General features: G+C 42.3%; 1 protein-coding gene across 2 annotated transcripts; it reads right to left on the bottom strand.

Annotated features, from left to right (window-relative positions):
* Positions 1-21,922: 21,922 nt before the first annotated feature.
* On the bottom strand, positions 21,923-28,382 carry LOC147431412 (polyadenylate-binding protein 2-like). Of its 2 annotated transcripts, none has more exons than XM_086494028.1 (10): positions 27,972-28,382; positions 27,561-27,804; positions 24,729-24,847; positions 23,976-24,632; positions 23,780-23,857; positions 23,414-23,503; positions 23,193-23,336; positions 22,920-23,096; positions 22,624-22,815; positions 21,923-22,340 (listed from the first exon to the last, which is right to left on the bottom strand). In XM_086494028.1, the coding sequence occupies exons 2-10, from the start codon at positions 27,796-27,798 to the stop codon at positions 22,092-22,094; spliced, it is 1,944 nt and encodes a 647-aa protein (XP_086350154.1). In that variant the 5' UTR covers positions 27,799-27,804; positions 27,972-28,382; the 3' UTR covers positions 21,923-22,091. The 2 variants fall into 2 exon arrangements, with proteins under 2 accessions (XP_086350154.1, XP_086350153.1); XM_086494027.1 differs by having other exon boundaries at positions 23,181-23,336.
* Between the last annotated feature and the right edge of the window lie 43,707 nt (positions 28,383-72,089).

The raw sequence follows: 72,089 nt of genomic DNA on the forward strand, positions 1-72,089 counted from the left end.
GAAATAAAAGCATGGAAAAGGAAGATACTCTTGGCTCCACCAATGCTTGACCATAATGCACCTATTGACCATCCGTCCCATGGCAAGCTCTCATAAGAGATTTTTTCTCCAAGCTTCAAGGCTTCAAGTGGACGTTCATCCGTGAAGCCTTGCCGCGTCAAGTGTATACCAAGAGAGAGGTAGACCAAAATTTGAAAAGTGGCCCTCAGCACTGCGATGATAAGGGCGTACCTAAGCTAGAGCTAAACCAAAAGAGCATCGACCATCCTACACTAGCACCACGCATCCTTTTTTCCCTAGTAGTCAGTTAAATGGCAAGTAAATCTTCAGTTACCTATTTTTGCCTACTATCCCTTGTAATTTAAATCAAAGGAAATATATATTATTATCCTCCTCTCTCTAGTTGTGGTGGCCACCCACACACTAGAGGAAGCATCTAACTGCACCTTCTCTCCGAATAAGCCATGGCAGTGGTCTCTTGATGGGCAGAAAAGCCATGTGTGCTTGGTCCCATGTGTCCGGGATAAGATTTGCACTACAATAATCTCTCTAAATCCCCTCTCTTCTGCTATATAAAGGGGTCTAGAGGTCACTCTCAAGGACAACAACATAAGAGCATGCCAGCATTGCAAGAGTAACACACCGTTGTATCATAATCCACGATCACTAGCACAAGTATAAGAGAAGAGAGTCATTTATAGTAAAGCATATGCCACATGATGTGTATACCAATGGTACTATGTTATAGCACTACGCCATCATGCTCTCAGTCTATGTACATTGTCATGTTACATTGTATCACATTAGCACCATGCACAATATGAAAGCACTTGCAACAAATGTAAATATGACCACAGGTTGTTACCATCAAGCCTCGACATTATTGATAGTATGAAGTAACTATGATGTTATTCTTGAACCCCTCCTCTCTCTCTCTCTCTCTCTCTCTCTCTCTCTCTCTCTCTCTCTCTCTCTCTCTCTCTCTCTCTCTCTCTCTCTCTCTCTCTCTCTCTCTCTCTCTCTCTCTCTAGCTAGCTAGCACCAAGTGCGCTTGCACTTGAGTCTTCTCCTTGGTCTTCAAAGAAATTCCACCACCATGCATTAGCATCACGTGTCTTGGCCATGCACCAAGTGGCAAGAGGTGTTGAGGGGTTCTTCTCTCCCTACACGTTTTGCGTTTTCAAGCTCCTCTTGATTGGTTAATGGTTTCTCTCTTAGTGCACAATGTTGCATACAAATTATGTTTGCTTTTATCTTTGTCAGACACATTGATTGATCACCACTAGTTTTTTGCATTTCACCCCCGATCTAAGTTCTCTTGTATCCTATCTGCATATACGCAAGGTGGCGCCCCCCCCCCCCCCCCCCTCACCCCCCAATATTTCCACTCCCTCTTGATGAGTCCCTTGGGCATCATCTTGGTGTAGAGGCCACCCGGACTGTTTTTCTCTCCTCATTAAAATGGAGACCCCACTGAGGAGGGATTGCAAGGCCTTCAATTTTTTTGCAAATGAGTGAAGCAACCTCGAGAAGCACACTGAAAGTGGAGGTATTTTACATTGACATCCACAATAGCAAGCTTCTTTCTTGAGGAATCTTCAAAGAAGAAGAAGGCTACAATCATGAAAGACCAAAGGGTGGACTGACATATAATTCTCCTCCCAACCTCCCTACTTATAGCCATTGGCCCTTGCAAGTATGACCCCTTAACTTATGCCTGGCCCTCAGCTCTTAGCTGCACTGAGCCATTCAGTCCCTGGCCTTTGGCCTGCTACCCGGTCCTACCATTGGCCTGACATTACTCCCCCTTGGGAGAAGCGTTTTTTTCCTCAAAAACAAAAGTGGTGAGATGTTCCTAAGAACACTAATGTTTTTCACAGTGGCATCCTTCAAGGATTCAGTTGTTTGTTGGACCAGAGTACAGTGCAGTAGGAGGTTCGATGAAATCAAGAACAGCTTGATTTTTCACATTGTTGTCCCTTAGCAACCATCATGTATAACCAATTCATATCCGACATCGTGTGTGGACTCCATTTAGAATGCATACTAGCATGCTCATTGAGTTATCACAACAAAGATGTACCCAGAAGAGTACCTCTGTTCACTTTCCATGAAAGTAACTGGCTAACGTAACTTATCAAGAAAATACAAGTCCTTGACTTGTTCTCAATTTTCATCAGTAAACAACCCCACCATAACTAGTGTTCAAGTTTGAGAACCTGAATTATACATGAAGAGACTAAACCTATTCACAAACATGCTTTAACTTATGGTAAGCAAGCTCCAACTAGAGCAATACATGCTTTCTAATTGAATTGCTTGCTGCTAACATACGTAGTTTGCGTATCCTTTAGCACTAGATTACACATTGTAATTTGGCTATCGCTTTGGATGCTTACAATAGATCCCCTTGGATATTGACAGTAGAGAGGTGTGTATGATTCCCCATGGTTTACAGATAGTCTTCCCAAAAATGACTCGTAAACGAGGATCACAATGTCGTACAGCATTGTTGAGGAATCAACAATGTCCTAAATAACCATCTTGGTTAACTTGAAAGATCCACAAGCACCCAAACCAAGCCATTACCTCTATTGGTGATTGGTAGATCCAAAAGTAATCTCATAGAGATATTGCACATAGAGTGCAAAATGCTTCATAAGCAACTAATGTGATGAATATGCATGCCGCTCCAAATCAGCCTTTGATGCATTTAGCAAAACGGATCCGAACTTGCATATCCATTATCATACTTGCCAATACTTACGACAAATGTGATGCTCATAGCACACATGAAAGAGGAGTGTAAATAGTTCAAGAAAGAACTAAACATTATGTATTGCAATCATTTGCAAGCCTTATTGAAATGTTTGAAGCATAATAGAAGGTGAAACATAAATAATTTCTAGGTACAAACAATGAAACTTTTTCATTAACAACACATAGCCTTTCTATAAGCATAAACAATCATCCGTTGATCTTGTTTAGCAGCACTTGTACCTTAACAAGTCATTCTGAGTATCCGACAATTTTTTGCCACTGAAATTATTCTTGATACGTTGTGCTGAAAATGGTCTAGAAAATGGACTTTGACCAGTACCTAGGGACTTTATCACGACACATAATTGATATTCCATACACCAGTGTCAGTCCTAGAGATTCATATTCTCCACATGTAGAATATGTCTCATGTAAGGATGTTTGAAAAAAGAACATCCTTCAAGTACGAGATGCACTAGTGTGTGGAGGTAACTGAAAACACAATGTGACGTGTGTGAGAGGGACCCTCATGAATCTTGCTCCACATTGGTTGAACCAAACTCCTTGAGTTCCTAGACCATGTTTTTTCCCATGTGACAACATGTGTCAAATCAAACCCTAAAAGTGCGTCCATAATTGTGTATCCCAAATTTTATGGCTTTTACATGACCTTGTCACCGTTCTGAAGAGCAAAAATGAATGAAATCATTCAAGCTTATTCATCCAACTTGAAAAAGTCAAGCAAATCAGATGAAAAATGGCAATAAACCAAATCATATGCGTACCTGGAGGTTCAACATAGTGTTCACTCACATGTAGTCAAAGGCACCTGCCCAAAGTTCCCGCCTGCAAAGGGCTAGGAAAACTAATTGAAAATTAGTGAAATTCAAGTAGTATTACACATGTAACCATGGGTGTTTCCTTTGCAATCTAAACCCTTTGGTTATTATCTACATTGTCAAACCCCTTGGTTAAACATTGCAGAAAAATTGATCAACGTAGAGGCCACCAGGACCGTTTTTCCCTCCTCACCATGAGGCTACCACATGGCTCTCCGAGAAGTCCCATATGCGTAGACAGGTGCCATGCTCTCAAGCTATATATATTGAAGATAGTAACCCCCATAATGTACCAAAGGAGGGAGGGAGAGCACCGATGATGGGGCTCCCCTGACACTGCCACGTGGGCTTTGTTTATGGAAGATCTAGGCAATTTGACAGTGCTATTGAGCGTTTTTAGGCGGCCCATGGGCAGCACGTGGGTGGTCCATTATGCAAACCATCCGGTGGTTGTAGTGTAGCGTAGCTATGATGTGGCAGAGTGCTAGGTAGGGCTAGTTCCCATGAGCAGACGGCCCCCAATATTTTTGAAGCCAAAGTGTGAAGCCTCCCCCCACTAGTGAGGTTGCTAGTGCCCGTCGAGAGACAGAGGATATGAGAAAAGTGGAGGTGAGTCAAGCCCCCAAGGGAAAAGGTGAGCTGGAATTTAAATGTGGAGTTTGCTCAAAAGTCATTTCTGACACTTAGACAAAATCACGCCAAAGATAAACAACCTATTTTGGATAGGTCAGTTTCGATCTCTGAAGCACTCTATAGCTTCCTCAGGACGTGCTATATCTATTCCTATGGTCAAAAACCAGTTTGGATTTGTGTATGGTGCATAAGGAATAAAAACAACTCATAGACAGACACGACTAAAATCACAACTTCATATCGAGGAACTTACATAGAAAGGAAGAACTTTCACATGTGAGTCTATTGGTATGCTCGGAATTGCAATGCAACACCACACGAGGGAGATACAATGAAAAGCAATAGGAGCGAGCTCACAGAAATGTATTGCAGTGTACACTCACATTCATTATCCAAACCTCACAAAACCCTTATAAAGATTGGCTATTATACCTTAGCCATAGGATTTAAAATGTGCAATGCATGGTGCCCAAGACCTCAAGGCTCCACAACTTACTTTATATACAACAACTTAGGCACACTAATTGACATATTCTTTACAGCTTGAAACTCTCATTGAGCCCGTAACACGTTACAATTATCACAATGGTTAAATAAATCGGAAAACTATAGTACATGGCCATTTTGGGAAAATGTGAAAATGTGTAACTCTAATCTTTACTACATTTGTCCTTGGTTTTCATTTGTAAGGCTTGGGCCTTTAGCAACTTCTGCTAACGGCGGCTCAGTTAGCATTTCCCTCTTTCAATTTTAGTGTCCGTCCTCGGGCACTGTTGAAAAGTGTTCGTGGAGGCTAGAAGTTTGTTGATTGGTTGTTGATGGGCTCTTTGTTGTTGAATTTTTTGAAGAGGTCCATTCCACTGGAGCATCTTTATTGGTTCAAATTTGTCTCTGATGTGAAAGATGATGTCGCATTTGTCTGTTGTAGCAGGATACGGCGAGGTTGTTGTTCATTTATTAAGAGTATGTACAAGGGAAGTAGAATGATGAGGATCTAAAGTAGGGTGTAATACATGGATGACCAAAGGGAAAAAATCCAGTGGAAAAAAAGTGTCTTTGGGGTACACGCATTATTGGAGTACTTATTAGCATGGGAAATATTATTAAAGTACGGATTATTTGTTGATGGATATGGAAATAAAAGGGCGGCAAATATGAGAGTAGCATGATAGAATATTGGTTTTCCTATTGCAGTCCACTCAAGGTGCATAGGTGGAAGCAAAAAAGAGTTTCTAATGCATATGTCCAATGATGGGACATCTTATATGTGTTCACAAAAATGCATGGTCAACAATATGCCATGCAAGAAAGATCTTTGAGGGTTCTTAAGATGTATCTATAAAAGCATATGTCGTGGCTTTACAAGTTGGCACCCCTTTAGGAAGGGTTTTTGTTGTCAAGGGTATGTGCTATCATCTTACTATACATTGTGCATGAGTGTTGGACTCTACATCATTCCACCATGATTAAGTTAAAAGACTTTGACTCTTATGCTCACCTCATTCAGCATGAGCAACATGACTTAGATATGCTCAACTCTTCCAACTTGAGCATAAGCCTCATAACTACGACTCTTAGCACAGAGTTTAATATGACTTGACGCTTTGGGACTAACACTTTGCTCATTTGGCTCAGTAGCCCCGACACTGATTATGCTAAAGAGTTTTTTTTTCACCCTCTAGTGACTTGAGTTTTTACATTCTCAAGCTTCTACATACATTTCCTCTGGTAAAAGTAAGCTTGAATCCTCTAAAAGTGGATTAATGAAGGACCAAGTTGGCATTGAAGGTTTCTTTCACCATACTTGTTTCATCATCTTTGAATCTGCATCTATGTGGATCTGGTTGTCCTTCTTTGATTGTGAAGGCTCCATGGTCCATTTGATGGTCCAGTTAGGCCTATTGAAAAGAGTCTTTGAGGTTTTTGTTTGGCCTTTGTTGATTGGCAGCATCCAGATTTTGACTTGGAGCATTGGCAGACTTAGGCGCTTCCCATTCAATGGCGATGAGGTATTCCTAGTTTCTTTACCATAGATTCAATGCTCACACATAGAAAATTTAGAAACTTAAATTAAGAAAGTAACCAAAACGAGCTAGTGTTTTCATTCCCTTTTGGCTCATATGGTCTAGCTGGCTGTACCATAACTCAGTAGATGGTAGGATGGCTATGGATATGCAATCCTCTTACACACACAAAACAAACATGGAGTAAAGCATTCCATACTTCTGAGAATCACAAGATTTCCCTTATTTATTGACCATAAACCATTCCCAAAGGTGGTCATGTAACCTAAGTCATCAAGCTGACTAGCAAACATCAAACTCTTTGCTAACTTGGGAATGTGTCTGACGTTCTTACCTATGAATTCCATGCCAGTATGCATGACTAGCTTGATGTCTCCAACACAATGTATCTCAATCCCATATGTATCAATGTGCTTGAGTTTGCCACAAATTTTTGCATACGTAGAGAACCATTCTCTATGAGGTATCACATGGAAACTAGCTCTAAAATCTATGACCCAATTATGATCAAAGCTAGCATCTTATGCAATAAGAGCATCTAATGTAAAGACTAGAACATTTTAGGATTTGGACCTCAAGCACATTTACAATCTTAGGAGATCATTGACCTCTTTAATATCAGATTTTCCCTTTATTGTCATTGTCAAACATCTTGTTGTCTTGAGACTTTGTCTTGTCTCTTTTCCATGCACGACAATCTTTCTTTAAATGCTCTTTCTTGTGGTAATGATAGCACTCAACATTGCGCAAATAATCTCTAGGTTTGCTGCAAGAATTCCCACGATGCTTACTTTGGGCATGATTATGAGAGTGACCTCTCTAAACTTTGTTATTGGCAATATACACATCACCTTGTTGCATAGGATCCATAGGATTCCTATGCAGATCTTCATTGAGTAGATTGGAAACTACAATAGCATAGGTCAACTTGCCCTCACGTGCATATTTGCTAATCATTGTGCAAAATATGTCTCATGAAGAGGGTAAAGAGCACAGTAAAAATATGGAACGCACTTTTTTGTCAAACTCTAGTCCTTGTGTGATGTTATTAGTGGATGCATGGCTCCACACGTTGGAGCAAGGGGTTGTGGCTAGTGGGAACCTCCTCCTAAGAAGATAAGTTATCGATAAAAATTTCCATGTATCAACAGCTAAAAGATTTTGCCATGTAGGATGGTAGCGGGGAGGCAGCCCAAGGTCCATGGAAGGGGGAAAGGTGGTTGCTTTTGAGTGTGTGTATGCTCTTAGCTTAACACTACTTGCGATAGCTCAAGCTTGCAAGAACACATCAATCTCGTATTGGTATCATAGCATGTTCCTCTCATGCATGCTTGTTCAGGACATGCTACTATTGAAAACCATTTGCACCAATAGGTCAACCACATCCATTATTGTTAATAATATGTGATATATATACTAAGAGCCATTTGTGCCAATAAGGAGTCAGTTGCCCATTCCTGGGAGTCAAAATCATTCTTTAACTTAATTTGAAGATTTTGATACCTAAGGTTTGAGTCCTTTTCTATGCTACCATCATTCAGAACCAACAATCAATTACCTTATTGTATCTCTGATGGGAATGCTAGCTAGGGTGGATGAAAGACAAACATGGTGCACACAAAGTGAGTGTGTGTAGGCTAGATTATCACTCAAGCGAATAAGGTTCCAAGATTAATTACCTTGGAATTATAAACACGATCTTGAGTAGTTGTTAAGCCATCACAAGCTCACCATAAGCAAGAGAGATGTAATGCAAACTTGGAATTGATTTTCTTATTTATGAAATGAGCTTTAAGTAGCTCTACAGCCTTGCACCACTGCTTGTGGGATAATTCCACTCTTCTCTCCTTGACTCATTCTCTAGGACAAAGTTCATACCTTACAATCCTCCCCTTGAGGTTTGGACTAGGACAATACATTGAAGATTCATTATCCACTAAGGATGACACATAGTATCCACACAGGATGTCAATACATATCCACTAAGGATAATTGATCCACACAGGATGACAAAAAATTATCCCCTTGAAAGTGAGAGGCTACAATCTTCACTGTATGTCATCGCAGTAGACGAGGTTCTCGCCTTGGTCTTCGTCTTCTTCTTTGTCCTCCATTACATAAGCTGATTCTCTGACAGGTTTCTTGACTTTGTAGTTTATGTTGTTGCTATTGCCACTTTCTCCATGGTGCCTTGGAGCGGTCTTTCCACTTGGAGACTCTCCAAGGCCAGTGTCTAGAACTCCATACATCATAGAATCTCTTTTGATTTTGCATTGAGTGCATGCAAATATGGATGCAAGAGTTTGTACAAGACGAAAAAATAAAGTTTGTGCGAATTCATGTAAACTAAGTGCATAACATATGGAACCTTCACGATAATCCTTTGCTCCTCCCCTTGAGATTGAGCTCATCATAGATGCCTTAATAGGCATGCCATACATAACATATAGTTGTACTTGGATGCAAATATTTTGACTTTGAAATTTTCCCGAAAGACTATCCCTTTGCTCGTGTGAAGTACCTCTTCACCTTTTGGGTGAAGCCCGTCTTACAAAAGTTTTGAAACTTCCTTTGAATGCTTGCTTGATAAAGGCAATTTCACATTCCCCTTAAACTCTAATGAGCTAAGTCTTCTGCCTGAGTTTACTACAGAAGCTCTCGTGCAACACCCTGCCTTGTTGGAAATAGTGTTGACATGTGATGACCTTGGAGTGGATTTGGAAAGGTCTTTAAACCTTTTGGGCAAAAGGTGAAATCGTGGAAACAGTGCTCAAACTTATGGGAACATTTTGATGCGGATGGCATTCAGTGTTATGCCGAGGTTTTCGGAAGCTTTGGTGTGTGTTTTACAAAGGCTTGTGGAAATTTGGTTGTGGAGGCCATGTGAACGAGGGCTCGCAGGAGCATCTTTGTCTGTAGATTACACGTAAGGGGTGTGGTGATGTTGAATCTTGGAGGAGCAGGTGGAGCCGATGATGACTTGGGGTGATGATGCGCTCGACAGCGATTGACGTGGATAGAGAGGGTATTGTTGATGACAAGTGTAGCTGGCTTGGTGATTGTCTAAATGGTGCAAACAGTAGGCGGACTTGTTAGAATTGGGTGCAGGCCCTTGATGATCAAAACACACGAGCACTTGAACAGTGAGCTAAGCATGTTGGTCAATCATGGCCGCTGCAGCATAGAGCCAAAAGGGCAACGACAAATTGCCTAGGTGCAAAAATTCAGCGTTCCACTGAGGGTGATGGTGGTGCATCCGGGATTCCAAGGACACCTTTGAGTGGAGAGCCAACTATGTTGTGGTGATCAACCCTCTCACTGGCTCCCACAGAGTTTTGCCTCCACCCCCTGAGCGCTGGCGGTGCCACTTGAAGATCTCATTGTAGGCCCTTCCTCATTGTCACTACCGCGTCTTTGTGAGGACCAAGAGCAGGAGCGTGGGGCTGTGGGTTCCTACTTGATGATGACAGTGGGAGTTGCCGTGTAGGGCGTAGGAAAGAGTAAGCCGGTGGACCTGAAAAATATATAAAAAGTAATTCCCTTGAAATCCATCGGGTGGCCAGCCGTGTGAGCGCCTTTTTTTTGGTGCTCCAAAGGGGGGCCCTTCCCATGAGGTCCTACTTGACCTCTTAAAGGCAAAACCAATTGGATTATACAGAGATTAGGGACTATGCAAAAAGCTGAAAATAGAGGGGATTTGAGACACTTGATGGTACATCCAAATGATATGTGAATTTGAAGCTTCGAGGCTCTATGAAACGGCGGCAAGAAACATTTGCACACACACAAGTTGCACTAGCTATGGTGCTTGCAATGAGAGTAATTATGTCATAAGAAAGAACATCTCAAACAAGTGTTCCAATTCTCAAAGAAAATTCTCTTTATGCAAAGGAATCCAAATGTGAATTCTTTGCAGAAGAAGTAAAATATCTTGGTAACATCATTTCTAGAGATGGAATCAGGATGAATCCAAACAAGGTCCAAGCCATTTTGCAATGGCCTGAACCTAAGAATCTAAAAGAGTTGCAAATATTTTTAGGAATTTTTAGATTATATCGTCGATTCATTAAGGATTATACCAAGATAGTAGTTCCCATGACTGACCAACTCAAAGAAAGGGAAAAGCCTTTGAATGGGGGGGGAACCAAAAGAAAAGTATGTGAAATAAAGGTAGCAATAGCTACATGTCCAATTTTATACATAGTGGATCCCAATAAACCTTTTGTGGTTGAGATAGATGTTAGTAATTTTGTTGTAGGTGCAGTTTTAACTCAAGAGGGTCGACCAGTAGCATTTGAAAGTAAAAAGGTAGACCATGCATATGAGAGGGATTTGTAAGCTATTGTCCATGCATTGAAGAAATGGAAGCACTATTTATATGGTGCTAAAGTTATGATAGTGTTTGATTAGGAAAGTTGTATTTAACAAACAGAATTGAAAGGTTGTAAGGCCAGATGGACTGAACTTTTACAAGAGTTTGATTATACGCTTGGGTATCATAAAGGGAAATATAATGTGGTGGCAGATTCCCTTAGCAAGATGCTATGATAAATGAATTGAGTTTTACTCAATTTAATAGCATTCTGCTTAAACCATTAAGCGGAAAATGCCATGTTGATCCTACATATTCCACGAAACCGTCCAACAAGGGCATCCAAAACAAGAAATTTCCAATGAGAATGGCACATCGATGGCTTTAGAAGGATTCAAGTGGAAGAATTTTGCCAGATGAAGGATTTACTCTACAAAGGTAGGGTATGTGTCCAAAAGATGAAAAGGTTAGGAGCTAAATATTTTATGAGTGTCATGATAGTCCAAGTGCAGGACACCCAGGTGTAAACAAGAATTATAGTCTTCTTATTGGTCTGGAATACATAAGCACGTCCTAGACTATGGTAAGGCTAAAAGGCTTAAGATGGGAGGATTACTCCATCCATTAGAGATTCCTTCAAATAAAAGGGAGAGTATCTCCATGGATTTTATAGTTGGACTACCTAGAACACAGAGAGGGCATGACTCTGTCTAGGTAATAGTGGATAGATCAACCAAAATGGCTAGGTCTATTCCAACTAAATCTGATGTTAAAACTTTTGAATTGGCTAGATTATCTGTAGAAAATGTTTATCCACTATATGGTTTACCATCAGACATTGTGTCAACATATAGAAAATTTAATAGCGATTTTTGGAGAGCTGTGTTTAAGAGGTTTGACACTAAACTAAGCATGAGTACATCTTAACATCCTAAAATGAATGGTCGAACTAAAAGGGTTAATCAAATCCTAGATGGTTTGCTACCAGCATATGTAAGTATACGACAAACTATTTGGGAAGAGTACTTACCTATAGTAGAGTTTGCATATAGTAATGCCAAGCACTCTTCCATTGGATATAGTCCATTTATGTTAATGTACAGCCTAGATCTCTTCATGCAGTAGGATTGCAAAAGGAAAAAGTTCAAGTAGCTAAAGACTCTTTAGAAGATCTAAATGAAATTATTAAACTTGCTAAAGACAACATTAAAAGGCTCAAGATAGAGCAAGGACATATATTGATTTACATAGAAGACTTCTTACCTTTGAGGAAGAAGGGGAGCAAGTCTATTTGAAAGTGCCTGAAAAGTTTGAAACTAGGTATTGTGGACCTTTCACTATACTAAAGAGAGTTGGAGATGTGGCAAACTCCAATTACCAGAGACAAGTGGCATACATCCAGTATTCCACGTTAGCAAACTCAAAACGATCTTGGGTCAATTTGGTAGTCTTATTCAAGATGCTCATATAGTAGAAGTCATACATACTCAAGCTCTTCCACATGAGCTAGAGAAAATACTAGACAAAAAAAAACGAGAAATATAATTTATAAAGAGTGTTTAGTTCAATCGAAAGATTGTGCTCAAGAGAGTTTAACATGGGAGCGAGTAAACATTATTGAAAAAAGATTTCCCACTTTTAAGATACAACCTTCCCATTGTGTTTTTGAGGACGAGAAAATTTCTTAAGGGGGAGAGAATGTGATGTTATTCGTGGGAAAACACACGATGGAGCAAGGGGTTGTGGCTCGTGGGAACCTCCTCCTAAGAAGATAAGCTATCGATTAAAATTGCCGAGTATCAACAACTTAAAAAAAAATCCATGCATAGTGGTAGTGGGGAAGCAACCCACGAGCCATGAAAGGGAGCGAGGTGGTTGCTCTTGTGTGTTTGTGTGTGTGTGTGTGTGTGTGTGTGTGTGTGTGTGTGTGTGCGCGCGCGCGCACACACACACGCACACGCGTTCTTAACATCCCTCGCCATAGCTCAAGCTTGTAAGAATGCACTAATCTAATACCATGTAATGTTAATTGACTAAAAAGTACATTAAAGACATTAAAGTGCTCAAAGATTGTCACCTTCTTTCATGTGAAGCTCAAAAAGCTTCTTCATCAAGTAAATTATGTTACTTGCGCTTTTGCTCCCATACTTAGTGCATAACTTGTCCCATAAAGATTTAGCATTAGCTTCACCCACTATGGTGAAATACACGGATTCAATTGTGTAAGCAAATAGTAGACCTAGCTTTGGCATCTAGCAACTGTCATTGCACTTTCATATCCCCATCTCTCTCTGCACGCTCCAAGATTTTATCTAATAACCTTTTTGATTAGTACATCCTTGATTTTCTCTTTCCACATAAACTTGAGCACTATGGCTAGAATGCCAAAAGTTACGGCAAGAAAACCTTGCTTTGTTACAAGAGGAAAAACAATGCTCAAAGTGTCATAAAACGCATAAATAGACTAACAAGAAAAATCCTATAGAATCTCCTTTGTATAGGGAGTGAAAATTCGACCCTAATGACACATAAAATGCATAAGATCAATGCAAAAGAGTAAATATGGACATAAATTGTCAACTATCACTGACAAACGACTGTTATACGTGACGTCAACCAAAATATCCCATAAGATACATAACCTGTGGCGAGGATACCTTAATGGAGAACTCTAGCAACCTGTATCACCGAAGGTATCTCAATATTTGAATACCCCACCTCAAAAAAACGGGTGACGGGTGCATCAATAAGGGGGCATCCCGTAGGCTAAGGAGGAAATCCGAACTGACTAAGAAAATACGCGTAAGAACGCAAGCACAAGAATAAAGATGGGTTCAATGAAGCTTTTTACGAAAAGCAGGAACAATCGCGGAAAGGCAGACGCTTTCCCGCGAGGAATCTATGTTTGCATTGCATTCGTGCATGTGGTTGCATCCAGGGACGCCTGGGAAGTGTTGTGAAATGCATTGGTTTTAACTTATAAGGTTTTATTGAGTTTTTGGGCAGGTTCAGACCAATTTTAAAATATGCCGGCCGCCCACTTAATAAGTGGGCAGCCACTTAGAAGATAAAGCAACAAAACCAGCCAGCGAATTCTCTCTCCCTATTTCGGGTAGAAAAACGCACAAAAAAAAAAACGACCGCGATCTCTACGCGAGCAGCTATTCGTGCCGTGGCCAGGGAGCTATAAAAGCACCACATGCCCTCACTCAAAGGGGGTACCAACGTCAGCAAGAGAAGACTCTGCCGCAAGAGATCGCGAGACTACGAAGCACGGAAGTTGCTTTTCCCGCGCAAGAGCGACAGGTATCTATTGTGGATTCGCCATACAAATTGTTGTCACGTGTTTGTGTGGTTTGTTTTGCAGGAATCTCCCGTTTTACGGGAAGGCCCTTCACGGGAAGTACGGCTTCACGCCTAAGTCACTTACGAGAAAGTACGGCTTCGCACCTAAGTCCCTTACGGGAAGAACGGCCTTGTGCCCAAGCCCTTTACGGGAAAGCACGACCCTCGGGTCTAAGATTACAGAACGGAGGGGTTTCCTCGGGTTCTAGTGCTTGTATAAGAATTCTCCCTAAATAAAAGAATACTCTTAACAGGTGAGGACCAGCCCATCTTCTGGTCCCCAATACTGTGTCGATCTTCTCCCTTCTCTCCCTTTTGCAAAGTATATTATTTTTCAGATTTCTAAGTGCTCGTGTACGCTCCTGTTTTGTGACAGTGGTATCAGAGCTCGGATTCCTCTCTTTCTCTGCAAAGAAGGACGATTCCGGGAAGAACGGGAAGAACCATGTCGAGCCAAGGGAGAAGCGTTGAAGAGGAGCTTCAACAAGTGCAAGCTCAGCTTGCGGAGTTGCAACAAATTTTACTGTTGCCAGACGTCCAAAAGCTTTTGGGCGGAATGAAGAAAACGAATGGAACTGATGCAGTCAAGCATCCAGACAACACTGTTGGCTTGAGACCACAGGAGGCAAGAGAAGAAGAATGTGCCGAGGTGTACAAAGGATCTTCGGATCGTAATGAACGGCCTACTCCAAGGAAAGGCCAGGAAAAAGCACTCTCTTTGCTAGACGAGAGCAAGGACATCTCTATCTCATCTCCATCTTACATTCCTGATTATACTTCTACTTCTCGATCATCTCGTCAGAAGGAGGACGCCGCTACAACTACTGCTCTTCATCAACCTAAAGATAAGCCTCGATTCAAGAAGCATGGTCGCAAGTCTCAACATCGCATGAGAGTCTTCAAATCAGGCGACAAGGACATCAAGTTCGAAACCTACAACGGACGGAGAGACATCTCCAAAGCACTGTCCTTCATCAGGCAGTTTGAAGTTGCCTTTACCAATGGGCACTTCACAGAAAGATCCAAATCACGCCGTGTGGGGATGCACCTCAAGGAAACGGCAAGTAATTGGTGGCTAGCCAAGATTCTGGAAGGTTCTCAGGCCAGAACTTGGGAGAGCTTCAAATCTGAATTTTATGAACAATTTCTTCCACCTGACTTCGAGCAGGACATACGGAAGGAATGGGACTGGCTTGCCCAGAAGGAACATGAAAAAGTAACGACCTATGTGGACAAGTATTGGTCGGTTCTTCTGAAGGTCACTCCCTTCATGAAGATTGCCGACGAGGAAAAGAAAAGAAAGTTCGAAGCGGGTCTCCAACCGCAGCTTCGAAAGAGTATGAAGGTGTATCCGCATGATACTCTTCAAAGGATGATGGAGTCAACAATCATTGCTGAGGATTTGCACTCAACTGGGACCCCCAGAAAGATGGAGCATAGCACTTACCGTGCAAGACAAAGAGGGGTCTACGATGACCAAGGGGGCCAAGGAAGAAAACGTCCTCCATCTAGAGACGATGATCATTCTAAGAAGCCAGAGGGCACTGGCAAGCGAACTAAGTATCTTTCTCCTACTCAACTCCAAACTTTCAGAGAGGAAGGAAGATGCTTCTACTGTGGCGAGAAAGGACATATGAAACCGGACTGCCCTCTAAAGCAGCAACGGCAAGAAAAAGCAAGAAAGAAACCCGCACCGCCAAGCTCAAACTCAATTCCAGATGTTCAAGGAAACACAGAAACAGAGAAAGGGAAGCGTCAACTTCTTAAGGGCTAGGGGTCTTTGAACAACCAGCGAGTACTGATTCTTTATGATCCAGGATCCACGGAAAACTTCATCTCCCTGGATACTTCAGAACGTTTGTGCCTTACACCGGCTCAGCTTGGCACACCGGTTACATCCGGATCGGCATTCGAGGGGTTGACAACCAATGCAACTCCCATGCAAGGACAGCTCAATCTTCGAATCGGCGAGTACAAGGACCGCGAATCATTTTTTATGGCACCCATCGAGGGATGTGATATCATCTTGGGTATGCCATGGCACTTCCACATGACACCTATTCCCGATTATGTGGAAAAGACCCTCACTTTTAATCATGGGGGTAAGAAAATAAAGATTCAAGCTGATGCAGGAGATTGGCAGTTCCCAATTGTAAGCCATATCTCCATTAAGAAAGAAATGAAGAAGTGTGTTTCTGCTTACTTGATTTTTGCAAAGGATAAAACTAGTAGAGACTCTCTCTGCAGTCTGGAAATCAAGCGTCTTCAATTTATTGAAAAGTACAAGGATTGTTTCACGGAAACACTTCGTGATGAACTCCCTCCGTTACGCCCAGAAGATCACCGCATAGATCTCATACCGGGTAGCTCGCCTCCCAATCAACCCCCTTATCGGGTAAGACTTGCTCAGCAAGAGGAAATTTTGAAGCAAGTCAACGAGCTTCTAGAGAAAGGGTTAGTACAGCCAAGTGCTTCACCCTACTGCTCTCCAGTTCTACTGGTGCAGAAGAAAGATGGCACGTTTCGAATGTGCATAGACTATCGGTCTTTAAACAAGATCACAATCAAGAATCGCTTTCCGATCCCTCGGATTGATGATATACTTCATAAGTTGCAGGGTGCAAGTGTCTTTAGTCGCATAGACTTAAAGAGTGGGTATCATCAGATACGGATCGCCCCTAAGGATGTCCATAAGACTGCTTTCTGCACAACCTTTGGGCTATATGAATTTTTGGTAATGCCTTTCGGCTTGACCAATGCTCCTGCGACGTTCAATCGCATGATGGACCGCATTTTCAGCCCGTATCGAGCTTTTACGGGAGTATTCTTTGACGACATACTCATCTTCTCTAAGTCAGAAGAGGAACATCGGAAGCACTTGGACTTAGTGTTTCAAGAATTACGAAAGCATGAGTTGCATGTGAATGCAAAGAAAAGCGAGTTCTTTCTCTCAAAGATGCACTATCTCTCACAATCAAGTGAGTATGGATCCTGCCAAGATCCGAGTGGTAGAAGATTGGCCTATTCCCACTACGGTACATGGTGTACGTAGCTTCCTGGGATTATGTTCATATTATCGAAGGTTTGTCCGAGGATTTGCTCATGTAGTAGGACCACTTTATGACTTGACAAAGAAGAAGATTCCTTTCAGATGGGGATCGAGACAACAAGGAGCTTTTGATCGGCTCAAGTACTTGCTAAGCCATGGACCTATTTTGATAGCGTCTGACTTAAGGAAACCATTTGAGGTTCACTACGATGCTTCAGGCGATTGCATCGGAGCAGTGTTGAACCAGGAAGGCCATGCACTGGCCTACGAAAGCAGACGGCTTAAGGATGCACAGTTGCATGCATCAATCTATGAAAAGGAACTTACGGTTGTGATTCACGCCTTATCCAACTACAAGCACTATCTTCTAGGAGCGGATTTTGTGATCAAGACTGATCACCAGAGTTTGTGGTATTTTCTTACGCAAAGGAAACTATCTGAGAAGCAGATGAGGCGGGCAAACTTTTTGTCTATGTTTCACTTCCAGATCCTTCACACGGCTGGGAGTAAGAATGTAGTTGCAGACGCACTGTCTAGGCGGCCAAGGGTGAACGCTATCACTTCGGTGTATCACCAAGAATTAGAAGCACTACCGGATTTGTATCCGAATGATCCAGACTTCTCCAGCATTTGGGGAAAGCTACATCGTGGAGAGAATGAGTTTCCCTATTCCATTCGGGACAGTTATCTCTACCACCATCAGACCATATGTGTGGCGGAACCATTAAGAAAGAAGATCATGGATGAAGCACACGCTTCGCCTTATGCGGGTCATCGGGGTCTTCTCCCTACGACCTTAGCAATGGGAAGATATTTCTTTTGGCCTAGCCTTAAAGCAGACATTGATAAGTATGTCAGGGAATGCTTGGTTTGCCAAAAAGTGAAGTATGATCGGCATAAGACGCCTGGGTTGCTACAACCTTTACCTGTGCCTAATGAACCTCGGGAAAGTATTTCCATGGACTTCATCATGGACCTCCCTAGAACTCAGACTGGAAATGACGCGATGTGGACCATTGTGGACAGGTTTAGCAAGCAAGCACACTTCATACCAGTCAAGAAAACGATCAAAGTAGATCATATGGCTAGGGTCTTCCTGGCACAGATCTTTAAGCATCATGGAATGCCTAAGTCTATTGTGAGTGATCGAGATCCTCGCATGACAGGAAATTTTTGGCGTGCCTTGATGGATAATCTTGGTACAAAGCTGAATTTTTCATTTGCCTACCATGCTCAAACGGACAGGCAAAGTGAGATAGCCAATTCCACAGATATGGATATGTTAAAAGCTTATGTGTCAGACCGGCAATCTAACTGGGAGAAATATTTGCCTCTTCTCGAGTATGCGTATAACAATACCATACACTCATCGACGGGGAAAGCACCTCTTGAGATTCTCTATGGTAAGCCTTTGCTTCCACCCATCCTTTTAACTAAGGATAAGATCTTTGCAGCATATGAATTTGTCCGGGATTTGGACACAGCCTACGGGCAAGTTAGGAGAGCTATTCTACGCTCTCAGGAAAAGCATAAGAAAGCTGCAGACAAGCACAGAAGGAATCTAGACTTAACAGTCGGACAGTTAGTCTTACTCAAGTTTGAGAAGGCAAGACTTAAGAAACAAGCGTCTCATAAGGGGAAGGTGGTAAAACTTTCTACCCGCTACTATGGGCCGTTTAAGATCACTGAGCGAGTGAATGATGTCACTTTCCGATTAGAGCTACCGCCTAATTGGAAGATCCATAATGCTTTCCATGTCAGTTTACTCCGGCCGTATGTGGGACCGCCTCCAAGCCAGCCTAGTGCTAAGGAACCTCCTGAGGTTGAGGAAACAAAAGAAATACTCCAATCGGAGCAGATAGTAAGTCATCAGGAGCCGTCTCTCAAATCCGGAAAGATAACATGGAAGTATTTGGTTAAGTTTAAGAACTATTCGAATCTAGGTGCTCAGTGGATGACGCAAGAGGAATTAGCAGCTTATCCCGAGATACTGGAGGTATATGTCCAAGCACTACAGTTGAGGTCAACTGTTTAGAAGCCAGAGGGATGTTGCTAATTGGACTATTTTCTTATTTTTAAATGATTAAATCTCTTTTTTAGGATATTTTATTATGTGCACTAAGAACTGTTAGAAGATTGTAGCTACAGGAACTGCCATCAGGAACGGACAACTCTGATGTGTCATTTGATGGGTGACGGTAAACATCGTGAAGGAGTTTCCGTAAGTTCGGTGGAAAGAGTCGGGTTACGAGTGCCTCTGATGCGTCACATGATGGGTGACGGGTGCATCAATAAGGGGGCATCCCGTAAGCTAAGGAGGAAATCCGAACTGACTAAGAAAATACGCGTAAGAACGCAAGCACAAGAATAAAGATGGGTTCAATGAAGCTTTTTACGAAAAGCAAGAACAATCGCGGAAAGGCAGACGCTTTCCCGCGAGGAATCTATGTTTGCATTGCATTCGTGCATGTGGTTGCATCCAAGGACGCCTGGGAAGTGTTGTGAAATGCATTGGTTTTAACTTATAAGGTTTTATTGAGTTTTTGGGCAGGTTCAGACCAATTTTAAAATATACCGGCCGCCCACTTAATAAGTGGGCAGCCACTAGAAGATAAAGCAACAAAACCAGCCAGCGAATTCTCTCTCCCTATTTCGAGTAGAACAGCGCAAGCAAAAAAAAAAACCAAAAAAAAAAAAGGCCGCGATCTCTACGCGAGTAGCTATTCGTGCCGTGGCCAGGGAGCTATAAAAGCACCACATACCCTCACTCAAAGGGAGTACCAATGTCAGCAAGAGAAGACTCTGCCGCAAGAGATCGCGAGACTACAAAGAACACAAGTCGCTTTTCCCGCGCAAGAGCGACAGGTATCTATTGTGGATTCGCCATACGAATTGTTGCCACGTGTTTGTGTGGTTTGTTTCGCAGGAATCTACCGTCTTACGGGAAGGCCCTTCACGGGAAGTACGGCTTCACACCTAAGTCACTTACGAAAAAGTACAGCTTCGCGCCTAAGTCCCTTACGGGAAGGACGGCCTTGTGCCCAAGCCCTTTACGAGAAAGCACGACCCTCGGGTCTAAGATTACAGAACGGAGGGGTTTCCTCGGGTTCTCGTGCTTGTATAAGAATTCTCCTTGAATAAAAGAATACTCTTAACGGGGGGGGGGGGGGGGGGGACCAACCCATCTTCTGGTCCCCAATACTATGTCGATCTTCTCCCTTCTCTCCCTTTTGCAAAGTATATTTTTTCAGATTTGTAAGTGCTCATGTACGCTCCCGTTTTGTGACAATGAGCAACCACAAGCCTTTACACCAACAAGCAAGCAACCCAAATTGACAAAGACTAGAGGACTTTCAAGGTATGCAAAGGTGAGGAAGAGACCAAGGAGGCATACAAGACTAACATACACCCCCTTTCACAAGACAATCCATGCTTAAGAGTACAGTAGGAGTTGAGTGACCAAGGTCAAGTGACCAGGGTCAACCAGGTTGCTTTGTACTAGAGATGAGAGTCCAAGTCGCTCTAACCTAGATATGAGACTCCACTAATCATCTGCACATCCAATGGAAGGCAACAATCACAACTCACGAACTTCTTCCAAAGAGTTGCTCCAATACCACCCATTAACATTTACAGCAAGGCCACACAAAGATTATTCAAGCTCCTTTACAATCATAGCACCAAGGTATAAACCTAGAGAGTACATTAAGGACTTTCCAAGAGGTTCAATGTGAGAAAGTTATGGAGGACTTGCTCAAGAGTCGACCGCAATGTGACGAAAAACCCTTCACTTCCTACCCACATATTTATTCCATACTACACCCCTTGGTACTGGATGGAACTAGCTGATCTTTTGCATGTGAGAAAGAGAGATGTCTAGCTTGAGGTGGCATATTTGCTCGGCCCGCATCAACATCTCACTGCCACCTTCTTGTGTTTTACTCATGAAGTAGAATTTCTACTAATGCTTCTTAGTTCTTGCTTTGCCTCTTTTATATAAATCGCGTAAAATTTTCTCCTTCCAGCCGTGCCCTAAGTGATGCTGGGCTAATGAAGAGTAATCTCCATGCAGCTTGCTCTCTTGCTTGGTCTTTCATTGCTTGCTGGCATGACATGCACTTAAGGTGTCTTGCCTGTGATGCAGTGCAACTAGGTTTGACTAACTGTGAGCCTGGTATACCTATCGGGATTATCATCGATACCAAGATTTCGACCCTGAAAATTGAAGCCCAGAGACATTATATAACACAAATTATTTATGTTCAGTAGAGACATGCAACAAACCAAGGGCAACATTCTATCGGATTGCAGTTTCATGCATGACTTCACAAAGATGCCTAACTCGATTCGCATTACCAGGCAAGCCTGCATCCTCACACTACTCTAAAAGGAATTGAAGTATATCACGCTTCAGGTTAACCTTAAACTCAAACATAACTTGGAATGAGCTTGAAATGTCTCAGATTGCAGAATAGGCCCATGTTAGAATTTCCCAATATTAGAATGCATCCCCATTAGAAGACACTCTTAAATCTGCAAGTGGGGTATGGCATCTCATATCATACTCACTTTTTCTAACATTCCATACACTAGGAAAATTACCACGTATGGAAAAAACCGTGGTGCACATTTGAGAGTCAAAACCTCATTTCCTCGGTTAGAGCCATCACAGCGATATGAAACCCACAATTGCTACTTCCTTGGGATCCTCGAGAAAATTTTGATGAGTGACGAGTTTTACTTGAAATTGCATTTCATCCCCTCGATTTAATCAATCTCCCATGTCGACAGAGACCACCACAAAACTTGTCATTAAAAAGGCACTCTTGACTTGCACAAAGCAAAACCATTCCTATGCATGTAGCCTATGTCACATGAAACAAGATAATGCACGCCTATTAACTACACTTTTTAAAACTAGCTACACCTCTTTATGCTGCTAGATTAAGGTCAAGATCCAGACCAGAAACATACCAAATTCATGAAAAGCCAGTATTACAGCAAGCCGTGGAAACCTCTCATCACACAAGCCACACCGTTCCAGTATCAAAAGTCCAAAAACAGCCTAAGATCCATCCAAACAGAATCCAAAAGTGCACAATCCAAAATGTCCTTACAGAATTTCCCTCTTAAGTAGTTAGGGGCTCACTCAAGGACAAAGTTGCAAGTTGGTCGATAGCATTATTAGCCACTGCTCCGTTTGTTTGCGCCATTCGTAAAACATCCATAGCCTCTGATACTTTGGCCTTTAAGGCATCAGGGGACTCTATGAGGTGTAAAACCTCTGGCTGATCCATCTCCAGCAACATGCCCGTAACTTTGCCGGCGTGATCATGTTCAATTTGATCAACCAAAGGATAAAGTTGTTCTCCCAACATCTGCGAGAAACAAATTTGATTACATATAGAGCTACTCAAGAAGCAGAAATCGGTTACAAGAGCTACTCACGCAGAGCAAAAACAAAATTTAAATTGAACGATAAGCCTTCCATAAATCAACAATTTGAAGACCCTTTCTGCATACACAGAAGCCCACAGTTCCTCCTGCCACCGGCAAGCTGGAGGCTCTCTTACCCTGGCCGGCTTGCCAGTTCTAGCCCAAAAAAGTAAAAAGTAAACAGTAAAAAAGCCCACAATTGTCAAATGGTGGGAAGGCTCTTACCATTCGGTGTTGCTCTGGAGGGGCTGATGCCAGTGCCGACGCAAGCGCCTGAATAGGCATGAAGCTTACATCAGACGCCATAAGCGGAGCTCCACTCATCTCATAACTGGGGTTTCCAGGCAAGGAAGTATCCGGAACATTTCTGGAACTTTGGGAGTATCTCACTGGCCGATTACCACCACGGGGCATCATCTGAATATCCACCACAGCGACTTCAATTTTAAATTCCAATCGCAGGTTAAGCAATTAACCGAAAAGTTTGAAACCACCCTCAGCAGGATAGTTATCAAAGTTACCTGTTGTTGTAGAAGTGGTGGCTGCTGTGGCTGAAGAGGAGCATTTGCTCTTCGGCCTCCCATACGCTGACCCTGCTGGTTTGGCCTTTGCACAACATGCATATAGTAATTAGGCATTTGTGGAGCGCCAGGCCTCATACCCGGCACCATGGGATGTTGATAGCCAAACCCATTTGCCTGAAGCCAAAAATAGTGGTGTTAATACAAGCAAAAGCTTGACTACCCGGCACAAAACTCCAGAAAAGAGAACCGAGATATAACTGAAAATGGAACCTGAGAAGGAATCAAAGCAGGGGGGGGCTGGCCATAAAACATTTGCTGGCCCATTCCTGGAGCTCCAGGATGATACATGGGAGGTGGGCTTGCAGTCACAGGAGGAGCATTCACGGCAGAACTGCGTAACTGAGCGAATTGAGCCTGCAAATCCACATATAAACAAGACGTTGGAAAACATTGACATGAGCACAACAGGCCATGGCAGGAGGGCCACTTGCCTGCAATCTAGCCCGCCTATCCTCTTTCCTTTGAGCATGAGCGACATAGAGAGGCTTGGCTCCTACCATCTTTCCATTCATCTCATTTACCTGCATGTTAAATTAAAGCAACAGCTGTAACCAACACAACAATGCTCGAGACAAGATGCATGCAACAACTAGCATAAACTTGAACTTTTGAGGCAGCCAGCTAGAAAATGAGGCCCTAAACTCTATGCTCTGAGCCAATATCTGCACAATTTGTGTCAATAGTAAAAAAGGCCCTTGATCAATAAATAGGTTGCCATGCTCATCCTATGTAATGTTAAGCTCAACTATCAGTTCCTGCTAGACATTAAACCACGCCAAAACTCTGAAGTCACTTACAGCCCGTGTAGCTTCTTCTGGAGTCAAAAAGGAAACAAATCCAGAACCCATGCTTTGACCTTGAGGAGTTTTCATAATCTGCAAAGGTAAGGATGGACAACCATAACAATGTTAAACAAGCAGATAAGGAAAATCGACCATAGCAATGATAAGCGACCTTCAACAAAATAAAGTTCACAAAATAATCTGGTTCTACCTTGCAAGAAGAGACTGTTCCGTAAGGTGAGAACAATTCTTTCAATTTCTCATCGTCTATTTCATCATCGATGTTTTTCAGGTACAGATTTGCGCCCTGCGATTTCTCAATCTTTTCCTTCCGAAGTTGTTCATACCTGGCCTTTAAATCAGCCTCCCTCTCTGACTTTTTCTGAGCTCGCCCCACATACCACTCTTTTTCATTGAACCATTTGCCATTCAAACTTTCAACTGCCTTTGCAGCATCATCTGCACTCTCAAAATTCACAAAACCAAAGCCCTTTGATTTGCCATCAGCATCCCTCATAATAACCGCACTGCTAATGGGACCAAAGGCTTCAAAGACGATCCTAAATTCTTCATCTGACATAGACTCTGCAATATTCTTCACATAGACATTATTGAATTTTGAGCCTGAGCTCGCCAAGTCTCTTTCCTGTTTTCTAAGAAAAGGGCCCACATAGACTGGTTTGTCATTGATTAACATTCCATTCACTTTCTCAATCGCCATCTGGGCAGATTCCACTTGTTCAAACTGAACAAAACCATGACCCTTGGAGACTCCAGCCTCGTCCAAAGCCACTCGACAAGATAAGATTGGACCAAAAATGGAGAAAGTGTCATGCAAAGCCTTGTTGTCAATGTCCTTATCTAGATTCTGCACACCAGTCCAGGGAAGGTTTTACCAAAAGAAACCATTGCCACAAGTAAACCTGAGATCTTCACGAATTAAATCATCCAAAGCGCCTTATACCTTAATGAATATATTAGCGGCTCCACTCTTGCGAATGCTGGGATCACGATGTGAATACATGATGCGCATTAGTTTGCCATTCACCTCAGTGAAGTTCAACACCTCCATAGCACGGGTAGCTGAGAGAGAACCAGTGTGAGACATATTAGTTTTAATGTCAGTAGCACTATTCATTGTTCATAGTACAAGAGGCCATCACTACCACTGATCTCAAGCCTATTCAGCATGTTTCATAATTATTCATTAAGTAAAATCTAATTATATTTTGTTGATCAGAAATGGAGAACGGCAGCTTAAGAAATCCTACAAGGATATACCAGTAGGAATTTCACTCTAGAATGCTAGCTTAACAATGTTCACACAGACACGTGGCTACATTCTGGCCAAATGACCTCAATGTTGGAAAACAAATTCACAAGAGCTGTGAGACAATGGGAGTTGGTCATTATGAAACAGGTACACTGTTTGCCACCATGGGACATAACCAACATCAATTTTAGAAACAACATAACGCGAAATGATGTGAAGAAGGTCCATCTAAAATGTCTCATTAAAGAACACATTTTCCATGGATAACAAGAAAGCTATGAGAATTGAAAGATGGCCGCGGCTGGAAAAGTGTTACTGGAAGATTAAAGTCAAAGCAGCTTAGATTAACTACCACAAAAACTGAGATCACCTGCTGTGTTTACAAACCAAGATTGAAGAGACTACAAGATTTGTTACAAATACCTGATATAAGGGTAGGATGCCTCAGCTAGCTGGCGGGGCGCCCCCCACCTAGGGACGCATGGTGCGTGTAGTGAGTCATCACCTAGCGTGCCTACATGGGGGGGCCTCCCTACCGCCCTGTCGGCCAACCGAGGCATCCTACCCTTTTAATAACCCACTTCCCCTCATCTAGTCTAGAAGTTAGAACTGCCGAGAAAAAGCCCAAAGACCACCTAAAACACCATAGCATCCACCTACTTCTACTTTAATGACATATTTAGTAATCTGTTCCTAACAAACCTTTTGTCCACAAATTGGGAGAGGTAGCAAATATGGGTACACAGATCCAAATGCAAAACAAACATAGGTTCAACCTCATGGAAAATCAAAAGACCCCAAAAAGAGTGCTGTCAAATCCTCTTTGGAAAGGAAGGATATATCAAAAAAAAGAAATGCCCTAAAAAAGCAATGTAACAAAGCACTCAAAAGAAAAGAAAAAACACCATAACCAAAACGAGCAAACAACCCAAGATTGGCTGATGGAAATTAAACATCAGACTGCAAGAGCTTTGCCTGCTCAGACTACTAGATCTTTGACTAAATAAAAAATACAAGAGACTGAAACCCATTTGTTTAAGGCTAGTGCGCTGCCGAGGAATCAAGAAAAGGCTGAGACATTGAAGGTAAAGCAACCCGATCTTCAAGAACTCAAAATAGGGAATTGCCTTATCAAACTCCCTCATGAGCTGAAACCTGGCAAAGCTTGACTTAGTTAAAAACACGAAGATGCCATAATCCACCAGCCTAAGCACGAACAATGTTCCCTGTCTGGATATATTCACTGGTACAAAGGGCATTGATTCTAGAGTTGTCGTTACCAACCATCTCCAGCTTCAAAATGTCAGCAAATTGGGACAAAAGTCGATCGAAGCGTGACAAAGCGCGAAAATGCACATAGCCATAAGAAGTAGACTGATTCGCAAGTAGCTGCCTAGGGCACTAATTGGTAGGACAAATAGAGCAAAAGGGCTCTGATTCGGGTTTTCTTAAAAGCCAATCTAAGTGTGAAAAATCAGTTTATGTGCAGAGTCAACACTGCTGCCTAGGACTACGACCCAAGTCAAAACGTGACACAATATGTGACAAAGGGAAAGACATGTCATAACTCTTCAGGAATGAACAAGGTAGAGTTCAGTCTACTGCCATCTAAACACCTGCGGAGGCTGAAGTGAGTAAATTTCCATGAGTTTCAAAAAGGGACATTTCAGAAACTTCGAAAAGCTAAGTTTTTAGGTATTGAGTATTTTTTATGTTTGCTGAAAATAGAATTCCGGAAGGAATATCTTTGTAGGACGATTGGAGATTGGAATTCCAATAATGATGTTTTGCAAGACAGAATTTAGCATGGCTTTGAAGCTGAGTGCTGTGGGACAGATAGAAACGGCCCAGGGTCCATTCATAGAGATTATGCAGAAATCATCATCTGGCATAATACAATCAAGCTATAGTCTATTCCCTGTCATATTCATAAGATCCCATTAATCAAGAGCATTTTCAAGTTCTGAATTAAATACCCATGCACTTGCTCTGTTCAAATTGTAATCATATCTGAGCAGATACGTAGTATCACAACTAATGCGCAAATTATATCACTGGAATAAAAGAGAAGGTCAAGCTGCAAGAAAAACCCGAACCTTCACGTCTTCTGCAATATCATCTTAATCAACATCTAGATTCTTGCAAGTGCCTGATTGCTCTGTCCCGAGTCAAGTTCACTCCATAGAGCAACACTACTTCTAGACATCCAATTTCTACAATGAATGCCAATACAGCTTGAGTGTTGGCGGGAAATTCCACCTAAACCCAAGATTAGTCATTACTTAAAATGCTATTTTCTTTGATTGAACAAAAATGCTACTTTATGCCTAGTCCTGCGATGTGACTGACCTCACCAACCTAAATGATAAAATTCCAAAAGCTTGATAGTCACAAGACTAAAAGCAGAATACACTTAACTTCTCTTGTATGTGCAGCCTTCGTGTACCGTGATTATAACCCTCCCAAGCTTTTATTAAAACGGATCTCCAAGAAGCCGCCAACCAAAAGCACAAGAGCACTTACCGTCTGGTATGTTGCTGTAATTCACATAGGCATAACCAAGGGATCTCTTTGTTAACAAGTCCCGGCAAACCCTAATAGACAGCACTTGCCCGACACTTGTAAACACTTCATACAGCTGTGCTTCATTGACATTGGGATCAAGGTCTCCCACATATAAAGAGTTTGTCATGTAAGGACTTGGGGCAGGAATTGCCATTGCAGGAACTTGTTGTTGATTTTGCTGCACCATCTGAGCCATGGTAACCTATACACAGCAAATATTTCAATGGAGCCACTTTTCCACGTAAATGACAGCTCGTAGGCAAAGCTTTTCAATACAGAAACGCACAAAGGGACCCGAGACTTCAATGCAGACACACAAACTGAAAGAAACGCAATGCACACATATGCAGGTGCAAAGGAAATGCGTACCTGGAAGTGATTTTGATTTCTTTTCTATGAAGCTGCAAACCTGCTACCTGTCTCTTCTTCTCTGCAGAAGGAAGCTGGGGATTCTGCAAATCAGAAGGCTGATTTTTCTTGTAACGAGGAAGAGAATGAAGTAGAGCGAGCGAGAGATGATATACCCTAAAAATTAACGGAGGGAAGAACGGAAGTCGGGTATTTTTTGTGTTTTCTAAAATGAGCTGGCTCAAGCACGCAGAGAGGAGAGAGCTATGGAGAGCTCTAACTTCTCCAGATCGAGAGCCAGAGAGGAAGAGATAAAGGGAGGAGAGAATGAGAGGGGAACGGAAGGGGAGGGGAGGGGAGAGGAAGAGGGAGGGTAAAAATGCACAACAAGGGAGGGCAGCGTACTCCTGCTACTCCAAGCCTCCAAAGAGGGGTCCCCGACTTCTTCTAGCCTAGTCCTCTCCCAACTCCCACGACATTCTCACACATTACATGAAACTATAGTAAACTTGTTATTCTTACAAAATGCTTTGCTACTTGGTCATTAAGAGTTATTAGGGTTTGGGTCTGAATGTTCTTGCATGTCCATCATAGTATCCAATGTTTTGTTTGGTTTTGGCCACCGGAGCCAAATCAAATGAGATGCACAAAGCATGGGAGTGAAACCGCAAGAGCCGTTTTCAGTTCATTGCATAGCAACTCTACCTCTCTCAAAAGCGTGGAGATTGCATGGCGTCTCTTTGTCTCTTTCTATCTCTCTCTCAAAAATCCTGGAGATTGCATGGCGTCTCTCTCTCTCTCTCTCTCTCTCTCTCTCTCTCTCTCTCTCTCTCTCTCTCCCTCCCACACACACATAGCAAGGCTTGACAGTGTCTGTTGGCCAGTCATGGCCTGCTGTGATGAGCGCGCAAGGCTGCAGGTAGAGGTTGCGAGGCGGGGTATGCAATCTTGTTGTGAGCATGAGGCTCCAGATGATAGAGGAGAGAAATGGCAGGGGGGTATGGAATTTGGGGAGGTTTAAAAGAGAGCGAGTAGGAGCCATACTGATTAGGAATGAGCGATCATAATCATGAAAGGAAGAATTACAATGAAATTGAAACTGCACGAGACACCAGATTGGTGTACCAAACACTATGTTCAATCAATTTGAACTCTTTACTCAGCCTTGAGTATAGTTTACAATAAGAGAAAGATCGTGTATTATTAAGAAAGCAAAAAATCGAGTAGCAGAGAGAGTGTAGAAGATATTTGGCAGTAGAATAGTATAGAGGGGAAGCTTTGCTTTGATAGAGATTATGACTACTATGTTTGCTTCAAAAGGGGAGTTGCTACCCAAGATGCTTCTAGTATGATTTTCACTAGGTATGCACACATGATCATGTGATTTTGAGAGTCTCTTTGCTTTTATAAGGTTACATGTGCTCAGGAGTAAATTTATGGATAAATTATATGGTGTATTGAACACTACTTCTCCATTGGGAAGCTATTATCCTCTCTATGGAAGTAAGAAAGAAACTAGACTAAAATCTTCAAAATTCGTATAAACCTCCACATGAGCCAAGTTGAATCAAGTAAAGTAGTCAAAGGGAATGTCCAACTGTTCATCATAATATTTTGAAACGAGGAAAACCAAAAACATAACAAGATACTATCATAACTAAAAGAGATCTTTGTTCATGGACCCTCTAACAAAGACAAGCAAGAGCAAGACAATCGTGAGAAAAGTAATCATATTTTATCATGTTTAAAGGGCAAACTTCAAAAAAAATCTGCTTAAAAATCTCTCAAAGGAAGAACCATAGGTATGAAATACCATAAACTATCATTCCACGGAAGAACCTTAGGTATGAAATACCATAAACAATTAGTCCAAGGGCAAACTTTAGATATAAAATACCACTACAATCAATGAACCTCTGGTTAAAACAAATAAACTTTCAATTCCTAAATATTTATATGCATCCAAGGTATTAGGATGAGAGAGATAAAAACATTTATGGCATCCACTTGGCCCTTTCAAGACCATGACTCTTATACTTAAGTAGTTGCTTAAAATGGACCATGCCATGGTAGATGGAAGTGTTGTGTTATTTTATGATGGCTTTACAAAACCATAGTCTAAAAAGAGAAGAGTTATCTCTTATATTCTTTGAATTCTCTTTTTCCATTTATAATAGAAGCATCATAGCATAAAGATTGTTAGAAATCTGGGCATGCTTCTTATGGGAGGATCTATACTTACATATTTCCAATACAGTTCATGCATGGAGAATAGATTCTTCATCATCTTTTCTAGATTTTGATGAGAATATGTGGTGAGAAAAGACGCAATGACAAATATCTTATGGCAAAACATGAAAGAGATACCATAGATGCATGATACTAGCTTTCTAGTGAGTCTTTGTCCGTGCAATTCTTACAAGCATAGTGGATTATTTTTTTTATATCCTTGTGATTGAGAAGGTAAATTCTCTTAGATATTCGAAGAAGGAGTCATTGTTAACCTCTGGTTCCTTCCCAAGCACTTCCAACATTACATGTGTGACCAAAAACACAATTAATTCAATAAATCATCAAGAAAGATTGAGTAACCATAAACATGAACTATAGAGTTGAAACAACAACCGAAGAAATTACACAAGATCCATACCTTGTACAAGCCATTCCCCTCAATCAAATGTATTGATTATTTACCTTCCACTTTAGATAAATGGTTTAGGGTTCCTAACACTTAACCCTAAACTAGTAGGCAGGTAGTAAGCGTTTCACCTTAATCTTTGAAGTTCAACTTGTTTAAGTATTTAGGTATTCAACATGCATTAGACAAGTAATGAAAATACTTATCTACCACATATTGATGGAATTGAACAAATTGCAACAGAAAGTAGACACAGATAGGCATCTGAATTTCACTTCATTAACATTAACAACCTTGATTATTGTCCATGTAGGGGGTGACCATCCTTGAAGAGGAGGATTTCAACATCGTGCCTTTTTGCTTCCTCGCATTCATCCAATGCACTTGAATATTGAAAACATCTAAATTTTTTTGTCAAAAAATGGACTCACCATCCACATATCCCTTCATCCAAAAATTCGAGCCTTGACTATCTACTTGTGTACATAAAAAGTGCCCAGTAAAACTAAGGTATATAGTTGTGCACAAGTAAATAGGTAAGAACTCCCCCAAAAGAGTAGTAGTGCTTAAAAACATTACTTTTCAATTTTTGCAAACTAAAACAGGGGCCTGAGAGAACTACAGACAAGGTACACTCTTGAACCTACTATATCACTCTAATGGTGACTTCTTAGTCCTCGTTTTTCAGCTCTTCAACAAAATTCTCTTGGATTTTCTCTTTTGTCCTTCTCTTTGCCACCTCCATCAAAATGTCCAAGTAGTGTGTGCCTCTATGTGGCATTTGCACTTCTCCTTTCATAGCAGAATCCCCAAAATGTCTTTGTAGACCATGTCAACATCTTCCCTGCTTGCCCTTCAAAACTTGACTTTCTTGCAATAAAGTTCTTCATATTGTCTCTGCAGCACTTTCTAGTCCTCTTGTGACCTCCTCGAAAGCAAATATTACTTATGGTCTTTTTCCCAAGCCACAAAGTTTCTTCTTCAGCTCACTTCACAAGTGTTTGAACACCCTATTTTACTACCTCTCTCTTTATTATTTCCACCTTGTTTTCTGATATCTATCAACCTTCTCCATCCAACTCATCTTCACTCATCTCTCTAAGCTTCTTCTAAAGGGCTCCAATGCTTTGAACCATGCACCACTCTAATTTTTGAAAACATGGGCACTTATTTCTCTCCTCTTCATTTGACTCAAATAAAACTTTTGCAAACTTATAGGCCTTGTCTACTTTAGCATGTAAGTTTTCAATCTACTCTTGCAAATTTTTTTATCAACTACCCGTCTTCTTCATTCCTCTTTGCAATACTACTACTTTTTGTTGCAGGTTGTCTAGCTGCCTCTTGAGTACATCATATGCAAGCTTCTCTTGATCTACATATTCCTTGACAACCTTCATGGATTTATGCACCCCTACAAAGGAGATGTGATTAGAGAAACCTAAAAGAGGTCTCTAACTACCTTCCTCACATGCACATATATGTGCACTTCAACCACATCTGCATCTTTCTCCATCTTTATTTCATTCCAATCTTTATTGTGCTTGGTGTTGCTTGTTGTCTCTGCTTCTACACACCAAGGCTTGATTGTAAGGCTATGGTGGATAAACCGATCTGGAATTCATCATTGTGTGAGGACCATAGCAATAGGGAGAGAGTAAATTAAATAGAGTGTACCCAATACAATGGAATGAAAATGAGAATTTCAAACTCAAGCACAACTTGAGTACAAAATAGTCTCGATGAGAAGCATGGATTCTTCTAAATACCTTGATAGAGCATGCTCATCAGATGATAAAATTTTGAAGCAAAGGCAAGGCCGAGCAACAATGCTTTAAACTCTCAAGGAGATTGGCATGGCCTGTTGCTAGACTTAATGAAGGAGGCATAGGTGCTCGGCATGGCCGACCTTTTGTTCCAATTCTAAGAAGTCGGCAGGCATCTAGTTTCGATTTTTGGGGCATGGTTCCTAGACCGATCTACTAAATCCAATGCAATCCAAAATGGTCATGCTCAACTCATTGTCGGCCAAACATATCCAACGGGATTTCAAGGGTAAATGCCAACAACATTGGGCAAACTAGGCACGCTTTGCTTTTGCAATTACGATAGTGGTTTTTAAGCTTTTAGTCTAGTATATTACTTGACAAGGTCGCTTGGCAAGGTTAACTTTCTTTTACTTGTCTCGAGTATGACAATGTTTTAAGATGCATTGCGAGAGCAAGGCTCCGTATAAAGATATTCAAGAAACTGGCTTGTGCGTTATGTTGGCTAGTAATTCTTTCATGTATCCTCTTCTTGTTGCCAAGGGGAGGGGAAAAGCAAGGCTTTTAGGAGCATGGCTCCCTACCTATATTTATGCATTAGGTGCATAATCACTCCAAAACAATTACAACTAGCCAGAGTGCATGCAAAGTAAGTACACAAAGTACATTGATAAAGTTTTGATAGCTAAGCTTTCTAAGCTATTTAATTCAAGGTTGGACAATCTAAGGATTTTCAATACAATACACGATTTGGCAAGGCCAATTCTCTTCTGCTTGATATGAGTGCATGTTAGCTAAGAGCAATTACGCTCAGCTTGTCTCATATCCTTGATGAACTTATGCAAAGCAAGGCTTCAATTTGGGGCATTATACCTAGAAGCTTCCAAAGTTTGGAATAGGCTGGTAGCATGCTAACTTGGGGAAAGTTGATAACATGTCTACCTATTTTTTATTGGAGGTCAGTAAGAACCAAGCCCAAGGGCATACAAGGTACATTCGACAGCTCTAAATTCCTTAGTATACATGGCTATGAGCCCAAGTCAAGCAAAAGCAATTGCTCTTAGATGGTTGATAAGGTCACACATTCTCAAGTTCTACTTGTACTTTTGTTTTTCATTTTTCATTTGAATGAGATTTCTCTGTTGTGAAAAGCAAAGTGCTTTGATAAACTTACTACGAAGCAAGGCATCTCTTTCGTGCCACAATACTATCCATTGACTTAGGATCAAGGACTCTAGCACACATGTTTGGCAATAAGTGGATATAAGCTCACAGTTATGGTTTGCAATGACCAAGTGTAATGTACCATGTCAATACACATCGTGTAGGGCACATATGGCATCTACTCACATTGTGGAGATGTCATAATAATCAATATCTAATTCTCCTAAATGATTTTCTCATGTTAAACTGATCATTTAATATGGGGAAGTGCCAAGGGAGAAAAAGCTAGAATATTGGTTAAGCTAGCAAACCGGCCACATTAGGGATCCAAAGGAGGGAAAATAGGGATCCAAAGGGGGGGCCATCTGCAAAAGAGCCAGGTGCAACAATGGGCTAAAAAGACCCTAAGGTTCAGCCCATTAAGACTTCCAAAATGCTATGGTCCCTTCCAGATTCTTAGGCCAATCAATGAGATGGCCTATCAACTCAAGCTGCCCAATCATTGGCTCATACACAATGCTTTCCATGTGAGCCTATTAAATCCTTACAAAGGAGAGCCACCTCAAGAACCAACTATTGAAGACCCACCGGAGATCGAGGACCAAGAGGAGGTGCTGCAGCCCGAGTCCATTCTCCGACATAAACACAAGGTACTAAGAGGCGGTAAGACTATCCGATGATATCTTATTAAGTTTAAAATTATCCTTTTGAAGATGCTAGATGGATGAAAGGAATACAATTAAAGGATAACCTAAACCTTGTCAATGCTTACAATGCTTCCCAAGAGTAAGCAAATGTACAAAATGTTAAAAATGAACAAAGTTTTTGTCTTATAAGACTCTCTTTTTTTTAGATTGATAGGACTAATGTGCAGACATGCTTGCGGCAGCCTCAGGCTCTCAAGCACCAAATGGACTAGTCATCCATTGTGGAATGATGCCGTAGGGTAACATAGGGATCCTCTACCCGCTAAGAAAAGGACTCATGAATATGCTTTATCTTCTCTACACCATAGTCGAGGACGACTATGATTTCAAGAGAGAGGTAATGTCATAATAATCAATATCTAATTCTCCTAAATGATTTTCTCATGTTAAACTGATCATTTAATATGGGGAAGTGCCAGGGGAGAAAAAGCTAGAATATTGGTTAAGCTAGCAAACCGGCCACGTAGTAGGGATCCAAAGGAGGGAAAATAGGGATCTAAAGGGGGGGCCGTCTGCAAAAGAGCCAGGTGCAACAATGGGCTAAAAAGACCCTAAGGTTTAGCCCATTAAGACTTCCAAAATGCTAAGGTTCCAAAATTCAAAGGTTGTGTCCAAAGGTCAACCATGGGGGGGAATTGGATGCTTTGTGTGTGTCCCAAAAGTCTTTTCAAATCCCTACATAGGAGGGGGCGAGCCTTGCTTGTAGGGGATGAGAGAGAAAGTCACACACACACAAGCTCCCTTTACACAAAGGGAATGAGGGACACATGTCAGCTCCCTAGCCCAGATGCCCACAAGGTGTACCCAATTCCTATTGGATGGCCTTCGAGGTGGACCAATGAGAATTAGGCTAGAGTAAATCTAGTTTAATTAATTTAAAAACACTTAATAAAAGAACCAATGAGAATTAAGTCCTCTAGAAGACTATTGGACAGTCTCCCAAGGGGTCCAATGAGCATTCAACAGCCCAATGGCTTGCCTGATTCCTATTGGCCAAGAGGCAAAGGGGTCCAATGAGAGTTTAGTTGAATTATTAAATTACCTAAAGCTCTCACAAAAGGGGAAAGGGGGACACATGTCAGAAGGCTATCACTTATGCTGCTTAATTGTCATTGGCTAGCCCTAGGGAGGTCCAATGAGAGGATAGCATGAGCAAATAGCAAGAGGGGTCGACCAAGAGAGAGAGGGGGCTGATTTTTGCAAGGCATTATCACACACACACTCACACAATCTCATGTGTGAAGTAAAGAAGACTCTCTCTCCTTCTCAAGCTTTAATGGAAAGCTTACCACCTACTCCAAGCTTGTGAGAAGGGAGGCCTACACCAAGAACTCTTGGCTTTGTGATGCAAATCCAACCAAGAGCCAAGCTTCAATGCATGCCCATCTCCTCTACCATGCTAATTACTAAGCTAAGCTATGCTAATATGAGTGATTATGTGAGGAGATGTTCATCTTTCTCGTAAGAATACTCCTATTTCCTCTCAATCTACTCTCATACCCTGCTAGCTCTCACCATCTTCGAAGGTGTGTGAGGTCTTGGGTCTGAGACCAGGGATAATTGATGTTGTGTTTGATAAGTGTTTTGCTTAGTGCATGAAGCTTTCATCTTCATTGCACTAGCTATTCTTGAAGGAACACAAAGAATTGTATTGTACAATGTCTCTCTTGATGGGAGAAACCATAATACAAAGCCTTTTGGAGGGGGGACCGGCTCCATGAAAATCTGGTCCTCAACTGTTGTCAATAGCTTAATTTCTCTCTCTTTTGAAAGTATTGTTCATGTTATCTAACTAGGTGTTATGCTTTTTTGTTGCTCTCTCCACCCAAGCACTCTTGTAATTCTCATTAGGAATCTATTCTAATGAAATGCCCACTATGTTCATGCTAATTTCCGCTACACACAAGTTTTTAGGCCATTAAATGTTATAGGAGACCAAGAGCTATGCATGCATGGCATGCCAGTATTCTGGTCTCATTCCACTAAAGCATAGTTTACGCTTCCGCTATAACATCAACTACTGCATGGCATGCCAGTATTCTAGTCTCATTCCACTAAAGCATAGTTTACGCTTGCGCTATAACATCAGCTACTCTATTTATAAAGAGTTTAGGCTGGTATCATTGCTTGTGATCGTTGTATATAATTACAATGGCGAGAAATTTTTGTGCACAAGGTGTTAGTATTACAGACGATGTTTTTTGTAAATAGCAAGTAGGCATGGCCTCACTATCAAGCAAATAATTCATGGGACAACTTGAATAAACTTTGAGAGCCTCAATGTAGGTGATATCTTGATTAGATACCCAAGAAACTTTAGTATGACTACAATTTTTCTCTTATGTTTATGGAGAGATATAATTCCTTCAAGATTCAGTTGTAAATAAGATTCCAGCTTTGAGACGAACTTTGCCTCCTACTGAACTGTGTACTAGCCACATGAACACCTCGACCTCTGAGAGGTATTAGTGTTCTTGAGAAGATCTTACCACTTTTGTTTTCGAGAACAAAAACACTTCTCCAAGGGGGAAGTGATGTCATGCCAAGGGTAGGACTAGGAGGGCACGGCCTTGGCTATTACCATATACATGTGGTAGTGATGTTTGTGAACACACTAGGATCGTCGGGGCATTTTTCCCCTGTTTAGGAGGGTTTTTTCCCCTGTGCATTGTATATACGCCCATCACTCTAGGGCTATCTATCTTTCCATCGCACACTAAGTAAAATACTCTCAATTGTGTGCCTTGAGCTTCCTTCGTCTTCTCTAAGTTGTGTGTGTTTTCTTGCAACCCTAATTCCAACAATTCATATCAGAGCAGGTTGCGTCCTCCCAGGCTTAGTCGCCAACAACTCCAGCATACGCCTGCTCACTTTCTCTGATTTCAATGAGCTTTGCCAAGTGTTTGCAAGTCGACAATTTTTTTGGATAAGCTCGTAGAGCTTATGTCTACTCTGATTTCTGGTTCAGACTCATTTCGGCCTCCGTTTCCACTACAGGCAGTACTGCAAAGGCTATTTCTTCATTTTGTGCAGAATTTTTGTCAATGCCATCTTTTGCATAACAGGACCCTTACAGTCTTCTATGGTTTGTGCTATATAGCACGTGTTGTTCCCGCTTCATTTCTCTGTTGGAATTAGGGTTGTAGAGAGACACACGCAGCTTGGAGAAGACGAAGGAAGCTCAAGGCACACAATAGAGAGTGTGTTACTTAGTATGCAATGGAAAGATAGATAGCCCTAGAGTGATGGGCGTATATACAATACTTGGGGGGAAAAACCTCCTAAAGAGGGAAAAAATTCCCCGGCGGTCCTAGTGTGTTCACACACATCACTACCACATGTATATGGTAACAACTCCCCCCTGGAGTGATGCGGTGAACGAGAGCTGGCACATGAGTAAAGGGAAGTGCCATCCCCTGAGGACATGATCAGTCCACAAAGGGGAGTAAGACCAAAGCTTTGCAGAAAGCTTCAAGCTTCTCCCAAGACAATGCCTTTGTGAAAAGATCTGCAAGGTTGTCCTGTGTTGGCACATAAGCCAAGCTGATCTCTCCTGTTGAGAGCCTCTCCCTGACATAGTGGTAATGCACCTCAATGTGCTTTGTGCGAGCATGAAAAATTGGGTTCCTCGCAATTGCCAATGCGCTCTGTCTGTCAGTGTAGATAGTGTTGGCAGTGTCATGTTCAACACCCAAATCAGCCATAAGGTGTCTGAGCCATAATCACTCAACCGTAGCTATGAAGACTGCCCTGTACTCAGCCTCACAACTCGAAGTGGCCACAATAGGTTGCTTCTTGCTCAACCATGATATACATGAACTGCCAAGCATGAAACAAAAACCACTTGTGGACACTTGCGTGTCAAAACAACCATCCCAATCTGAGTCCGAAAAAGCATGTAAGTCTGGCGGCAATGATCCCCCCTTGGGATAAAACAAGCCAAGATGTAAAGTGCCACTAAGGTAGCAGAAAATCCTCTTGACAGCCTGTCAATGCTTAGACCCTGGGCTATGCATAAATCTGCTGACCTGTGAGACTGAAAACTGAATATCCGGCCTCGTGTTGCATACATAAATGAGGCAGCCAACAGCAGTTTGATAAAGAGTGACATCAACAGGATCGCCAACAGCATGTAGACACAACTTCAAACCTGTTTCCATTGAAGTGGCAATAGGTTTGCAATCCTCAAGCCCAAGCTTACATAGCAATGTCTCTATGTAACTTTTCTGACACAAGGCAATACCACCATCACACTGCTTAAACTGTATACCCAAGTAATGATGCAACAGCCCCAAATCTTTCATCTTGAAAGTAGCATTCAAATCAGCCTTAAATTCAGCAATATGTCTCTCATTTGGTCCAGTGATCAGCAAATCATCGACATAAAGAACCACAATGAGAAGTACATCACCCTCACGCTTTACATACAATGTGCTTTCTGTTGGATTGTTACGAAAGCCTCGTTTGACCAAATGAGTGTTAGCTTTCTCATACCAAGCACGAGGAGATCGGTTCAACCCATACAAAGCCTTCTTACATCTGCACACTTTATCCTCTTGTCCTTTTATGACAAAACCGCGAGGCTGCGTTACATAAACTTCCTCAAATATGTCGCCATTCAAGAAAGCAGTAACAATGTCTGATTGATGTACATCCCAACCAAAACGAGCTGCCAATGCACATAGAAAACACACAGTAGTCATGCGACAAGTGGGAGCAAAAGTCTCTTCATAATCTATGTCTTTGTTGTTGTGCATAACCCTTTGCAACAAGTCGAGCCTTATGGCGATCGATCTCACATCCAGCTTGCGTTTCAACTTGTAAACCCACTTTGTACCAATGGCCTTTTTGCCAGGAGGCAAATCACATAAAGTCCATGTGTCATTTTCTATAAGTGCATCATATTCTGATTGCATGGCAGCCATCCAATTTTTTGAATTATGTGCTTCATGAAAAGACAGAGGCTCCTCAACATCATGTAAGCTAGACACAACCAAAGCATAATAATCTGATGCATAAGATGCATGGCGAGAGCCTGAACGAGTACGACTAGACAAAGGTGCATCCAATTTACTATCACGCAAAGTGTGCACCAGCCATTTTGGCATACCTCTAGCCTGCTCATTTTCAGCCCTTTCCTCATCAAGTACATCATGTACATCTGCATCAGTAATAGGCTGATCTGTAACATTTTCAAAAACCTCCATAGGCAGTACATTTGCGTCATTGGAACTTACATTCGTATTTCCACCACTGAAAAGAGGCAACAAAGTGTCATAAATGTCATGTGAGCTTACATTATTGTCTCTAGTACATGACAGCAAGGGTTGAACAGAATCTTCCACAAACACTACATCCCGTGAAACCAGAATACGTTTTGTTTACGGATGATACAACCTGTAACCTTTGCTTTCAGCACTATAACCAACAAAAATACATTTGACAGCTTTATCATCCAATTTTTTGCGTTCTGTTTGTGGCACCAAAGCATATGCCAAACAACCAAAAACACGCATGTGCTCAATAGAAGGCTTTCTATCATGCCATGCTTCATATGGAGTAATAGACTGCAAAGCTTTTGTAGGACACCTGTTAAGTACATAAGTGGCACACATGATGGCCTCAAGCCAAAAAGAATGCGGCAAAGCTTGACTTTTGACCATACATCGTGCCATTTTTGTCGGTGACCTATTTTTCCTCTCAGCAACACCATTTTGCTGAGGTGTATAAGGCATTGTACATTGGTGTTGTATCCCACGACTAGCCTGAAATGCATTGAATTCATGAGACGTATACTCCCCCCCTCGATCGGAACGGAGGGTGCCCATAGTACATTTCGAGACATTTCACCCATAGCCAAAAATAGTTTGAAGCACATAAAAACCTCGGACTTCGCTTTAAGCGGAAATACCCATCCATGCCTGGAGTAATCATCAATGAAAGTCGCGAATTAAAGGTAATTGCCCAAGGACGGAGTTTGCATGGGCCCACAAACATCACTATGCACAAGCTGCAACCTGCATGTGGCCCGAACTGAACCATCCTTTGGAAACTTAGAACGCTGCATCTTACCCAAAATACAACCTTCACAAACATGTTTGACAGGTGCTTCAAGAGGCGGCAAAGAAGCAACCATATCAGATTTCTGCAAACGCAGTAAACTGGCAAAATTCAGATGACCACAACGTGCATGCCAAAGTTTTGCATCTGAAATAGCCCTTGAATCTGCAACAGCATTTGCAAAATTTTGTCCACACTTGTCATACAAAGTGAGCTTATACAGCCCACGGCACAAAAGGCTAAATGCAACAATTTCATCACCAAAAGTGAGATCATGAACTGTACATCTGTCATCCAGAAATTTGACTACAAGTCCAAGTTTAGCAAGTGCGGATACAATCAAGAGATTCTTCTTGATCCCAGGTACATAAAGTGCATCAACAAGTGTGAAGGAACTGCCATTTGCAGTAGTAAGCACAATCTTTCCAACTCCCTGAACCCGATAAGAGGCATTGTTGGCATTCACTCTTGGCCTTCGTGAAAGTGCATCGGCCACTTGGTTGTGCTTACGAGCTATGTGGCAATATGAAAATTAAACTGTGAGAGAGTGTTTGTCCACCTCAATTGTTTATCAATTAATTTAGTTTGCATCAAAAAATATTTAAGACTTTGATGGTCTGTGCACAAAATAAATGGAGTGCCTAAGAGATAATGCTTCCAAGCATCTAGGACATGTAAGATAGCTAAAAGCTCTTTTTCATATATGCTTAGATTCTTTTCTTAGTCATCCAATTTCCTACTTTTGTATGCTATGGCATGCCATTCTTGAAGAAAAACAGCTCCAAGGCATTGTCCACAAGCATCACAGTGGACCTCACAAGGCTTTGAAAGGTCTAATAATATTAGGAAATGATTGTTATCATGGTCACTCATAAGGTTTCTAGGCAACCCGTACAGTCGTCGATACAGATTGTCAACAAATGACTTAGCTAACTCTGGAGTTTTAATTGCGGACTTGGTTGGAATAAACTTGCAAGAGTTTAGTCAACCGATTGATGACCACCCATACTGAGTCATGACCTTGTATAGTGGTTGGTAAACCCATAATAAAATCCATATACTTTCCCATTTATCATTATGAATCTCCAATGAATGCAAGAGACCTCCTGCTTTTAGGGGCTTTGCTTTATTCACTTGACATTTTTGGCAATGCAAGACATAGTCTTGAACATACCCGTGTAAACCTGGCCAGTAAAACTGTTTTTATACAAGTGCATAAGATTTCTTTAGTCCTGGGTGCTCTACACTAGGACTATCATGACATTCTTAAAGAATTTGACGTCGAATGTCTGCTTCCATCTCCTCTTGTAGAGTAGGTACCCATCATCTGTGAAAAAATCCTTACATCTCTACAACTCATCACTTGAAAGAGGAGAACTGGGTGTGGAGGTTAAACACATACTACCAACATTAGAGTGAGAAGGGTCCTTGTTTTAATATGGCTCCACATTTTGGAATATGTTTCATTATGCTCATATTTACCCTTTAGAGATTCAAAAAATCGCTTCAAAGCTTTGTGTGAAAATAAGTAAGTTGATTTCAGGCACACGACTAAGAGCATCAACTACCACATTGTATCGTCCTTTACAATACCATAGCTTTGCATCATACTTCTGAATCATTTCAGTCCACCTAGCCTTTTGACCCCTTCAAATTTGTTTGTTTTGTAAACCATTGTACATTTTCGTGGTCAAACACAATCTCAAATTGAGTTCCATACAAATAATGTTGCCATGGTTTCAAAGCAGACACTATTTCATAGAGTTCCCTTTTGTAAGCAGAATAATTCTACTGTGTACAATCAAGCTTCTTGCTTTCACATGAAATTGGCCTTCCCTCCTATAGAAGGACTGCTCCAATAGCATGGTTACTAGCATCCGTTTCTAACACAAATGGTTTCATAGGGTCCACAATAGATAGAATAGGAGTTGTAGCTAATGCATCCTTGAGAGCATCGAAACTTTGCCGTTGAGCTTCTCCCCGCTAAAAGGTTTTCCCGTGGGCTTTCAATTGGTGCATCATCAAAACAACAATATAAGCATAGTTTTTTAATAACCTTTAATAAAAACCTACAAATCCCAAGAAAATCTGTAGCTCTTCTAGATTTCTAGGAGAAGGCCATCTCCTAATGGCATCAACTTTGGATTTATCCATATTTAGCCTGGAAGCTAAAATCACATGTCCTAGAGATAGTGAATTTCCTCCTTGAGAAAATGACACTTGGATTCCTTGGCATATAACTTATTTTGCCATAACAATTCAAATACCTGCATCAGATGTTGTAAGTGCTCTTTTTCACAGGCACTATACATTAGAATGTTATGGAGGAAAATGGTAATAAACTTGCCCATATATGGTTTCAAGACAATGTCTACAAGTCTCATAAAAGTAGTTGGCGCATCGATCAACCCAAAGGGCATAACCAAAATCTCATAGTGTCCAAAACTTGTTTGGAAACTAGTTTGGGTATTTCAACAAGCCTAATACATACTTGATGATACCTTGATTCCAAGTCTATCTTTGTAAAGATACAAGCATGGGTGAGCTAATCAAATCACTCATCCACCCTCGCTAATGGATACTTGTTCTTAACAGTAACCGCATTCGGTCCACGATAATTTTCACACATGCACATACTACCATCCATTGTCTTCAACAATAAGATGGGAGAGGCCCATGGTGAACAACTAGGTTGTATAAATCCTTTACTGAGATAATTAGCAAGTTGATGTTCCATTTAAAACTTTCACCTCCTCTGCAAAACCTTAGCATAATGCTTTGGAGGTGCTGCCAAGCTGCTCCCAAAACCTACTAAATTTAGACATTTTATGGAAAGTTAGAATTTTACCCTAATATAAGACCTGGGGAGCCTTTGGTGATCCTCCTCCCTACCGCCCTTTATATAATTGATGGGCTCCTAGCCCTAGGTTGCTTTAGGATCCCCTGTCCGCATATGTAGTCCATGCCCTTGGCCTAGGTTCGCGACCCCCTAGGTTGCCCTTATCCTTACATTACTTCCCCCTTGGAGAAGTGTTTTTGTCCTCAAAAACAAAAGTGAGAAATTTATTCTTAAGAACACTAATGTTTTCCCAAGTGGCACCTTCTTCAGGTCGGTCCTTCCACTTGACTAAAGCTTGTCGACGTACATGATGACGAGTACATAAATCATGATATTCTAAGATTTGCTCAGGTTCATGTGGTTGGGTTGGATGTTCAATGAAACCAACCAAAAGCTAATGGTCAATGACAGTGCCATCCCCATGCAAGCGTTTACGTAAATGACTTACATGAAATACCGGATGAATACGAGAGTGCGCAGATAACAAGATTTTGTAGGCTTTATCACCAAATCACTTGAGTATCTTGAAAGGCCCACAATATCTCGAAGATAATTTAGGTGTTGGCTGTTGGAATTATGGTTGCAAGAAAACACACACAACTTGGAGAAGACGAAGGAAGCTCGAGGCACACAACAGAGAGTGTATTACTTACTGTGCAATGGAAAGATTGATAGCCCTAGAATGATGGGCGTATATACAATGCACGGGGGGAAAAACCTCCTAAAGAGGGGAAAAATGCCTCGACGGTCCTAAGTGTGTTCACACACATCACTACCACATGTATATGGTAACAAATCCCCCCCTGGAGTGATGCGGTAAATGAGAGCTAGCACATAGAGTAAAGGGAAGTGCCATGCCCTGAGGACATGATCAATCCACAAAGGGGAGTAAGCCCAAAGCTTTGCAAAAAGCTTCCAACTTCTCATGAGACAATGCCTTTGTGAAAAGGTTGTCCTCTGTTGGCACATAAGCCAAGTTGATCTCTCCTGCTGAGAGCCTCTCCCTGACATAGTGGTAATGCACCTCAATGTGCTTGGTGTGAGTATGAAAAACTGGGCTTTTCACAACTTCCAATACACAACTCTGACTATCAGTGTAGATAGTATTGGCAGTGTCCTGTCCAACACCCAAATCAACCATAGGCATATGAGTCATACACACTCAACCAAGCTGTGAAGACTGCCATGTACTTAGCCTTACAACTGGAAGTGGCCACAGTAGGTTGCTTCTTGCTCAACCATGATATGCATGAGCTTCCAAGAATGAAATAAAAACCACTTGTGGACCTCGTGTGTCAAAACAACCAGCCCAATCTGAGTCCCAAAAAGCATGTAAGTCTGGCGGTGTTGGGCGCATTTCTAACACCCCGTTTTTTGTAAATTTGTACATACGGACATGACTCCCGATGTCAAAAGGGTGTATGGGATTTCTTTTTGTGGGGTTTTTAGCTTGATTTAGCAAGCACGTGTACAGGCACTGCAAGTCGCTAGTCTAGTGACAGCTGTCAGGCTACTGTAAGTGCCCGTGAGTGAGTTTTTTGAAGGGAGACTTTTATATAACTAAAACCCATGTACAAACTTAAAAAAGTTCAGCCAAACTCCAAAATATTACAGGTTTGAGCTAGTTGTGTCTCCTAGATGGTTTCTGTTGCAGTTTTTGCCCTCGCCTTGCCTACTCTACGTGTAGTCGTACTGGGGCAGCTCTCTATTCGTGTCAATTTTGCATGTAGCGGCGTGTGGATTCAATTTTGGTTATCCTCAGCTTTCTCGCCAATCATTTTTCAAGCTTTCTCTCAAGCTTTAAAGTGCCCCAATTGGAGTTGTACTCTTCAGGTTACGACTAGTTCTCTACAGGGTTATGGCTATGGCATCCTAGTGGCAAATTGTGTGCAGGCAGATTGGGCGGTCATGTATCTATGAATTGTGGAATTGGTGTTGAAGTTGTGGGTTTGTGATGTTCAATGGTGAAAAGGGAGGCCCTTGTCTTCTTATGCATTGGTCGACGTGTGTTGTAAATCCATGCTTTGGCAGGGTTTTGCTTCTATGTGACACAGTCTCTTGGGTGGGCGACGACCAGTAAATTCCCAAGGGGACTACTCTTGTCAGACTTGTGGTGTTTCAAAGGGGTTTCCCAAAGCTTTTGGTGTTCTTTTTGTGCTCTTTCAATGTTCTTGGGTGACATCGCTATAGAGGTGTTCCAGTTTGTTTGTTTCCCAACAGTGTTTTGGTGCCCGCCACCGAGGAGTGCTTCAAGTTACCTTCGATCTTGATGGTAGTCATTTTGTGCAAAATTTCTGTCAGTGCCATTTTCTGCATAATAGGTGCCTTACAATCTTCTACGGTTTGTGCTATATAGCACGTGTTGTTCCCGCTCCGTTTCTCCTCTTTTCGGGCAGTTTTCACATCAGGTGCAGCATTTACCATGGTTGACAACAACACAGATGTGTTCAAGATGTTTGCTGCTGAGGACAGGTTGGATGGGGACAATTATCCTATATGGGCTTACATGATGCGACATGTTCTTGTGTCAAAGGGTGTCTGGAATATTGAGCAGGGCATTGATGTACGTCCTAGTTCTGAGGATGCAGGCGACGTTGAGGATGTTGGAGGTCTTGTTGCAAGGAATGCTGCTATTAGAGTTGTTTTGCCTACGGCAGAACAATCTTGTTGGGTTGTAAAGGATGCGCAGGCTCATGCATTGATCGCGTTGTCTGTGAAGCACACCGTTGTTTCTCACATCCATTCAGCAAAATTTGCAAAACAGGCTTGGGATATTTTGGTTGGTCTTTATGCAAGTCGCAATGAGGCTAAAATTGCTTTGCTGCATAAAGAGCTGGAGTCGAAGATTATGCATCAAGAAGATGATATGGACACTTTCCTTGCTAGTGTTAAGGATATCAATGAGCAACTTATTTCTACAGGTGAAGTCATTTCAAACAATTCCTTGTGCAGACTGTTCTTGGTGCCTAACCAGATTCCTACCAGACTTTTGCTAGTACTTGGAGACTAATGACCCAAGGATAGCCTAAAGAAGTCAAGTTTATTGCATTATGCACATTTCTATTGCACGAGTCACTTTCCAAAAAAAAAAGCACTAGGTAGCGTGCAGTTGAAGAGGCTTTTATTGCTTCTCAGAGAAAGGGTGGTAACAGCAATACAGCCACTTCTTATGGTTCTGCTGCGAGTGGAATTTTTTTTGTCACTAAGGCTTCTGATGGCAGCAATTCGTCTGGAAATTCTGGTGATAAGGGAAAAAAGAAAATGCGTTGCCATTATTGTAAATCTAATGATCACTTGATCAAGTCGTGTCCTAAGTTGAAGGCCAAAGAGGCTAAGAAGAAAGAGGGTGGTTCCACTGCAAAAACTGCTGGTTCCACCACAAATGGAGCCATTGTTGAGTCTTTTGTAAAAGGAGACTGTAATGTTGATGTTGATGCAGAATGGGCTTTTAGCACAGAGTGCACTTACAATCCTGCTGTCCATAATGCATGCTTGTCAGTTGTTGCTGCAGATTCACATGTGTAGTATTTTGATAGTGGTGCTACAAAGCACATTACCTCACATCGTGAATTATTCACCTCTCTCAAGTCTGTCCCTCATGGGAATTCAGTCACTTGTGCTTAGAATGCCTCTTATCCAGTTCGGTGAGTTGGAAAGATTGTGCTTACTCCTGCAAATGGTAGTTCTTTCACACATGTTGATGCACTTTATGTACCTGGGATGACAGATGTACAGTTCATGATCTCAGTTTTGGTGATGAAATTGTTGCATCTGGCTTTTTGTGCCGTGGGCTGTATAAGCTCACTTTGTATGACAAGTGTGGACAAAATTTTGCAAATGCTGTTGTAGATTAAAGGGCTATTTCAGATGCAAAACTTTGGCATGCACGTTTTGGTCATCTGAATTTTGCAAGTTTGCTGCATTTGCAGAAATTTGATATGGTTGCTTCTTTGCCGCCTCCTGAAGCACCTGTCAAACATGTTTGTGAAGGCTGTATTTTGGGTAAGATGCAGCGTTCTAAGTTTCCAAAGGATCGTTCAGTTCGGGCCACATGCAAGTTGCAGTTTGTACGTAGTGATGTTTGTGGGCCCATGTAAACTCCGTCCTTGGGCAATTACCTGTACTTCATGACTTTCATTGATGATTACTCCAGGCATGCATGGGTATTTCCACTTAAAGCGAAGTTCGAAGTTTTTATGTGCTTCAAACAATTTCCGGCTATGGCTGAAAATGTCTCAAAATGTACTATGGGCACCCTCCATTCCAATCGAGGGGGGGAGTATATGTCTCATGAATTTAATGCATTTCTGGCTTGTCATGGGATAAAACACCAATGTACATTGCCTTATACACCTCATCAAAATGGTGTTGCTGAGAGGAAAAACATTTCACTTACGGAAATGGCACGATGTATGGTCAAAAGTCAAGCTTTGCCGCATTCTTTTTGGCTTGAGGCCATCATGTGTGCCACTTATGTACTTAACAGGTGTCCTATGAAAGCTTTGCAGTCTATTACTCCATATGATGCATGGCATGATAGAAAGCCTTCTATTGAGCACATGCGTGTTTTTGGTTGTTTGGCATATGCTTTGGTGCCACAAACACAGCGCAGAAAATTGGATGATAAGGATGTCAAATGTATTTTTTTGTTATAGTGCTGGAAGCAAAGGTTACAGGTTGTATCATCCGCAAACAAAACGTATTCTGGTTTCATGGATGTAGTGTTTGTGGAAGATTCTGTTCAGTCCTTGCTATCATGTACTAGAGACAGTAATGTAAGCTCACAGGACATTTATGACACTTTGTTGCCTCTTTTCAGTGGTGGAAATACGAATGTAATTTCCAATGAGGCAAATGTATAGCCTATGGGGGTTTGTGAAAATGTTACAGATCAGCCTATTACTGATGCAGATGTACATGATGTACTTGATGAGGAAAGGGCTGAAAATGAGCAAGCTAGAGGTATGCCAAAATGGCTAGTGCACACTTTACGTGAAAGTAAATTGGATTCACCTTTGTATAGTCGTACTCGTTCAGGTTCTCGCCATGCATCTTATGCATGAGATTGTTATGCTTTGCTGTGTCAAGTTTACATGATGTTGAGGAGCCTCTGTCTTTTGATGAAGCACAGAATTCAGAAAATTGGATGGCTGCCATGCAATCAAAATACGATGCACTTATAGAAAATGACACATGGACTTTATGTGATTTTCCTCATGGCAAAAAGGCATTTGGTACGAAGTGGGTTCACAAGTTGAAACACAAGCCGGATGGTGAGATCGATCGCCATAAGGCTCAACTTGTTGCAAAGGGATGTGCACAACAAAAAGGCATAGATTATGAAGAGACTTTTGCTCCCACCTGTCGTATGACTACTGTGCGTTTTCTATATGCATTGGCAGCTCATTTTGGTTGGGATGTACATCAATCAGACATTGTTACTGCTTTCTTGAATGGTGACATATTTGAGGAAGTTTATGTAACACAGCCTCGCGGTTTTGTCATAAAAGGACAAGAGAACAAAGTGTGCAAATGTAAGAAGGCTTTGTATGGGTTGAAGCAATCTCCTCATACTTGGTATAAGAAAGCTCACACTCATTTGGTTAAACAAGGCTTTCGTAACAGTCCAACAGAAAGCACATTGTATGTAAAGTGTGAGGGTGATGTACTTCTCATTGCGGTTCTTTATGTGGATGATTTGCTGATCACTGGACCAAATGAGAGATATATTGCTGAACTTAAGGCTGATTTGAATGCTACTTTCAAGATGAAATATTTGGGGCTGTTGCATCATTACTTGGGTATACAGTTTAAGCAGTGTGATGGTGGTATTGTCTTGTGTCAGAAAAGTTACATAGAGACATTGCTATGTAAGTTTGGACTTCAAGATTGCAAACCTATTGCCACTCCCATGGAAACAGGTTTGAAGTTGAGTTTACATGATGCTGGCGATCCCGCTCATGTCACTCTTTATCAAACTGCTGTTGGTTGCTTCATTTATGTATGCAACACGAGGCTGGATATTCAATTTTCAGTCTCACAGGTCAGCACATTTATGCATTGCCCAGGGTCTAAGCATTGGCAGGCTGTCAAGAGGATTTTCCCCTACCTTAGTGGCACTTTACATCTTGGCTTGTTTTATCCCAAGGAGGGATCATTGCCGCCAGACTTACATGCTTTTTCGGGCTGAGATTGGGTTGGTTGTTTGACACGCGAGTGTCCATAAGTGGTTTTTGTTTCATGCTTGGCAGTTCATGTATATCATGGTTAAGCAAGAAGCAACCTACTATGGCCACTTCGAGTTGTGAGGCTGAGTACAGGGCAGTCTTCACAGCTACGGTTGAGTGTGTATGGCTCACACGCCTTATGGGGCTGATTTGGGTGTTGGACAGGACACTGCCAACACTATCTACACTGACAATCAGAGCGCATTGGCAGTTGCGAGGAACCCAATTTTTCATGCTCGCACAAAGCACATTGAGGTACATTACCACTATGTCAGGGAAAGGCTCTTAGCAGGAGAGATCAACTTGGCTTATGTGCCAACACAGGACAACCTTGCAAATCTTTTCACAAAGGCATTGTCTCGTGAGAAGCTTGAATCTTTCCGCAAAGCTTTGGGCTCACTCCCCTTTGTGGATTGATCATGTCCTCAGGGCATGGCACTTCCCTTTACTCATGTGCCAGCTCTCGTTCACCGCATCACTCCAGGGGGATTTGTTACCATACACATGTGGTAGTGATGTGTGTGAACACACTAGGACCGCCAGGGCATTTTTTCCCTATTTAGGAGGTTTTTTCCCCCGTGCATGATATATACGCCCATCACTCTAGGGCTATCTATCTTTCCATTGCACACTAAGTAATATATTCTCTATTGTGTGTCTTGAGCTTCCTTCGTCTTCTCCAAGCTGTGTGTGTCTTTCTGCAACCCTACTTCCAACACTGATCACTGGACCAAATGAGAGACATATTGTTGAATTTAAGGCTAATTTGAATGCTACTTTCAAGATGAAAGATTTGGGGTTGTTGCATCATTACTTGGGTATACAGTGTAAGCAATGTGATGGTGGTATTGCCTTGTGTCAGAAAAGTTACATAGAGACATTGCTATGTAAGTTTGGACTTCGGGATTGCAAACCTATTACCACTCCCATGGAAATAGGTTTGAAGTTGAGTTTACATGATGCTCGCGATCCTGCTCATATCACTCTTTACATAACTGTTGTTGGCTGCCTCATTTATGTATACAACACGAGGCCGGGTATTCAGTTTGCAATCTCACAGGTCTGCAGATTCATGCATAGCCCATGGTATAAGCACTAGTAGGCTATCAAGAGGATTTTCCGCTACCTTAGTGGCACTTTACACCTTGTCTTGTTTTATCCCAAGGGGGGATCATTGCCGCGAGACTTACATGCTTTTTCGGACTCAGATTGGGCTGGTTGTTTTGACACGCGAGTGTCCACAAGTGGTTTTCGTTTCATGCTTGGCAGTTCATGTATATCATGGTTGAGCAAGAAGCAACCTAATGTGGCCACTTCGAGTTGTGAGGCTGAGTACAGGGCAGTCTTCACAGCTACGGTTGAGTGTGTATGGCTCATACGCATTATGGTTGATTTGGGTGTTGGACATGACACTACCAACACTATCTACACTGACAATCAGAGTCCATTGGCAGTTGCGAGGAACCCAATTTTTCATGATCGCACAAAGCACATTGAGGTGCATTACCACTATGTCAGGGAAAGGCTCTCTGCAAGAGAGATCAGCTTGGCTTATGTGCCAACACAGGACAACCTTGCAGATCTTTTCACAAAGGTATTGTCTCGTGAGAATCTTGAAGCTTTTGAAAAGGTTTGGGCTTACTCCCCTTTGTGGACTGATCATGTCCTCGGGGCATGGAACTTCCCTTTACTCATGTGCCAGCTCTCGTTCACCGCATCACTCCAGGGGGGATTTGTTACCATATACATGTGATAGTGATGTGTGTGAACACACTAGGACCGCCAGGGCAATCTTTCCCTCTTTAGGATGTTTTTCCCCCCGAGCATTGTATATACGCCCATCACTCTAGGGCTATCTATCTTTCTATTGCACACTGAGTAACACACTCTATATTGTGTGCTTTGAGCTTCCTTCATCTTCTCCAAGCTGTGTGCGTTTCTCTGCAACCCTAATTCCAACAGGGAATGGCTAACCAATCCCTAGTCAATGGAGATCTCGACTTAACAAGTTTGTTTCTCCCAATTGAAGCACTGGCGCCCGTTCACTATGATGTCAATGGCATACAAAATAATCATCAAATTTGTTGCTGGACAAGGTCATCACCCCCACAACATGGATTTATAGAAGGAAGATCTATCTATGACAATATCCTGGTAGCAATGGTTGGCATAGAGTTTGCATCATTCACTAAGCAAAAGTGTGTATTACTACAATTGGATTTAGATAAATCGTATGAGAGGATCACATGGTCCTTTATCAAAGAGGTCATGCAATCATTGGGCTCTGGGCTGCGGATGTGTCCGTTGGTTAGCACATTGGGTGCTAGTAGCCAATCTGAGCTCTTATTTAATGAGCGGATTGTGGGGGATTTTGAGGTAAAAAGATCAATTAAGCAAGGTTTCCCACTAGCGCCTCTTTTGTTTGCCATTGGATCTCATCCCTTGGTGACAATGCTCGAAGACAGTGCTGCAAGAGGGGAGATTCAAGGGCTGTCCCTACCCAATAACAACCAACTACTAGCAAAGCTGTTTGCGGATGATTCACTACTCTTCCTCAAAGCTTGTCCTTGGGTGATCAGGAAGGCTCTATAGATTGTGCAAACGTATGCCATTGCATCAGGGTCGAAGTGAAATATTAAAAACTCTAGATTAATCTCCCTTGCAAAAGATGAATTGTTCAATCCGGCAATGTGGTCTGGGGAGATTGTGTCCAAAGAGACGATGTTTAGGCACTTGGGAGCCCCTCTGGGAGTGGATATAACCCACAAGCAAATATTCTCATGGGTTTTGGATAAGATAAGGAGCAAGTTGCATAGGTGGGAGTATGTGAAGGTCCTAGCTAGAGATATTGGTCCAGATAGATGCTTGCAATGCAGATCAACAAGTGAGAACCTGCCCCACCTATTCAAGGACTGCCCGGGGATCTGTGACCTGGCAGGGAATATATGCAAGTGGGTTCATAAGACATGGAAGATTGGGTTCTACAAGAATGATCTCTTCTTGGGTGGAAAGGTGCTCATGAGCCAACCACTTATAATCAGTACACAAGTCAGGTTTTGTTACTTTAAACACATCTGGAAGGCCAAGAACTATGGACTTTTCAATAATGTCATTGAAACAGCAAGGTCCATGGATATCATTCAAGAAAGGAAGGAAGCAATTTTGGCCATTGGGGAAACGGAGGAACTCTGAAGAGTGGAACAAGGTTGTGAATGCAGCAATATCAAAACTGTATGGATAAGAGTCTAATCTTGAGCCAGCCAAGTGTTATACCTTTTTCACAGGGTGGCCCCTTATTAGTCGATGTACTGATGGATGCTTGAAGATGTCATGGCTCGACACGAGTATGACTAGTAATTGTAATTCTTTTAGGGTGCTAATATAATCTGCTACGATTGTGAGTTTTGCAAAAAAAAAAGGAAAAGAAAATCCAAGTTGCCATTCAAAGGAAAGGTGGCTAAGGAGTAGTTTAGCATTGCTAATTTATGGACATATAGTTAAGAACCTTTCTTGCATTGACAAGCAATCAAGGTTCTAATGTACCACTCACAATGGTGAGTATGGCCATAAAGATAAGAACCTTTCTTGCAATATTGTAAGTTGAATTTCTCTGATTGTAAGCTTTTTTTCCAGCAAAACTCACAATGATGAGTGTATTATATTAGATTAACCAACAAGTTACAAATTCTGATCATGGTCGATTTGAGCCATGATGTCTCCATCACCCAAAGGTACATCAAATGACAGGGGAGCCACCCCGTGACACCTTGCAAAGGACCTCTACTTGAGCAGGGACCCAAATATCTATCCAAATATTGTGGCAACAATTGTCCTATTCCAATCCTCAAAGATCATTCCTTTCCCTATGGTGACCAACGCTTCCCTGCTTTCTTGTAAAATTTGAGTGAACCTAGATGTTTCCAAGGCGTTCTTGAATAGCCAACAATTCTTGGCCTTCCGTACATGTTTGAAGTAGAAAAATCTAACAATTTGCATGCCGATAAGTAGTGCTTGGCTCTTGGAAACCATCCCGCCAAGAAAAGGTCGTTCTTGAAGAACCCTATCTTCTAGGTCTTTTGAACCCATTTACAAATCTTACTTGCCAGGCTACATATCACCGCACACTCCTTGAATACGTGAAAAAGGCCCTCTCTATTCATTCTGCATTGTGAGCATCTATCATGGCCAACACCTCTGGCTTGTATCTTCACAGCCATAGGTAAGGCCCCCCAAAAAACCTTCCAAAGAAAAACCTTCATCCCAAGCGACAAATGAGGGGACCAGATGTTCTTTGCGATTTTCACCCATCTTGATTCCGACTATTGATTGCCCCACTACTTGTTCAGGGGGGAGAACCAATCCGTTGAGTACACTAGAGTGTTGTACACATCCTTGATTTGCGGTTTAAGGAAATTTATATTCTTGGGCCATCGCCATGCCTTTCACTCAAACCTAGATTTGTAGAAGGCAACGAACTTGTGTCTAAAGCTCTACTGGTTAGTAGACCTTCAGTTTCACAGAGGTGGAGCTGGGAAGCCGATTGATCTGTTTCTTTCCATCTTTCGCTCCTGCTATCCCAAAACTAGCTTAGATGTCAAAGCTCTTTGTTATTGAGCTTTTTGGAAAATTCCCTCCATAAGGGGTTCAATAGCATGCTTCTTGCCTTAGATAGCCATGGGGACCATTGAGATATAAAATTGTGAAAGTACCTAACTATCTCTCCCCATTCCAAGGCCTTTGTTACTATGTTGCATTTTCGAACTAGCTCGTCTGTTTTCCACCAAGCTTTAGATTAGCCCAATGACGGGCAAGAAACTTGTCGTGGACCTCCAACCCGTTCCACTGTCCACCTTGCGAGCACAGTTTGGCATTGTCTATCATGGCCTTAGTCATAATAGCCCCTCTTTGACTATTATGACTAAAGCCGTAGAAAATAAGGCCATTGTCTATCATGGCCTTAGTCATAATAGCCCCTCTTTGTCATAATAGCCCCTCTTTGCGAGCACAGTTTGGCATTGTCTATCATGCGCTTTAATGTGGCTCTTTCCTATGTTGGGTGTTAAAGTGCATTGATTGATGAATATACTCAAAAGGATGTGGTCTATAAGACAATAGAAAAATGTCAAAAACTTTGGTTGAAGGATATGCTCAAAGGGGCCTAATCAATCGGGGTCTAAAAGTTTTTACATGTCTAACAACCGTACGCTAGAGACATCAATGATCCTTAAGCAACATTGTTTTTCAAAGTAGTACCTATTGGCCTACCTATCAAAAATCGCATTTTTGTGGCAATTTTTTTTATTTGATGCTTCTTTTAGTCTATGTTTCTTTGTGGCTGAGTTTGCCCTTGATCTCTAGAGTCATGATAGAAACTCAGTACGCTAAACTTTGTGTTGATGTATGCTCATGTCGTGTGTGATGTGTTGTGTGTTTGGGAGCATATGTTAGTACCTATTTCTACGCCCACTATTGAGTAGCACTGATGATGTTAGTGGGGATGTCGTGGTATTTAGTCAATACTATGCATGATCGAGTTGATGGTTATATTGTCTTGTGGGTGGCTACCATGGATCTATACCTTGGACTTTCCTTTAAGGGTGAATGTAGGCTTATCTTGGATTCATCTAGGTATATGCCTTTACTATCAGATCGCTCACAAGGGAAATAGAGATAGGATTTAGGATACTCAATCTCAAGGGAATTTTGTTGGAGGGAATGTCATGTATGCATCTAGTAAGTTTGTCTTCTAGAATCGAGGATCACTTGAGCATCAGTGTGCCTTCTAGAAGCTTGCTAAATGTAACATGAGGATTATTTTGTAAGTATTTTTTCTTTCCAAAACATGCAAAGAAACATGAGGATGCCCCTATGAATGATTTTTTCTCGGATGCCCTCTGCATGCATGAGGATTACCATATTAGACATGTTAGGCCTTTTCCAAGAGGTTGGCTTCAAAGAGGAATATCGTTCTTTTGACGCTCCCAAGAAGAGTATATCTGGTGTCGTCCATTTTAGAGGAGCAGACCTCATACTCGCCTATAATCTATCGCAAGTGGTTAAGCATTAACGAAGCCATTTCATCGGGATCCTTATTATCATTTCCATCCACATCTATGAGCAAGTGGACTAGGCCCTGATTTCTTTTGACTTTGAGTGCCCTAAAGAAGTGTGCATCGTTGGCCTCCTTCAACTGGAGAAAGGTTTCTTTGGATAGGATTTTGGCCTTCCTCACCTCCTCTAGTTGGTGATCAGTCACTTTAGCTTCTAGCCATCTTTTGTTCTCCGCCTCTTAGGTAGATCCTTCCTGCTTTTTGGTAATTAGAAGCTCAACTTCATCAGATAGTTGTTTAAGCCATTCCTCTTGGTATTTCTTTTTACTAGGGCCTGCAATTTTTATTGATTTTTGCATATTTTTGGCAAAAATATCCCAGGCCCTAGGGCTTCCCAAATCCACATCTTTTCAAAGCTTGCTCAAAGCTTTGATGAGTAGGCTTTTGAAGAGCGGGTCCTTAAAGAGGTGAGTCCCTATCGAAAGTAACTTTTTAGACCCTTAGGGGCAGTGATCTTCTCCTTTGATTTTTCTAATTTTATGCTTAACAATAGGTGATCCGACAGAAACTGTGAAGTTGCCACCTTCAATTCAGGCGATGAGGGCAGCCAATTGTCTTCATGAGAGCACTAGCAGTGGTCCAGTCAAGATGCCGTACTTGCATATTGTACGTTGGTGTACGTGAACCCTGGAATGCTACTCCATGGGCCTATCTCGCACATGTTCACCAATGCCCATTTCTCACAAAGGCTTAGCCGTTTGGATCTTTCAGATCCAACTAGCATGTTAGATGCACCGGTTTTATCCATTCTCTTATCTACCATATTAAAGTCCCCCACCAAGAGCCATTTCTCTTCAATATATGGATATCTTTTAGGTGACTCCACAATTTAGCCCTTTCCTTCCACGAGCAGGGGCCATACACGTTGATGATAGTAATATGTTGATTAGTCCACTTGATCTTTACTCCAAGAGCTCTCTCAGCGGGATGATTGAAGACCACCTTTGGATCAAGATCCTTGTCCACAATAGAGAGGATTCCATTGAATCCATAAGCACCCTTTCTATATAAGACAAGCTCCTTTCCAACTATTTGCTTCCTTTTGGTTGCATCATCCAAGTGGTGATGCTCCTGGATAGCCCGAAAGTTGATTTCCTTATCCTCTCTGACTTCCTCCCAAAAGAGTGAGCTCTTCTTCTGGGTTTTGAGCCCCTTCACATTCCAAGATTGGAAAACAAACTCTTCCATTATTGAGAGAGGGGTATGAACTCCTCCACTCCAAGGAACTACTCTTCCATTCCTTCTTTCTTGTCGTCCTCTTCCATCGGTCCTTTATCCTTCTCCTCAATAACCATGAGGTTTTTTGGGGGACGATCAAGAAAGAAGGGGGATGATCATTGCCATTGGAAAACATATGAACTCTGAGGATTAGAACAAGACCATGGGTTTCTCTTTGACAAACTTGCATGGGTAAAAGTGTGGGCTCATCCGGTGTCGTACAGTGGTTCCCCTCTCAGTCGATCTAGTGAGTGGAGATATAAATTAAGAAACCAAAACAAGTTACAATGATAGTTATGCTCGCTCTGACCCATAGCATCAAACAACAACCTAATGACAAAAAAGTAGATACATCACATGATAAAGAGTGCCACTTTGTAACTGTAAGTCATCCACAACAAAGGTAACATAGACGGGCTTGGGGTTACCATCAAGGAGAGAACCCTGCCAGAGCACACTCCTTGATTGCTAAGCCAATGCAAAGCAACATAATGCCAAAAAGAAAAGCAGTGAGTATCACTTTTTTTTTCTTTTTTTTAAACAGACTAATAGTGTTGGTTGTGGATCCCGAGACATTTGCAATATAGCTGATGAGGCCTAATTTTTGGACCTTCAATCCACTTGCAGTACTGTTGGGTTGGATAGATTCATTGGTCGTCCGCTCCTCAATGGAGGAATCGACATGCGATTGTAGTTTCTCTTACATCGCATCTGACAGGCACTCAGTCTCTTTGATTATCTCAACATGGTTCATCTCACTATCACAAGAATCTTTTGCTTGCTTGTTGGAACTCGTGGGAGGCTTGCTATCCGTGGAGACACGTCTCCAAGTTGTCTTGACCACTAGATTGTAGACAGTTTTTGCCTTAGGGTAGTTCCTAGCATAGTGACCAATTCTTTGACATTTATAGTAGGCGTTGGGAAATGAAGCTAATGCCAACTCTTGCTAATAGGCACCAAAGTCCCCATATTGAGATCTAGGTGTTTGGTGATGGGCTTGCTCATGTTCCACAGAATGCATACCTTTGCATCCAAGCCCGATCTAACAGGCTGCAGTTTTGGAACAAAACAGCACTCGCCCCATCACATTAGTATTAAAAGGCACCCGGCCCATCATATTATTTACAGAGTCTCCATGGCTCCATAGCTAGAGAGGAAGGCTTTTGAGCGTAACCCACACCGGACAAAACTTCATAAACTCTTCATTTGAATAAAACTCGGACGTCCATGGAATTGCGTAAGCAAAATAGGAACCCCTCATATACCTCCTTAAATTACCGATCATGTATAATGTGCTTGGGAAGACACTCTGCCACATAAAAATCTTTACCAACAACTACTACAAAATGGCATATTGCATTTTTGTTATTCGTCCACCGATGTCTCCCAATCCCATAAGCCTTGGGTAGACATTCGCTGGCCTATAAAGTGTAATACTATTGAATTGTTGGGCTGGACAAGTCCCTTGGACATGATGGGTCTAGCAAGTTTTTTTTTTTAAAAAAGAGAGAGATACCTACAACTTGAAATTACAACTCAGACACCTGACTCCGTGAGGTGGAGCATCCCTACCGGATAAATGCCAAGACACAATCTTTACTATTTCTTTTCTTCTTTGTCAAATGATACTTGAGTGACCAAAAAAAAAAGGAGCATGAGGGTGGGAAAAAAAAAGATGTGTCCAAAACATGGCTATTTTTGGAAATGTTCTGTCAAATACATTTGAGCAAAACTAAAAAATATAGGGCATCTTATATATTGCTAGATAGCTTTTCAAAAGGAGGATCTAAATCTAAAATGGATGCAAAATCTAGAATTGATTTGCAAAATATTTACCGGTCTCCACTTTTATAATAATAGCCATTTAAAAACAGCTTCCAACCCTTAAGTGTACCACCCATTCAGGCTTTCACGAGCTGCAAAGAGCTTCACACTTAAGAACGTAGAATGTGAAACCTATACAATCTTAGCTAGAGATGGAAGTGTCCCTAGGATGGATGCATAAAAATTAACCAATCTCTTGCACTTGTATTTAGTGCCTTCCCTCATCAGCATATTGGATTCTGGCCTCGTTCTCTCCCCAAAGGCTTGTCATCCAAAGCCTTTGTGACCTATGCTCCAAGATTGTCTTTGATCACTAGGTTGACCTTCTGTGTTGACAAGCTTTGTAAAACATGGTTAAGACTTACTCATATTAAGTCTTTTCTAGTCCAAAACCTTGGGGTGAAGGTTTAACATATTCAGCAACAAAGTAGGTGTGTTCAATCTTTTTTGACGTGCTTCATTAGAGGGTATCTCAAAAGATACCCACCAAAAACTCACTACTTAAGTCAGATGGCAGCCACACGCAGGAGAGAGAGAGAGAGAGAGAGAGAGAGAGAGAGAGAGAGAGAGAGAGAGAGAGAGAGAGAGAGAGAGAGAGAGAGAGAGAGAGAGAGAGAGAGAGAGAGAGAAATGCCTCCAACCGTGCGTCAGAACCAGAGGGGACAAGGAGATAATATTCTTTTAGGCAAAAACGTCAAGATGGGTAGGGTAAAGCGGCCAGGTTAGTGCCACCTAAGGTAGGCGACAAATTGTTGCCGACACATTGCACTGTTTTTGGACTGAATGGGCGCAATCTGAAGAGCGCAGCATCACTTAACTCTCGTAATAATCATGTCGCAAATAGAGCTTTGACGATGACACAGAATAGCCACCAAAAATTCACGCGTAACAAAAGTGGCGATGAATAGGAGGCCACACCAGGCGGCTATAATGTGATAGTGCCGCCAGCAATGCTTGAATCATGATCCATCGGTCACTATTTTAAGTTTCACTCTACTAACTGCCTCACCGAGGGACCTTTTGTGTCCCAATAATGGATCTTTAGCATCATAAAGGTAGGGGGCCAAGCCTCGTCACTATATGGCACGGCTCCAGCCAGGGGGGATCTATGGTGGAAAAGAGAAGCGAAAATCGCAATGCAATCTCAGTCGTCCGTCAACTCGGTGAACTAGGGAGTGAACTAAGGGTGTGAACTCGGGGCAAAAATGGTGCCCCGAGTTCACTCCTAGTTCACCCTCATAGTTCACCCCTAGTTCACCCGCCTCACGGGATATGGGTCCGAACTTGGGACGTCTCGGTTGCCACACGAATGCCCTACCACCACGCTAGCATGCGTGTTGTCCATGTTGGCATGACACATGATCACATTCTAGTTTACCCGCCCCTAGTTCACCCTTAGTTCACCCCAGTTAACCCACCCCTAGTTCACCCCCAGTTTAGTGCATGATCCGACAGCTCAGATTAAAGTCGCCTCGCCCCCCCAAATTTGGGCCCTAGGTCCCCTCTGAGCTAGAGTCGTGCAGTATAGTGACAAGGGGACCCAAGGTTCCCTTCTCAGCGATCCAGTTTTTAATTGGCCCCTTTAACCTAGTCGTTGTTCGCAATACTCTATCTCTAGTGTGTAATGGAAATGGCCATGAACTTTGAGAGTAGCGGAATTAGGAAATTACGTGAAGCACTTTTTGAAGGGGATCGGGGAGCACCACAGACGGAGAGTGAGAGATAGAGAAGGAGACACACACACGATGTGGGTGGGGAGACTCAAAGAGTGAGCAGCCCCCTATACACTTATGCTATGTATAAGGTATACAAGTCAGTGGGCGCCCAGACTCTGGGCGGCCGGGCAAGGCACAGACGCCTATACCCCAACAACCTCCCACTTAAAGGTGACTGTGCCTTTAAGCAAGGGAACCTAGTCTAAAGACTACAAAAGGTGAGAGAAAACCGCTCTCAATCGATGCCCACTGGTTGGATGTGATCATGTGCATCCAGCTGTCCTGCTCCCGTGTAAGTCCATACACCACCAGACGTATTGCACACGTACTGCAAGTATGTACGCAATACCTGCATATCTCCCTCGTGCACTATGCCATCATCAGTCAACAAACGAGTGACAACCCCAACTGCAAATGCTCCCACTGCAGCTGCGATATCCGGTCTCAAGATCAACATCTCATACATGAGACCACCGAATGCCGATGCAATGCTAGCGGGCCCTGCTAGCTCTATGGAGCATGCATCAACATATATATCCCTGGCAATAGGCATCTCTGACTGACAAGGCGTGTCAGCTACATGCATCTCCTGACTGTCCGCAAAAGACGCATCAACCTGTCGTGCAACCTCAGAGCAAACCAGCTACTCTAGGTGTCTGCTGGAAGACATATCCTGCACAACTATATCCCCATGCTCACTGTCGAGCATAGAAAGGAACGGCTGCATAATCGCTGACATCTCAGTCTCCTCTGCAATCATCCACTGCAAACATGACCACTCAATTTGCTGTGACTCACTAGAGCTCTCATGCTCTAACTCCTTATGCATTGACTCTTGCACAACATCCTCCTGTCGTGACTCACTAGAGCAAGACCGCTCTACCTATCTATCATGCATAGAAGTATCTCGCACAATTGACTCTCTGCTTTGCTCAGTCACTAGCAAAGCATGCATGTCTGACTCTGTCACCTCTCTGTGTGACTGCTCAAGTCGTGCCCCAACTGTGTGCACAACGAGCTCACTACTCTGCACTCCATGCAAAGTACCCTGCAACCCATGAGCAAAAGAGACTCGCCTGCTCTCTCGCTCTCTACCTGGCTGCATGATCACAGAGACAACACCGTCTCTCCCGTGATCCACATGCAATGGGTAACCTGTACCACGCCTGGTACCTCTCGCAATCACTAGCGAACCCAAATGCATCACAAAATCTCGCTCTCGTAGCGAAATCTGACATCCACTATCCCGTAACTGTCTGACTGAGATCAAATCCCGTCTCAGATCTGGCACATAACGCACATGACGCAGGGTAAATCTCATACCAATGGGCAAGGACAAACATACGTCTCCTGCACCCTCAATGTCATACACAACACCATCAGCCATGTGCACACAACCAAGTCTCCCACTAGAAAACGTGCTAAACCACTCATGATGCGACGTGACATGGAAAGTAGCATCTGAATCTAGTAACCAATGTGAAGACAATGTGCAATCCGATATGCAATCCGTAGACATAAGATCGTCTGAAGACAAGCTAGATGTAAATGTGACATCGCCGTCACAAGCATACTCAGTAACCACCGTACTGATCTCACTAGCATCTGTCATGCCCAAATCTGCATCACGCATCTGTCGCCTCTGTTGTCTCAAACGCCTGAAACATCGACACCTAATGTGCCCTCTATGTCCACAATGCCAACATGTCAAGTCTTTATGCAGTCGAGACTTGCGTGTGGGACCAATCTCTCCCATGGACATAGAAGTGGGACTAGACTCCCCTGTAGACATGGATGTCGCGTACATAGCATGTAAACTCTGCCATAAAGCATGAGTTGTAGTCTCCCTCGAGACCTGCTAGTAAACAGACTCAACCAGATGCAAACAAATCGTAGACATGGCTAACTCATCAAGATCCTGCCAATCATCATCACGCATAGAATTGGGCTTCGTCGATAAACCACGCAAGGGTTTATCCTGCCCCAAATCCGTCAATGCAACAAGCATATGTTCCTTCCAAGCAACAAAATCTACACCATCAAACTGTGTCAGACCATAACGCTGGAATTCAAATGAAAAATCAGCCATAATGCTCGCAAAAGAGCAACCAACAATGAGTAGCAAATGTCAACCAAATCAGCCCTAAACTGGCTCGAATCGCATCAACAAAAGTCTGCAAATATGGCTGTAAGATATGGCTGCAAATCAGCCCCAAAACAGCCCAAAATTCAGCTCTTAAACAGCTGCATAAACAAGTCACAAATGTGTCCCAAATCAGCCTACAACTGAGCCATACATGGACACCTGCAAAGAGGAAACAATGGCTGAAAATTCAACACCCAAATAAGCCCTCAAACCTGCCTGTAAACTTGTAAACCTGTAGCTAAAACCTGCTGAAAAACCTCAAGCCATTAGTGCTCGAATCCGGCTACCTAGCTCGTAGCCACACAAGCATACATCACAACATTCACTCCTGTGAGTGTGCCAAGATAATTGTACGCCTGTCAAACCCGTGAGTTAATCACCAAGCCCACAATGTGCGGTATCGATGCATACTGTCAAACCCGTGAGCTAATCACCAAGCCCACAATGTGCGGTATCGATGCATACACACGCACAAATCTCCCACCTGCAGAGAACACTGCACACAAATGCTGAGTGCAACCCGTAATCTCTACCTAGATCGCATAAATGATGTGCTTAAAACTCTTGGGAAAATTTCGCCAGAGTTTCGTCAGTAAAACGGCCACAAAACCAGTAACCAAACTGACTGAACGCTCAAAACCATGAGCAACCAAAGCGCATCAAACTGTACTCCAAATGCATGCACCAATCTCCACACTTTGCATACATCATTGCAAACACCTGCAAATCTAGTACACAAATATCTGCTCTACTTGTGACTGCCAAAAAACATGCTTGAGGCATACATTGCCGAGCTCAAAATGCAATCACATTAGTCTCCCTGAGCATCAAACCACATAAGGCATACATCGTATCCTCCCACCTGTGAGGAAACTTGCAGCAAATATCACTCTCACATCTGAGAGCAAACCATGTGTGGAATCCTCGACACACAATTAACAACTGCTACAGCAAAAAATTCAGCGTTCAGAATTTTAAAATTTTGATATGACAAGCGTGTCCGGAGCGTGCCAAAACCCCAAGGTAGACTCCTGGATCACACGTATCTAAGTCCGGGTGTGAAAGCTACGCCAAAAACCTTCGTTTCGACCCAAAAACGCAGCATAAACTGCCAAAAGAGGGCTGAAAAATGCAGCTCCTTAACCGTAGCTCGAATGAAGTTTTTGATGGCTCGAATGGCTTCAAAAGGGGGCTAAAACGGCAGGACACTTGCTGGAAACGCTCTCGGAAAGTTGAATTTGCCGATGCCGAAGTCGAAACCCTGTTTGCACTCTTGAAAGTGCGCGCGCGCGTGGACGCGATTTCGGGAATGAAACTGACTCTCCGCTGTCGTTGTGACTTTGCACACACGCGCTCCCTCTGCACCTACGCTCTGATACCAATTGAAGGGGATCGGGGAGCACCACAGACGGAGAGTGAGAGAGAGAGAAGGAGACACACACACGATGTGGGTGGGGAGACTCAAAGAGTGAGTAGCCCCCTATACACTTATGTTATGTATAAGGTATACAAGTCAGTGGGCGCCCAAACTCTGGGAGGCCGGGCAAGGCACAAACGCCTATACCCCAACACTTTTGTGAGATTACTTTGTGAACATAGCGGGTGAACTTAATTGATGGTAGCAACATAAACATACTACTTAGTTAGCTTGGCATGAACAATACTTTTGCAAGAGAGAGAGAGTTTAGAGAACATGACAATAGTTGAGGACCGGATTCATACGGAGCCGGTCCCCCCTCCAATAGGAATTTGTATTATAGTTTTTCCCATCAAGAGATACTTGGTACAATACAATCTTTGTGTTCCTTGTGACCTAGGTGATGCAATGAAGATGGAAAGCTTCATGCATCACAAGCATAACATAAACTTTGTAGAAAGCATTAACTATCCCAAGCCTCAGTCCCAAGGCCTCAAACACCTTCGAAGGTGAAGAGAGCTAGCGGGGAATGAGGATAGGGAAGAGGAAGAAGAAACATTCCATAGGAGAAAGAAATAGTTCCTCACTTATCATTACTCTTCTTGCTAGCATACATAATAGCATAGTAACGAAGATGGAGAAGATGGCACCTTAAGCATTGAAGCATGGCTCTTGGTTGGATTTGCATTCCATAGCCAAGAGTGTTGGTGTAGGCTTTCACTTCTCACAAGCTTGGAGAAGGAGGTGGAGTTCCTCAACTTTCACCAAGTGAGAATTGTTCCACAAAATGAGTGTGTATGTGGTGTATATCCTCCTAGCACCCCCCTTGCTTGCTTGGGGCGAGTTGTTGCTTTTCCACGTGCTTCAAGCTCGTCTCCCCCTAGCCAATCACATGCAGCATGCAGTCAAGTACATGGATAGTCTTTTGACAAGTGTCCTCTTTACCCCTTAGAGAGAGAGAGACAGACAGAGAGAGAGAGAGAGAGCTTGAAAATATCTAGATATTTGTTGGATGGAACTAGAAGCTCATTGGACCCCTCTTTAGCCCAACCAATAGCATTCAAGCACACCATGTGGTTAAGCTTAGAGAGAGTCTGACATGTGTCCCATGTGCCCTTTGAGAAAAGGGGTGCCAGTGGGAGGTTAGGTCAAAGATTCCCCTAACTTTGGGACTTTCATGCATAGGAAGCTTCTCAAGCACCTTCCCCATTAAGTTTATAGGGTATCTTTTTTACTCAAGCGCCTTACCCCCCATGCATGGGAAGCTTCTCAAGCACCTTCCTCATTAAGTATGACAAGTACCTCAAGTACCTTAGTCATCAAGCATGACCAGCACCTTAGGTGGAGTTCCCACCTCAAGCTCAACCCTATCTTGCCTAAGGTCAAAGGCAAGTTTAGGTCGGGTTTCCACCTCAAGCTCATTGCCTAAGGTCAAAGGTAAGTTTAGGTTGGGTTCGCACCTGCCCTAGCTTGCATAAGGTCAAAGGACTTTTAACACTAACCATTGGAGGTCTTTAATTAAGCTAACCCTAAGGTCTTTTAAGCTCCATTAGTTAACCTTGCTCTTTGACAGACCATCTCTCATTCGTGCCCCTTTACCATTGGCCCCGTGTTGAGATAGATCCGTAAGCACATGTCTATATTCTAACCCTTGTTCCTGTTTATTATTCCACATTAAATTATCAGTTTAATATGAGAAAATCATTTGGGTTGGTTAGATATTAGATTTAATGACATTACCTGTCTCTTTTACCTCATAGTCGTCCTCGACTATGAGGTAAAAGAGATAAAGCCATAGTCATTAGTCAATTTGTATTAGCGGGTAGAGGATCCCTTTTTACCCTACGACATCATTTCAAGATGGGTGACTTATCCATTTGGTGCTTGGGAGACATAGCTACCACAAGCATGTCTGCTCTTTAATCCATTTCATCCTCCCAAGTAGAGTGACAAATTCTACATGGTGTTTGAGAGACGTCGTCATCCCAAACATGATTCTTAGTATGCATACTACTTAAATTTGTGCACAATAAAGAGAGAATTTGTCTTATAAGATAAAAACATTGATCATTTAAAAGAAACGTGTACATTTGCTTACTCTAATGTAGCATTGTAAGTGTTGACAAGGTTTATACTATCCTTAAGCTGGATTCCTTGCATCCATATATCATCTTCAAAAGGATAATTTTTGAACTTAATAAGATACCGTCGGATAATCTTACCATGTCGTAGTACCTTGTCTTCATGACGAAGGATAGCTTCGGGTTGTAGCACCTCTTCTTGGTCTTCGATTTCGGGAGGGTCTTCAATAATTGGATCATTTGGAGGATCTCCTTTGTAGGGCTTAAGTGGGCTCACATGAAAACCATTGTAAATGAGCCAATGGTTAGGCAACTTGAGTTGATAAGTCCCCTCATTGATTGGCTTCAAAATTTGAAAAGGACCATAGTATCTTTTTGCTAGTTTAGCATCATACTTTTGATGGCCTGTAGGATTTTTGTCCGTTGTTTGCCTCAATCGAGCCTTAGGAAACTTTAGTAATACCCAATCATTTTCTTTGAATGTTGGAGAGGGGGAAAGGGGAACACACCCATCACACAACACAATGCCTCACTATAGCCCAGGGTATACACAGCGTCCCAATCCACTAGAGTTCACCTTCAAAACTCAACACTACCCGCAAGTAAACCACCACTATCACACAACCATACGCACATACGCCTTGCAATGCACCAGACAGACTCAATCACTCCGCTCCGCTCAATTCACAGCCTTCCACTCTCACACAACCTCTCTCTATCTCTCTTTGCACGACAAACCTCGAGGGGACACACACACCTACACACTCCCAGAAACACACGCACACAAGCAGAGAAGGGGGAAGGGGGAATGACGTCCAGAAACAATAGAGAATAGTCTTCTAGCATATGCAATACCATATATAACCAACACACTGTTGGCATGAACCTCGGCAACCAAAAACAATGGCTCAAAATCCTTGGCAAAAAAACCTCATGGCAAAAAAGCCAACCTTGGTCAAAAATCCCCCAAAATATGAACGTTTAACTCCTTTTATAGGAGTGTGTCTAGGAGACTTAAAAAAGAAATAAGGAGTGAGCTTTCCCTCTCGTGCACTTCACTTGTAGCTCTATTTTGAATTTCCTTGCATTGTTACCACTTGGCACAGTTCAATTTCGGAAACAATTGTATGGTGTACACATTTTGACTCCTTTAGCCTCTCCAATTTGGTTGTCCGACTTACCTTGCATTATTTGGCAATTCAACTGCTCTTCCCTAACCCTTTGGCGGGATTGGCCTCTTGGACGGTCCTTTTGAACCCTTTCTCGTGCTCCAAACTGGCCTGCTTTCACTGCTTGTGGGACCACTTTCTTCCATGAGGGGAGGAGGCAATAGCGAGGTCGCTATTGCACTCCCTCGTTTCCTTCAAAAATTGAAGGAGTACGAGCGGAACTGCGACGCGAGAGAGAGTGCGAGAAGAAGAGCACGACGATATGGTGAACTCGCTCTACTGTAATGTGTAGAGCATAGTGAGTTCTTATTAGATTTTTACAAAAGAATATGTGTACATACCTGGCGGCCCGCCCACTTACCTGGGCGACCACATTGGGCTTTATACCCCAACAACCTCCCACTTAAAGTCCAATGTGGTACTTTAAGTGTGAGAGAAGCTACTATACAAGCTAATATACAAGAGATGTAGAGAAGTGATGTACTACCCTACACCTAACTGCTTGCGAAAATGCGCAAAGCTCTCTGAGGGAAGTCCTTTTGTAAGTAGATCAATAGGATTTTCTGTGGTGTGAACTTTGACAAGCTGAAGTTGCTTATCCTCGAGCATTTCCCTGATGAAATGATACTTCACATCCACATGCTTTGTCTTTGAGTGATAAACTGGATTGTGAGCCAATTGTATAGCACTTTGACTATCACAATTAACACAGGCATCTCTTCTTTGATTCCCAAATCTGTTACTAGTCGATTAAGCCAAATTGATTCTTTTCATGCCTCTGATGCTGCAACATACTCAGCCTCTGTAGTAGACTGAGTAACACAATCTTGTAATCTAGAACGCCATGATACTGCTCCACCAGCCAATGTAAAGACATACCCTGACATAGACCTTCGGTTGTCGAAGTCACCTGCATAATCTGAGTCTGTAAAACCCTTTACACTTAGATCCTGACTCCCATAGCATATACGCATACTCTTTGTAGCTTTCAGGTATCTCAATATTCCTTTCACTGCCTCCCAATGTTTCTTGCCTGGGTTTGACATGTATCGACTTACTACTCCCACTGCAAATGCAATGTCTGGGCGAGTAGCAATCATTGCATACATCAAACTACCCACTGCAGACGCATATGGAATCTTATCCATTTCAGTCTTTTCTTCCTCAGACACAGGACAATCTTGTTTGCTAAGTTTCACATATGGTGGCAATGGAACACTCAATGCCTTTCCCTTCTCCATATTGAAACGTTGCAAAACCTTTTCAATATACTCTGTTTGAGATAGCCAAATCAACTTCTTCGACCTGTCTCTCTCAATGCGCATACCAAGTATATGACTTGCCTCACCCATGTCTTTCATGTCAAACGATTTTGCCATCTTTGACTTCAAAGCTGAAATTTCTTCCAAGTGCTTGCCAGCAATCAACATGTCATCCACATACAAAATAAGGATCAGCCAACTACCATCCTTAGCCTTCTTTGTATATAGACAGTGATCGAACTCACTACGTTTGTAGCCTTGAGAAAGCATAAACTTGTGGAATTTATGGTACCATGCCCTCGGTGATTGTTTTAAGCCATAAAGACTCTTTAACAACTGGCATACCCAATCTTCCTTGCCTTTCTCAACAAACCCTTCTGGCTGCTGCATGTAAATTTCCACATCTAAATCACCATGCAAGAACACTGTCTTGACATCCATTTGGTGCAACACCAAATCTAATATGGCAACCAATGCAAGAAAGCATCTCAATGTAGTCATCTTGACCACCGGAGAGAAGACTTCATCAAAGTCAATGCCTTGTTCTTGCTTAAAGCCCTTGGCAACAAGCCTTGCTTTGTACTTTGGCTGACTATCATGAGCGGTGATCTTATACCTGTAAACCCATTTACAGGGTAGAGCCTTTTTGCCCCGTGGTAATTTAACTAGCTTCCATGTCTGGTTTTTATGTAGAGCTGTCATCTCTGACTGCATGGCCAATTGCCAATTCCCAGAGTCCTTCATTTGCACTGCTTCCTTGTAACATGAAGGCTCATTGCAATCAGTCAACATGACATAATTCATAGATGGAACAAACCTATCAGGAGGTCACGTGACACGTCCAGATCTATGCACAATAGGTGGCTCAGGCTCAGCCACAACCTGTGGTTCCACTCTATCCTGTCCTTGCTCCTCTTGAGCCCTGACATTTTGTCTTGCACGTGCAGGTCCATCTTCTTGGAAGACAACTCTTCTAATCTCCTCAACCCTCTCTGGTTTAGAATGATATTTGGATTCATTAAAGTGAACATCATTGCTGCGGACAACCTTTCTGGATTTGGGATCCCAAAGTCTGTACCCCATCTCACCACAATTACCATAGCCTAGAAAGATGCACTTTCTACTCTTTGGCTCAAGTTTGTTCCTAAATTCCTTTGGAACGTGAGTATATGCCTCACAGCCAAAGACTCTAAGATGCTTGTATGAGGGCATTTTGCCTGACCATACCATCTCTGGCACTGAATCCTTCTGCAAAACCTTGCTAGGAGATCTATTTACAAGATGAACAGCTTTTGATACAGCTTTAGCCCAAAACCCATTTGGCAACTGTGCATTAGACAACATACTTCTGACCTTCTCTTGTATGGTCCTATTCATCCTCTTAGCAACACCATTTTGAGGAGGATTGTAAGGAGCAGTAAGTTCACGTTTTATACCTTTTGACTCACAAAAGTCCTGAAAGGTCTTTGAAACATACTCTCCACCATTGTCAGTGCGTAAGCATTTAAGCTTCTTGCCACTCTGATTCTCCACAAGTGTCACAAACGTTTTGAAAACACTAAACGCTTCATCCTTGTGCTTGAGAAAGTAAACCCATACTTTCCTCGAGTAATCATCTATAAATGTCATAAAGTAAGAAGCTCCCCCTAGAGATAGGTTAGGCATAGGTCCACACAAATCACTATGAACAAGTGCCAACTGTGTATCTCTTCTACTGCTTCTATGCTTATGTGGCTGCTGTGTTTGCTTACCATACAGACAATGTTCACAGAATTCAAAATCATTAAATGAAAAGCTAGGCAAATAACGAGAACGAGACAAGATTTCCATTCCCTTCTTGGACATATGTCCTAACCGGCTATGCCACAAAGAAACGTTCGGCTGCTCGGTTACATTGATTACATTTTTAGAGACATTTGATACATAAATCATGTACAGTCCTCCAGACTTTACTCCATGTGCTACTGTCATAGAACCCTTGGATATCTTCCACATGTTCTGTCCAAAAGTGGTGTCGTAGCCAGCATCATCAAGTAAACCTGTGCTGATCAAGCTCTTTGTAATTGCGGGAACATGTCTCACATTCTTCAGCGTGAAAGAAGAGCCATTCTGAAACTTCAATTGAACATCTCCAACACCTAAGATCTCACATGTCTGCCCATTGCCTAGCCAAACATGATCTTTAGTGGTCACATAAGAGGTAAACCACTCCTTGTTTGGAGACACATGAAGTGATGCTCCTGAGTCTATAATCCAGTCACTCAGTGCATTTCCATCAGATGCTGTAAGAAGAGCTGAGTCCATTGTATTCTTCAAGAAGTAGATGTCTCCTGACACTAGACTGTCATCCTCTGCAACAGTGTTTGTCACATTGATTTCTTGAATCTTCACTGAGGACTTGTTCTTCTCACCATGGTCTTCAGCTTTCTGTTTGCCTTTTTCTGCTTTCCATTCTTTGCAGTCTCTTTTCATGTGACCCTTCTTGCCACAATGGTAGCATTCTATGTCACTCTTGCCTTTAGCACTGCGGGACTTGCTACAAGACTGATTCCTCTTTCCACCTTTGTACTTTTCTTTGGTCCTTCCCCTGACAACTAAGGCTGTTCCTTTGCCTTTGTCCATTGTCTTTCTATTGGTTTCTTCAACAAGCAGACTTCCTTCTACACCTGCTATGTTCAAACCATCTGGAGGTGCAGAATTACTCAAAGCTGTGCGAAAAGTGTCCCAACTTTCCGGCAATGTGATCAACAGGAACATAGCTCTAACAGGTTCATCAAACTTGACACCTTGAGCTGACAACTGACTATAGATTGTGTTGAATTCATTCAGATGATTGGACATAGGTGTCCCTTCTTTCATCTTCAAGTCAACAAGCTTCTTAAGCCAGTATACCTATGAAGCTGCACTCTGCTTCTCATAAAGATCACTCAACTTTAACCATGCTTGATAAGCCGACATCTCGTCTGCTACATTGAAGTAAACGCTTTCTGCCAAAGTCAGCATAATGGTAGAAAGTGCCAATTCATCCATTTCGCTCCATTCATCTTCGCCCATATCTTCTGGTTTTATCCCCTTGAGCTTTATAGGTTTTATCTGCTTCTTTTGTACCAACACGTGCCAAATCTGCTTCTTCCACAATGGGAAATTGGTTCCATCCAGCTTCTTGATATTGTAAAGAGCAGTGTCCTGTGATCTAGCCATAGCTACGCTTCACAGTAGTTTACTTTCCTGGGAAAAATTCGGCAGAGTTTCCCCTGTAAACTGACCCCTGAACCAATATCAACCTATCAAATGAACCAAGAAAGCTTCAGATTCTGCATAAATTTCGGCAGAGTCTCCTTTGTAAAATGGCTCTGGTGTACTCAAAAAATAGACCAAAAAACAGCTCAAAAAACACTGTCTCTCTGACACTGTAAGCTGTGGGTAAACCTGTCCTGCACCTGTACTGTCTCTCACTGTCCTGTCACTGTCTTATAAGCATAGACTGTGACAATGCCTCAACGGCAGTAAAGCAAAGATGCAATCCCAACTGTCTAACTCACAGTCAATACATCCTAGCTGCCTATCTAAGGGTGCTCGAGGGATCGCTCCAAGACGTGTATCACCGAAAGGATCTCAACATTCGAGAATCCCCCAGCTCAATAAAACCTCACTCGACCCTCAACAAAGGCTGCAGTAAATCTGACAGTACATAGACTTCCCACAAAGTCATACATCCACAAATTTCCCACTGTATGCTGTAACCGCTGCGGCCGTTGTTTGCTGCGTGACTCACAGCCAGCAAACCCTCAACAGACAT

Source organism: Adiantum capillus-veneris, chromosome 21, assembly GCF_014529385.1.
Source record: "Adiantum capillus-veneris isolate H3 chromosome 21, ASM1452938v2, whole genome shotgun sequence".
Lineage (NCBI taxonomy): Eukaryota > Viridiplantae > Streptophyta > Polypodiopsida > Polypodiales > Pteridaceae > Adiantum > Adiantum capillus-veneris.

What these genes read in the sequence shown, in the direction of transcription:
- LOC147431412 (XM_086494027.1), bottom strand. Translation starts at nt 27,798, where the DNA reads ATGGCTCAGATGGTGCAGCAAAATCAACAACAAGTTCCTGCAATGGCA. An exon ending in CTTCTCAGGTTCCATTTTCA is followed by an intron (nt 23,097 to 23,180) that starts GTTATATCTCGG and finishes TTTTGGCTTCAG; the next exon opens with GCAAATGGGTTTGGCTATCA. An exon ending in CACCACTTCTACAACAACAG is followed by an intron (nt 22,816 to 22,919) that starts GTAACTTTGATA and finishes GTGGATATTCAG; the next exon opens with ATGATGCCCCGTGGTGGTAA.